Raw genomic sequence first — 72,089 nt, forward strand, 5'->3', positions numbered from 1 at the left:
TCTTAGAGTAAAGCTCCCCCTAGATGTGATATCCCCCCTAAGAGGGATGAACTAACCTTGGGTTTTGTCGATGATGACTTCATGTAGATGTTGAAGATGTGGATGCTCAATGTTGATGTAGATCACTTGGAGCTATCCATTTGAGTGAATTGCACTTTCAATACCTACATGGGTTAGTCCCACAAGGAACAAACAAGGATATCCATAGACATAGAGTGATGCACACACAAGATGATGTCCATGAAAACTTTTAGGTTACCTTGTCCCTTGTCTTACCAACAAGAGGGTTTGTGACTCCTTGAACTAGTGCAAGATGTGGAAGTTGATTGCACTTGTTCTTGCCAAAATGATAAGAGTGAAGTATGTTGGCGGAGTCACCCTCAAGAACTCTCTAGTTCTTCTTATTTTGGATCCACATCATCTTGATGGGAATCCTTGGAGTTGTAGTCGTACTTGATGAAGTGGAACTTGAGGTGGTCTTGGGAATCCACTTGACTAAGGTCTTAGGAGCTTCTTCAAATGCATCAATTTCCTCTTGAAGCTTGTCCTTGCCTTTTTGCTTGTAGTCTTGTGGTGGAAGATCATCTTGAGCTTGTGTCCCTTTGAAGGAAGTATCATACTTCTCTTGTTGAGGAACAAACTTTGTCTTGGGGTATTGATCTTCTTCCCACTCAACTCCATTGGCATTGAACTTTCGTTCAAAACCAACACCTTGATTCTTCCGGTGCATTCCTTGTTTGCGTACAATTTCCTCGAATTGCTTACTCCCGGCAAGGCTTTTGTACACTCCTTTCTCTATAATTCCCTTCAATAAGCTATTTTCTTGCTCAAGTGTAACTTGGCTAAGAGAATCATTAGTGGAATCAAGAGAACTACTAGAAGCAACAATATTGGATTTAGCATGATCATTGTTACTACTAGAGGAAGAATCTTTCTTGTTCTTGTTACTAGACTTGACTTGAGGCATGTAAGTGGACAAGAGTAAACGCTTGGCAATGTAAGAAGAACTTTTCTTGCGGAGATCATCATTGATTGCTTTTAAAAACTCATGCTCTTGCTCAAGATTGAGCTTTTCAAAGCGTAACTTCTCATGAGCTCTTAAAAGTTCTCGATGATCTTCGAAGATAGTTTCATGAGCTAACTTAAGAGTGTTTAGTTCTTCAGTTAGAGCCTCAATCTTCTCCTTATCATTGTCATTCTTTTTATCTTGATTAGCATGATTAATTGACGTTTCATCATAGTATTCATCACTAGAATTGTCAACAAGCAAATCATCGCCTAACAAGTCATCTTCATCACTGTTGAAATCAACATACTCGGGGTGTGTTACCTTAGGGCCTTTGGCCATGAAGAATCTTCCAATTCCTTCATTTGGTGAGTCAAATATGTCGTAGGAGTTGGTTGACACAAGTGCTAGACCGGCAACACCTTCATCTTGAGTATATTCGGAATCGGAGTGATAACTTCTCTCGGAGTGGCTGTCGGAGTCGGAACCGGATACCCATTCACCAACATGAGCTTGATGTCTTCGTTTTGTGTAGCTCCTTGATGATTTTTCCTTCCTTTCCGAATCCTTGCTTCTCCGTGAGTATCTTCGTTCATAACGATCATCTCTACTCCTTCTCTCTCTTGGTGGTGATTCTTTGCTTCTTCTTTTTGGAGAGTCTTCTCTTCTCTTGTAGGGAGCCGTACACTCATTGGAATAGTGTCCGGGTCTTCCACAATTGTAGCAGTTTCGCTCTCGACTAGAAGATCTTTTGTCATTGTAGGACCTTGACTTGAAGTTTCTATCTTTGCTTCTACTCTTGTAGAATTTGTTGAAGTTCTTCACCATTAAGCTCAATTCTTCATTGAAGTTTTGTTTCTCACTTGATGATGTAGGGGCTTCACATGAGGCTTTGTAGGCACCACTTGATTTATTGTGAAGTTCCTCTTTATCCTTGAGTGACATCTCATGAGCAACAATTCTTCCAATTACCTCCGTTGGCTTGAGATCTTTGTAATTTGGCATCATTTGGATCAATGTGCACACGGTATCATATTTTCCATCCAAGGCTCTTAGAATCTTCTTGATGATGAATCTATTGGTCATCTCTTCACTTCCTAAGCCGGCAATCTCATTTGTGATGAGAGCAAGCCTAGAGTACATTTCAGCGACACCTTCACCATCCTTCATTTTGAACTTGTCAAGTTGACTTTGAAGCACATCCAACTTGGATTCCTTGACGGAGTCGGTACCTTCGTGCATATCAATCAAAGTGTTCCAAATTTCCTTTGCATTCACAAGACGGCTGATTTTGTTGAATTCTTCGGGGCACAATCCGTTGAAGAGAATATCACAAGCTTGAGCGTTGTATTGCAACATCTTCAACTCATCCGCGGTAGCTTCACGGTTTGGTTCTCTCCCATCAAAGAAGTCACCTTGCAAACCAACACACACAATAGCCCAAACGGCGGGGTTATGTCCAAGAATATGCATTTTCATTTTATGCTTCCAACTAGCAAAATTAGTACCATCAAAGTAAGGACCTCTACGGTGATAATTTCCCTCGCTAGACGCCATACTCTCCTAGGTTGTGAAACCAAGGCTATGACCACCAAAAGCTATGGAGATCAAAGCAAATGGAGACCAAAGCTCTGATACCACTTGTAGGATCGGAAGTATGTCTAGAGGGGGGGTGATTAGACTACTTGACCAAATAAAAACTTAACCTTTTCCCAATTTTAGTTCTTGGCAGATTTTAGCTATTTTAGGACAAGTCAAGTAATCATCACACAATTCAAGCAAGCATGCAAAGAGTATATTGGCAGCGGAAAGTAAAGCATGCAACTTGCAAGAATGTAAAGGGAAGGGTTTGGAGAATTCAAACGCTATTGGAGACACGGATGTTTTTCCCGTGGTTTGGATAGGTGGTGCTATCCTACATCCACGTTGATGGAGACTTCAACCCACGAAGGGTAACAGTTGCGCGAGTCCACGGAGGGCTCCACCCACGAAGGGTCCATGAAGAAGCAACCTTGTCTATCCCACCATGGCCATCGCCCACGAAGGACTTGCCTCACTAGCGGTAGATCTTCACGAAGTAGGCGATCTCCTTGCCCTTACAAACTCCTTGGTTCAACTCCACAATCTTGTCGGAGTCTCCCAAGTGACACCTAGCCAATCTAGGAGACACCACTCTCCAAGAAGTAACAAATGGTGTGTTGATGATGAACTCCTTGCTCTTGTGCTTCAAATGATAGTCTCCCCAACACTCAACTCTCTCTCATAGGATTTGGATCTGGTGGAAAGAAGATTTGAGTGGAAAGCAACTTGGGGAAGGCTAGAGATCAAGATTCATATGGTAGGAATGGAATATCTTGGTCTCAACACATGAGTAGGTGGTTCTCTCTCAGAACATATGAGTTGGAAGTGCAGATTTGTTCTGATGGCTCTCTCAACGAATGAAGAGGAGGTGGAGGGGTATATATATATCCTCCACACAAAATCCAACCGTTACACACAATTTACCAATCTCGATGGGACCGAATCAACAAACTCGGTCGGACCGAAAAGGTAAACCTAGTGACCGTTAGAGATTTTCGGTGGGACTGACATGCAACTCAGTAGGACCAATTTTGTTAGGGTTTGGGCATAACCTAATCTCGGTGAGACCGATTACACAAACTCGGTGAGACCAATTTTGGTAATTAGCTAACCAGAGAGTTGGTCAGGCAAACTCGGTGGGACCGATTTGCTCTTTTCGGTGAGACCGAAAAGATACAAAAGGGAAACAGAGAGTTTGCATTGCAATCTCGGTGGGACCGATCCGCTCTTTTGGTGAGACCGAAAAGTTACGAAAAGGAAACAGAGAGTTTGCAGTCCCATCTCGGTGAGACCGAGATCCCTATCGGTAGAACCGAATTGCTAGGGTTTGGCAGTGGCTTATGACATGTGAAACACGGTGGCGCCGGATAGAAAGAATCGGTAGGACCGAGTTTGGCTTAGGGTTTAGGTCATATGTGGATATGGGAAAGTAGCTGAGGATTTTGGAGCATATCATTAAGCACATGAAGCAAGAGGCTCATTAAGCGACACCTCATCCCTCCTTGATAGTATTGGCTTTTCCTAAAGACTCAATGTGATCTTGGATCGCTAAAATATAAAATGAAGAGTCTTGAGCTTTTGAGCTTGAGCCAATCCTTTGTCCTTAGCATTTTGAGGGTTCCACTTTCACCATCCATGCCATGCCAATCATTGAGCTTTCCTGAAATAATCATCTTGGAATAGCATTAGCTCAGTGAGCTATATGTTGTTATGAATTACCAAAACCACCTAGGGATAGTTGCACTTTCACCTATATATATCCACGTACCCCCAAACGATCAGAGACGGAGCCAAAAACCTAATTCCACCGCCGCAACTTTCTGTATCCACGAGATCCCATCTTGGGGCCTGTTCCAGAGCTCCGCCGGAGGGGGCACCGATCACGGAGGGCTTCTACATTATCATCCAAGCCTCTTCGATGAAGTGTGAGTAGTTTACTTCAGACCTACGGGTCCATAGTTAGTACCTAGATGGCTTCTTCTCTCTTTTTGGATCTCAATACAATGTTCTCCCCCTCTCTCGTGGAGATCTATTCAATGTAATCTTCTTTTTACGGTGTGTTTGTTGAGACCGATGAATTGTGGGTTTATGATCAAGTCTATCTATGAATAATATTTGAATCTTCTCTAAATTCTTTTATGTATGATTGGTTATCTTTGCAAGTCTCTTCGAATTTTTGGTTTGGTTTGGCATACTAGATTGGTTGTTCTTGCCATGGGAGAAGTGCTTAGCTTTGGGTTCGATCTTGCGGTGTCCTTTCCCAGTGACAGAAGGGGCAGCAAGGCACGTATTGTATTGTTGCCATCGAGGATAACAAGATGGGTTTTTTTATCATACTGCATGAAACTATCCCTCTACATCATGTCATCTTGCTTAAGGCGTTACTCTATTTTTAACTTAATACTCTAGATGCATGCTGGATAGCGGTCGATGAGTGGAGTAATAGTAGTAGATGCAGAATCGTTTCGGTCTACTTGTCTCGGACGTGATGCCTATATACATGATCATACCTAGATATTCTCATAACTATGCTCAATTATGTCAATTGCTCAACAGTAATTTGTTCACCCACCGTAGAATACTTATGCTCTTGAGAGAAGCCACTAGTGAAACCTATGGCCCCCGGGTCTCTTTCTCATCATATCAATCTCCATCACTTTATTATTGCTTTGCTTTTACTTTTTACTTTGCATCTCTATACCAAAAAAACCAAAAATATTATTTATCATCTCTATCAGATCTCACTTTCGTAAGTGACCGTGAAGGGATTGACAACCCCTAAGCGCATTGGTTGCGTTGAGCTATTGTTTTTGTGTAGGTACAAGGGACTCGTGCGTAGCCTCCTACTGGATTGATACCTTGGTTCTCAAAAACTGAGGGAAATACTTACGCTACTTTGCTGCATCATCCTCTCCTCTTCGGGGAAATCCAAGGCAGTGCTCAAGAGGTAGCAAGATGATCCTTGGTGGAGAGCTTGGAAGCAACCTTGGCGGCACGACGCTCCAATTCCTCCTCGGGGGTGAGACGAGGAGTGGTCACTTGATCATCTTGAGCATCGTCTTGAGCTTGTTCTTGATCTTGTGGAAGCTCTTGATCTTGAACTTGCTCGGAGGAGGGAACTTGACCTTGGGCATCACTTGATGTTACAACACCATCTTGAGATTGACCTTGACCTTGGTCTTGTTCTTGAGGTTGAGGGCCCTCACTTTGTTCTTCGGAAGCGTGTGGGTCTTGGGTTGGTGAAGGTTCCACTTGAGTGGAACATTGTCCTTATCCTTCGGCCACAAGGGGTTCCTCAATGGGTAGGATATGACCAACACCCATTCTTCTTATGGCTTGGGGAGGAATTTCATCACCTACATCACAAGTACCACTTTGCTCCACTTGGGAGCCTTTATTCTCATCAAACTCCACGTTACATGTTTCCTCAATAAGTCCCGTGGACTTATTGAGAACACGGTAAGCATGAGAGTTTGTAGCATAACCAACAAATATGCCCTCATAAGCTCTAGCCTCAAATTTAGACAAACGGACACCTTTCTTGAGAATGAAACACTTACACCTGAACACCCGGAAGTACTTGAGATTGGGCTTGTTACCGATGAGTATCTCATATGGAGTCTTGTTCAAGCCTTTGCGGAGGTAGAGCTGATTAGATGCATGACACACGGTGTTGATGGCTTCGGCCCAAAAGTTGTAGGGAGACTTGAACTCCGCCATCATGGTCCTCGCCGCATCCATCAACGTCCGGTTATTCCTCTCCGCTACACCATTTTGTTGAGGGGTATAAGGTGCGGAATATTGATGCTTGATTCCCTCATCACTCAAAAACTCATCCAAGGTGTAGTTCTTGAACTCGGAGCCGTTGTCACTTCTTATAGTCAAGATCTTTGCATTGTGTTGTCATTGAGCTTCATTTGCAAAGTCGATGATGGTTTGTTGGGTCTTGCTCTTCCTCTTGAAGAAATATACCCAAGTGTATCTTGAATAGTCATCCACAATCACCAAACAATACTTTCTGCCCCCAAGACTATCAAAGGATGGAGGTCCAAAGAGATCCAAATGAAGGAGCTCCAAAGGCCTCTTCGAGTAGATGATAGTCGTGGGAGGGTGAGCCTTCTCATGTAGCTTTCCTTCGATGCAAGCACTGCAAGCACGATCTTTGGCAAAACTAACATTTGTTAGTCCACGGACATGGTCCCCCTTGAGAAGACTTTGCAAAGATCTCATATTGATGTGGGCTAGACGGTGATGCCAAAGCCATCCCACGTCAACTTTAGCCATTAGGCATGTCGCGGTCTTAGTGGGTCGCTCAGAAAATTTAATCACGTAGAGACCATTCTCGACATGCCCAACAAAGGCTACTTTAAGAGTCTTGCTCCACAAGAGGGCCACGGTATCAATATCAAAGAAAGTGGCAAAGCCTATGAGTGCTAGTTGACGAACGGAAAGTAAATTGTATGCAAGGGACTCAACAAGCATGACCATCTCGATCATAAGATCATGAGAAATGACAACTTTGCCGAGTCCCAATACCTTAGAAGACGAGGCATCACCCCACTCGACGTTGGTGGGCATGGATAGAATCTTTTGCACGTCCACCACCAAGTCCTTGCTCCCGGTCATATGATTAGTAGCTCCACTATCGAGCAACCATGATCCCCCACCGGAAGCAAACACCTACAAGAGATCAATGCTTGGTTTTAGGTACCCATTTTGTAATGGGTCCTTTGAAGTTAGTAACAAGGGTCTTAGGAACCCAAATAGACCATTCAATGTACTCATAAGGAGAACCAACAAATTTGGCATAAACATGCCCATCTCTAGCATGGCACAATACATAAGAAGGGTTAAAGTCGCCGGCTTTGTTGGGAATGGAAGTGTTGCCCTTCTTGGCATCACTACCCCTCATAGAGTTCTTCTCCTTCTCCCTAGTAGCACCCTCTCCCTCCTTCACAAAAGTTTTCTTGAGAGGAGGAGGTCATTTGGTCTTGTCATTCTTCTTCTTGGTTTTGGACTTGGGCACGTACCCAATCCCTTCCTTGGCCACAACTCCCTTTTGGTTGGTCAAAAGGTCATTGAGATTCTTCTCGCCTTGTATGCAAGACACAAGGCCTTTCTCAAGTTGCACCTTTAGCTTAGTGTTCTCCTCAACAAGATGCACATGCTCACAACATGGGTTAGTAGCATTTGCATTATCAATTAACATCATACGAGGAAAAGTGGATTTCTCCTTGGTTAGCTTTATTTGAAGTTGATCATGAGACTCTTTGAGGCTAGCATGAGCACCCTTCAAGACCTTGTGAGCCTTGTCAAGTAGATCAAACTCCTCTTTGAGTCTAGCAAGATCAACCCCAAGTTTGGCCTTCTCGGAGTTTAGCACACGAGAAACAACGAGAGCATGATCAGAATCTTTCTTTAACTTAGCATGATCAACGTTGTGTGACTCCTCAAGAGCCAAACGAAGACCACGCTCTTCCTCAAGAGCATTGGAAAGATCAGAAATCTCATCAGCATAGTCACGACTATGCCCCTCCATCTTGGAGATAGTATCTTCGTGAGCCTCGATCATGTCATTGGCTTCACCAAGTTGTTCCAAGAGAGCAACAAAATGCTTCTTGGATTTACCCTTGAGTTTACCCATAAAGGACTCAAACTCATTTTCCTCCACATTAGATCCCTCACATTCATCAATGCAATCCGTCAAGGAAGGATTATTAATGATGGAAGTTTTGATGTTGGGGGTTACCTTGTTGGTGGCTTTAGCCATGAGGCACTTGGCGGTGATGTTCTCATTGGGTGTGTCGAAGAGAGACACTCATGGAGTTTTTGCAATGGCAACGGAGACCATGTCAACCGACTCACCATCTTCATCATCATCATCATCCACATTGTACTCTTCTTGAACCACCAACGCCTTGTGAGGGGTCTTCTTGGTGAAGTTGCTCTTGTTGGGGAAAGACTTGGATTTGTCCTTTTGAATGAGCTTGCCGCCATTGTCTTCCCTCTTCTCATACAGGCACTCCGCAACAAAATGGCTCACATTGCCACAATTGTAGCAAGTCCTCACACGTTGCTTGCTCTTCGTGCCATTTGAGTTGTTCTTGTTGAAGTTTGGCCTTGAGTTTTTCTTGCTTCAAAATTGCCTTGAAGCAAGTGCCATGTGTTCATGATAGGCATACTTTGTATCTTCGGGGTTGCTTTCCTCTTCTTCCTCTTTTTCTTCTTCTTATTCAACACAAACCTTGTCCTTCAATGCAAGGTTGGGCTTCTTTGCCCTTTGAGAACGAAGCACCGCATTGTCGGCGGTCTTGTCCAAGATGTTCATAGCCACAAACTCATACAACACTTCACTTGAGGTTAAAGTGTGGAAGTCTGGCCTTTGACGAATGACGGAGGACATGGCCTTGTGGTACGGCATCATTGCCTTGAGGAATTTACGCTTGATCCAATTGTCATCCGTGTCCTTGCTCTCGTGATCTCTGAGTGAGACCGCGAGTTTGGTTACTCTCCGATAAAGCTCACGAGGTTCTTCATCTTCTTTCATTGCAAACTCATCGGCTTCATCTTGCACTACTTCATAGTTGGAGCGTTGAATGCTTGCGCTTCCCCGGTATAGAGAGATAACACAAAGCCATGCATCTTTGGCTAAGGCGAAGGGCCGAAGATGAGGTAGATCTTCGGGTGGAATTGCATCTTCGATGATGAAGAGAGCATTCTCATTGAATTGATTATCCGCGGCTTCTCGAGGAGTGAAGTTGCTTGGGTCATGCGGATAGAAACCTTCTTCAATGATTCTCCAAAGATTAGTGTTCACATTATTTAAATGACGCTTAAAGCGATAAACCCAAGAATCAGTGGGATCACCCACTTTCAACGGTGTGGTGGATAGTTTAAGCCCTTCAATGAATTTAGTAAACATGCTTTCAACCTCGGTCGTCATGGAGGTTTTCAATGTCTCCAAGGCCACATTGAATTCCTCACGAGAGACCGAGGTTCCCCCATCGCCCGTAGACGAGATCGGATTCACACCGGAGTGTTCCTCCACACCGTCTACGGTATCAACCATACTCTTCGGACGGTAAAGTCCTTAGTAAAGGGACGAGGCTCTGATACCAATTGAAAGGGTCGATATGGTTGACTAGAGGGGGGTGAATAGGCAACTAACAATTTTTAGCTTTTCTTTACCAAATTAAACTTTGCATCAAGGTAGGTTGTCTAGAAGTGCAACTAGGTGAGCAACCTATATGATGCAACAACAACAAGCACACGAGCAAGCACGTGAAGTAACACTAATAAGCTTGCACAAGTAAAGGTACGAGATAACCAAGGATGGAGCCGGTGAAGACGAGGATGTGTTACCGAAGTTCCTTCCTTTTGAGGGGAAGTACGTCTCTGTTGGAGCGGTGTGGATGCACAATGCTCCCCAAGAAGCCACTAGGGCCACCGTATTCTCCTCACGCTCTCACACAATGCGAGATGCCGTGATTCCACTATTGGTGCCCTTGGAGGCGGCGACCGGACCTTTACAAACAAGGTTGGGGCAATCTCCACAACTTAATCGAAGGCTCCCAACAACACCATGAAGCTTCACCACACTGGACTATGGCTCCATGGTGACCTCACCCGTCTAGGGTGCTCAAACACCCAAGAGTAACAAGATCCGCTAGGGATAGGTGGGGGAATCAAATTTCTCTTGGTAGAAGTGTAGATCGGGGCCTTCTCAACCACTCCCGAGCAAATCAACAAGTTTGATTGGCTAGGGAGAGAGATCGGGAGAAAATGGAGCTTGGAGCATTAATGGAGAGCTTATGGGGGAAGAGGTAAGTCAACGAGGAAGAAGGGGACCCCCTTTTATACTAAAGGACCCCATCCAACCGTTACCCCCAAAACAGCCCCGCAGAGGGCGGTACTACCGCAGGGGGCAGCGGTACTATCGCTGGACCCAGCGGTACTACCGCTCCCCCTTGTGGTACTACCGCCCAGCCTGGGAGGGCTTGAAGATAGAGTAGGGACCGTGTCCAGCGCGGTACTGCCGCAGTGGTAGGGCGGTACTACCGCTCTTGAGCGGTACTACCGCATCTACTACCGCTGCAAGTGCCGCTCAACCCGACACGAGATGCGCCCCCCTCGAGTCGAGGCGGTAGTGGCCCGGTACCGCAGCGGTACTGCCGCTGAGGACCCTCAAGCGGTACTACCGTTGGGCACCGCGGTACTATCGCTGGGGCCAAAGACTGCCCATTCAGCAGGGAATCAAACCTCCAACGAAGCGGGAAGGCTCAGAGGGTGAGAAACGGAAGTGTACGTGATGATTCTACCCTAGTCGTACCAAAGCGAACCCCCTCTTGATAGTACGGTGACTCCTACGAAACTAGTCCACCAAACAAGAAACGAACGAGCTACACCGTCTTGAATAACACTCTGAGGGGAAAGAAATCGTCTCGTGCCAAAGGATGAATCTCTGAAATGCTCGAAGCACACGGTTAGTCCGCAAACTTGTTGTCATCAATCACCAAAACTGCATCGAGAGAGATATGCGTTAACAACGTCATCGAGGTGAACGTGTGTAGAACTCGGAGGTGCCGTACGTTCGGTGCTTGATCGGTCGAAACGAGAAGAAGTTCGACTACATCAACCGCGTTGTCAAACGCTTCCTCTTTCGGTCTACGAGGGTATGTGGACACACTCTCCCCCTCTCATTGCTATGCGTCTCCTAGATAGATCTTGCGTGAGCGTAGGAAATTTTTTGAAATTGCATGCTACATTTCCCAACAACACGTTGATTTCTTCAATTCTCTGCGCAACAATCAACACTGGATCACAATCACACTATTGTCGTTACAGGGTTGGGCTTATTTCTTTGGTTCAAAGAGAGGCCCTCAAAAGACTTGTACCAAACTAAAGGAAGTTCTAAATGCTGCTCTACTCATGTATAAGAATAGCAGGAAAAAAATATGACACAACATTCGGAATTCAAGTTCATCAGCAGCTATTATTGCTACCAAGAACCAAATGTCCAAACCTCCCAAAGGTTTGTCTACTATGTCATGACCCTCATGGACGACTTTTTACGCTCAACCTAATTTGTGAAGAATCATCACCAAATCACCCAGTGGTTTGAGGAGAAAGAGAGTGACATGTAGATAGGGGATTCTCAAGAGAGCGTGAGCGCCTCCGGAAGGTGTCGGCAAGGATCATCAATGGGGAGGTTGTCAGGACGGGAAGTTCCACTTTAAGCCATAGCTACACGACGGACGACAACCCCAACTACAAAGCCGAACAATCGAAGGACGTGGATGACTTGTTCTCGCCGATTACCAACGTACCAAGTTGGTATATAGACTCCTTTAAACAACTTGTCGAAATATTAATTGTGTGATAAGACATGTTTGTTGCCCTGCACTTCTTACTCTGTTTGCTGCACTAATGCTCTTAATTATTGTGACCACATTGTAATGTGTTGTATGCGTGTGGATGAATGTTTGAATGTTGAGACAATATTTTATATATGTAATGCAACGTGTTAATCATGTGCAAAATGTTGCAATCACGTGATAAAATGCTTACAACGTTTCTCCTATAGGGTTGGATTGCTACCAGCAGCAGGTGTCAAAAAGGGCTAGCCAGTGCTACCCCACACGACTGTGGTGGGTGTAGACGAAGGCCCGGCATTGCTATTCCCGGCGATTGAATCTAAAGGATCTACTGCTGGATAAATACCCTTGGAAGCTAATCCTATGGAAAGTATGACAATAGCATCCAAATGTGCAAATGTTGTGGCAGGGGTATGGTCGATCAAATCGTCTGCGGGTACATAAACTGCTTCAATCGAAGTTATACATCCCTTCTTAGTAGAAGCAAGGCGGGCACAAAGCACACCCCGCCACTAAAAATGTTCTACTAATGGTGGGCGACCCGGTCGCCACTGTTGACATGTTAGTAGCGGCGGGCGCTCCTGATAGCCTCGCCCGTCAATGATGGACTTTTTACGCCCGTTACTACTGGATCTTCCTGTAGTAGTGCAACCTCGCATGGTTCATGCTCAATTTGCAACGTGTCATGGGTCAGCTGGGTATGATGTGGGGTGGTTAGTTAGCGAGAGCTAGAACGTGATTGAGTCGGGCTGGGAGCCCTACCACGCGTACGTTTGAGGTCTTTAGGATTATTATGGTTAAATTAGGTTATGTTTTGGATTTGCACAGGGGTACTATTCAAATCATTGGATTTGCACAGGGGAGGACTTTAACAAAAACATATTTCTACATAGAAAAAACTTTCTGTACACACACAAATACATATATAACATTCAGGGAAAATTTCATGACAATATACTTTCTTTGCGGAATATGACAATATACTTTCATACGTGGTGTACACAAAAAAAGAAATGCGTACATGTAAATGGGCCAATTTTTTTGGTTGTTGGCCCAGAATTTGTTTTCTTTATGCAGCTTGCAAATCATAATATTTTTGAACAAAATTTTACAGATCCATCATTTATTATGTAGAAGTTTTCACAGAAGTTTTTCCATTTTTTAAACTTGAAAATAGTATCATTTTTGAATCATTTGAAATAAAATCCCCCAATGTCACTCTCGGCCTCTAGTTGCTACATTCTCTCTCCTACTGCCCGGCGGCCAGGCATGTCCCCGGCCGGTCCACTGCACGAGAGGACCAAGTTCGGGCTAGTTCGGTCCAAAGTGCGGAGCGCTGGACCCAATCTGGCTGTAGATATCCTCCTGCTTGCTGCTCAAGTGGTCGCGGCGTCCGTTCGCGCTTCAGGCCCAGGACAGCAAGGCTGCTCTGTCGGTCCACTTCCGAGCAGCCCAGTGCAGCAGCAGCAGCAGCAGCAGCAGTCGATTTTGCAGCCAACGACTGCTGCACAGCAGTATGTCAGTACTCAGTGCTCAGTAGAAGCTTCAGCATGTTATGGAATATGTGGTGATAAACAAGAACTCGTTATCACAAATCCTTCGTTCGTGAGTGGACAAACAGCATCTCCAGTTGGACTGGATTATTTTGACGTCTAATATGTTTGTTCAAATCCATACAAAGCAGGGACGTCTCCTGAAATTTGTTGCCCCGGGGCGACAATCAAAATAGGACGCGAAAACTTCATATAGCAGAAGAACTAATAACATAACTAATGCACAGTGTGACTTCATCATGTAACTTTAAGTCCATCTATTCTGATTCCGGAAGATATGATGAAGATCAAGAAATAAACTTTTCCCGTTTTCATATACAAACGAAATTTAATGCTTTATTATTCAAATAGGAAATTGGAAAATCTACACAAAAACAAAATCAATGAGCGCCGCGCAGCACAGCACTTACATGGTGATTTTATAATGCTCCCCAAAGAGAAATCAAGTAATACTAATGACTTTGCCCTAAACCTAGCCCCGTTCGGCCATTCCCATCAAATCAAATGAGAACATATGAATCCATTACCTAGCAGTGGAGCAATCGGGGTGAGGGCACACATGGTCGGCTCGTGGTGGGTGATCGGCAGAAGTGGTCGACCATGGAGACGATCTGATGTCGTAGTTTCACGTGCGATTGGGCAATTGACGGATGGGGAATTGATGTTAGGGTCTTGTTAACGATCAATGGAATAGAGAAGCCGAGCAAGGCAGAAAAAATTGATCGGTTGACTTAAAGCAGTCAATAGAGGCCGAAATTTTGTGGCCTTGTGCGGTCACCCAACTCGGCCCCGCCATCGATGAGCCTACTTACAAGAATTTACACCTAGGTCATAATAGTTTCGTAGATATGATAGATATAAACATAGCACAACCAAATGTGACATTGCATATACTACATACTAAACATACAAAAATACTACAAAAAAAAACTAAAAACTACCCTTGCTCCCTGTCGAAGCAAAACTAGATGACCCCCCTAGAATATGATTTCAAGTTCATGCACTTTTTAAAATCCATAAATATATTTTTAAGATTAATTATTTTTTCAAAATTCATGGACACTTATGAAATTTCAAATTCACAAGAATTTTTAAAACACCCAGAGTATTTTTCGATTTCACCAACTTTTCCAAACAAAAGAAGGCAAAACCCGATACATGTTTTCTCCATCCAACAACAGTGGAACGAGAGAAAAAAAAACACCCGAATCGACCAGGGAACAGCTTGTGAGCTCACAATGAGGTCTAGCTTTTTTTTTTTTGCGTAACACAATGAGGTCTAGCTAGCAGGAGACTGATGGATCACGGCCGCTGTACGATTCGGTGCTTAAGGCAATGAATATGACTGTGTTTTCTATTTGACGCTCGTTGCGTCTAGGCAGGCAAACGCACAAGGCAGCAGCATGTAGCGAGTGATTTGGGCTGCTGGAAAAACAGATTTTGGGAACCTTCTCCATAGTTTTGGTTTTGCTTTCTTGTTAATCGTTTATAGGTTTTTTCGAAAAAAAAATCTATTTTTTGTGAATGTAGAATTTCATTTGAATTTTCATAAAACATTCGATTTTCTCAAATATGTTAAAAAAATCAAAAAATGATTAAAATTTTAGAAAATATCCGGCTTTCCAAAAAAGTTCAAATATTTTAAAAAGATTTCATTCCAAAACAATGTTCACGTTACAAAAAAACTTTCCATTTTTAAAAAAGGTTCTAAGATTTTCAATAAAATTTTCCACTTTTGCAAGTATTTTTTCTATATTTTTCTGAAAGCTGAACGAAACATAAACTAGAAAAAAATTGGCGGCACAGTAGCTCGCTACAGGTTCTTAGTGGGCCGGCCCATTGGGAGGGTGCCCTGTCCGTGACACAAGAAGCGTCAAAAGGGGAGCTCCTAGTCGGCGCTGTAAGCGTCGGTTGGCGCTAAGAGCATCTCAAGCAGACCCCTTAAAACGCACGAAACTGTAAAATAACTGTTGGTTTATAGTTTTAGGCGGAAAAAGTGATCCGAATAGAATCCGTAAACGATTCTGACCTATGAAATTTTTTAAGGAGCGCGGTAAAAAACTCCTCTCAATCTGTGTTTTTGCGTCCGCTTCTACAGTGCCTTGTATGTTGTATCGGGATAAATAATTGGCGGGAGCTCAACTGCCAGGAAAACATCCGTGTCTGCCATTCGCGTCCGTCGTCTGAGCCACCGACAGAGGAGCTGGCTAGCTCCTAGAGTTGGCTAACTCGACGGAGGAGCTAGCTAGCTACTCCCTTCTTTCATTTATATAGAGTCTAATATGTTTTCTGAAACTAAGTTTAACCATATGTTAGAGCAATAATATATAGCATATAAGTTACACAAAACACGCCATCAAATTCGTAAGTGAAATGAGCCTGTAATGATATAATTTTCACATTATGCATCTCATATATTATTAATTTTATGAAATAGTCAAAGGTAACCTTCAAAAATAAACTAGGCCCTATATATATATATATATATATGTGGAAGGTGGGAGTAGCTAGCTCCTCGATTTGGGTGCGCTCCGTATTTGGCTGTCGTCGGCTCCGTATTTGGCCGCTTTTGTGCGCTGTCTGCCAACTTTGTAGGAGACCATGGACACAGGCGAAAGGAAGAAGATGTGGGAAAAAATATGCAAATGTTTGGTTTTACTATTTAAGTTTGAGGGGTGTGCTCCGCCGCAGCTTAAATTGACCCTTAAAACATTGGCGGAGGGCTCCGGTGGGCAGGATATGGCAGCCGCCATACCTTGATTTCGGGCAAAAAAAATTTAATACGTATGCATCTAATCTACGGATCTACCGATCGGCAAACTCTCGACTCGTTCGACTGCAGTGCCGGTACAGAGCCTAATGGGCCGACGCATCCAGGCTGTTGGGCCAGTAGCGGTGCCCCGTGGAGATCGACCACGGACAGGATCGATTCGATCGAGCGCCCACGAACATGAGGCAAAAAAAAAAACGGCACACACGCACCTCTCCAGACGCGACGCAACCCAAAGCTAGCGCGGCGGCGGCGGCTGGCCAGGTCGCGAGGACCAGGCGGGCGACCGACGACGGCGGCAGGCTGGGGGCTTAGAAGGCTGCGGCAGCAAGCTTCAGCGGTGGCTCCAGCGGCGCTCCAGCAAAGGCAGCAAGCGACGTCTTCAGCGGCGGCAGCAACAGATGGCTCCAGTGGCGGTAGCAAGCTCCATTGGGATTTTCCTAGCAATTCCTTGGTAGTTCCTCAGGGTCCGTACCAGAGACTAGTTGCAGCCACTTTGTTAGGTATTTCCGATTTTTCTTCTGTCAATTCTCGAGGATCTGAAATTTCGAACCAACTGCAGTAATTCTGAATATAACGGTGTACTGTACGAACAAGTTTTTGAATTTAGATGATTATACGTATAAGCTAATAAGATGCCCAGCCGGTGCCATTATGTCCAGATTACTAGAAGATGGATAGAAAGGGGAATGGACTAGTAAATCCAAAGAAAAGGGGAAGAGGTAATTTCTCTTTGTCCTGAAATTTTATAGCAATTTTGAACAGCAACTTCAAGCCTTAAATTCGAGTAGATTGTAGTGATATATTAATGTTGTGATTGCAGATTTGAAGAAGTATTTTGAAGTATTTGGTAGTGACAAATCCAAGCATCTGTGGAAGTGTCAATATTTCGGCACATGCCATTGAAAGCTTCATTATCGATATATTTTAGGTTATTTTCCTATTAAAATATGACTACATATTCATTGTATTTAGCTTTTCGTTTGTAATTTGTCTTAACTCTTTCGATTTGCATCAAAAGAATTATTTCCTTAAGACTTCGCCACACCTTCAATTTTTTTCGTCCTCGCCTCTGCCTTAAAACATGTTTCCGCGAACTGAAAAGCGCATTTTCAGTTCCATGGTTTAAGAGTTCTGCTAGAGATGTTCTAAAAAAAATTGGTATATAGACAAGAACTTGGATTCGAAACCTTCACTGAAGGTATAACAACCTAACGCTAGAACCACCAGACCAGGATGCCATGCTTATCAACTATAAAAAATGAGATGTATTTGACCGTTTCGTTTCTGTAGAGATATATTATATATCTAGAATTAATTATTTTAAAAAGAAATTCACAAAAAAGGGAATTATGAAAAAAGGTTCGAAAATTAGAAAAAAATTGTGAAAAATGGAAAGGATTCATCAGTATCGAAAAAATGTTCATCCATTTTGAAAAAAGTTCATCGAATTTGTAAAAAGTTCAATTTTTTATGAAAAAAAGATAACTAATTTTTTTCTTAAAATAAAGGTTTTCAAAAAACTGTTTATCGGTTTTGAAAAAACTTCATTGAATTAGGAAAAAAGTTCACCGAATTTTAGAAAAGTTCATTAATTTTGAAAAAAAAAGTCTATCAAATTTTAAAAAGTTGATCAATTTTCAAAAAAGTTTTTCAACTCACCAAACCTGTAAGAAGGAAAAAACAAAAAAAGCAGGAAAAGGAACGAATAAAAGAGGAGAAAGGATAAAGGCTACCACATCCCAGTCGTTGGGGTGGTGGTTTTCCTGGTTACGTGTATGCGGGAGGTGGCTGGTTTGATCTACAATTGGCGCCCTTCTTGGGAACTAAGACATAGAAATAAAAAAAATTCAATAATGGTCTGAGCCCAGTTAACCCGGCTGCAGCCGCCGGTTTGCGCTATGTCTCGCCTTCAGCGAGAGCGAGCTGGGCCGGCCCATGAGTGCAGAAGAGTACAGTCTTCTTTCCTGTTTTTCTTATACGTGTTTTGTTTTTTGTTTTTGATTTACTTTTGTGCATTTGTTTATGATATGAAATATTCTAAATATGTATAGTACTCAAAAGACTTTTGAAAACATTTTAAAAATGTTGAGCAAATATTTTAAAAATGTTGAACCAGTATTTGAAAAATGTTGGACAAATATCTGCAAAATGTTGACCATGTAAATAAAAATGTTTAACAAGAATTTAAAAATATTGAACAAGTACTTTCAAAGTATTGAACAAATATATAAAATTTTGAACAAGTATTTTAAAAATGTTGAATAACTATTTGAAATTTTTTTAACAAGTATTTGAAAATAGGTGAACAAATATTTCAACAATGTTGAATAAGTATTTAAATTTTTTTGATCAAGGATTTGAAAAATGCTAAACACGTACTTGAAAAAATGTTGATCATGTATATGAAAACCTTGAACAAGTATTTGAAAAATAACAAAAAATTATTTGAAAAATGTTGAACAAGTATTTGATAAAATGTTGAAATTTTATATACAAATGTAGAATGAAAAAAGAAAATAAAAGAATTAAAAGAAATAAGAGAAAACCGAAAAGGAAATAAAATAAACCAAAGGAAAAGGTAAATGAAAAAAACTGAAGAAACTAAGGAAAACCCCGGAGAAGAAACAATACTAAAGAAAAGGAAAAAACTGACATTATATACATGGGAACCAGTAGCATGCGTCCAACTTATTTACTTTAAGTAGAATACGGCCTAGTATTGAAACACGAACCTGATATGTGGCGTAGTGGCTAGTCTGTCACTTGCGTAGCAGTTGGTCCTGACATTGATCCCTGGAAAGCCCTATTTGACATTCTCTGCGTCAAACAGTCTACCAGTCGCACAGGGGAGCGATCAAGTGGGCCAGCCCATCGCCTGCTGTAGGCAGTTTAAGGTTTTGGAAAATTTCTAGAAGTTGCCCAGCCGGTTTTTATCGGATTTGAAACCATGCAGAATGTTCCTTAAGCGTGTTTTTTATTTTCCATTTTTCTGTTTCTGTTTTTTTCCTTTTCTGTTTTATCTATTTCATTTTTGTTTTATTTATTTATTATTTTTTCCTTTTCTCTCAAAATAAGCCCAAGACTTTCAAATATCTGTTCCAAATTCGAAAAATGTTTTTTTTGAAAATTGTTCGGAGTTTCAAAAAACTGTTCCCATTCAAAACCTGTTCACAGATTAAAAAATGTTCACGCTTTTCAAAAGGTGTTGAAGAATTTTAAAATGTTCCCGCTTTCAATTTCTGTTTGAATTTTTTTTAAATAACTCGCATTTTCATAATATGTACTCCTTTTCCATAATTATTTTGCTTTTTCACAAAATTGTTCGCGTTTTCACAAATTGTCCATAGGTTCAGAAAATGTTCGAATTTTCAAATTTTGTTCACGTACTCAACAAATGTTCAGTTTTCATTTTTTTTTAATTCTGTATTTGAAAAAATGTTCGCATTTCCAATATTGTTTCTAATTTTAAAAAATCACAAAATCAAAAATGTTCAAATTTCGTAGTTTTTGTTGGAATTGTTGAATATTTCATGTTTCAAAAAGTATGTACTTCCTCGAAAATAGTCCTGTTTGAATTTTCCGAAGACATTTGATCTAACATAACTGCGTTATTAAAACCCCGAGCTAGATACTGAACAACAATTCTCTTCAGCCGCACTGATTAATAGCCTGTGAGTTGTATTGTTTTTTTAGGCAACATCACGAAGCTTTTATTAAGTTGTCACAATGTTTACAGGGACGGATGGTAAATTCCCGGGATGACCTAATCAAACATGGCAGCCAACACTGAGAGATAAAGCATGCTTCGCTAAGTTGTGAGCTTCAAAATTCGAGCTCCTAAACTCATGACTGAAATTACAGAAATCAAAAGCTAAAGAATGTTCAACTATCTCATGAATGATTGCTCCGTAGCTTGCCAAATTCTCCTTGTGTATGTCCTGCACCACTGTTTTGCAGTCCGACGCCACTTGGATGCGCCTCAGATATAGATCATCTGTCAGTGCTAGTGCCTCTCTAATAGCAAGTGCTTCCAAAGTCGGGGGATCCATAATGTATCTGAAAGAGAGAGTCGAGGCTCCCATAAACATACCCCTGTCGTCTCTACAGATCACCCCCACTGTCCCACCGTTTCTGGTTACCGCTGCATCGGTGTTAAACTTCGCGTAACCTGATTGTGGTGCAAGCCACCGCGCTGGTCGGGCTTTTAGAAGGGGTCGAGGAAGGATGCCTTTGCTGGGTCACTCGTAGTTCATCCAAATATTTTTGATATGAAGCTGTTGACAGAGTATGGTGCCTGAAATATATTCTCGTGAATTGCTTTACGCCTCGCATACCAAAGTGCCCAGAGCGTCACCACCAGGCGATCGAAGAGGTCATTCGTCAATATTTCATGTAGTGCAAACAGCCACTCCTTCGGACCATCCTCCTCGCGCTCAATCATATGCTGGACCAACTCATCCGGTGCCAAAGCCCAAACGCTTGCTGCCATCGGACATGCAATGAGGGCGTGTTTCCATGTATCAGTCGCCCCACATAGCGAACAAGTGTCCTCTGTTGCCATATGTCGACGTTTGAGGACCGATCCCGTGGGCATGGAATGACGGGCTAGCCGCCACACGAACACCTTCAGTTTGGAGGGGACTTGCATGTGCCAGATCATAGACCACTTCTTGGTGTCTTGATGCTCATAAGATGTACCGTCCTCCTCAGCTAACCAAGCTTCCCTGCTGTGTTTCATTTTTAGAATCATTCGGTAAGCAGAACGAACGCTGAAATTACCTCGAGGCTCTTCATGCCAGGCCTAGAAATCGCCCACCCGGCGAGTGCAAAGCGGGATCCGTAGAATCTCTTCCGCATCAAAGTGGGTGAACACCGAGCGTACCAGGTTTTCATTCCACGTTGCCGATGTTGGATCTATAAGCTGTGCCACTCTCGCCGGAGGGTTCTGAACTAGAGAACACATGGGACGCTTAAGCCCATCACGTGGGATCCAGTTGTGCCGCCAAATATCAGTCGTTTCCCCATCACCAATTCTCCTGATGACCCCTTGCGCCAGGATATCCCGACCATCCAAAATCGCCCGCCATATCTGGGATGGGTGCGATCCTAGTTCTACTTGAAGGAGAGAGCAGTGTGGGAAGTAAACTGCCTTGAGGATTCTGGCGCTTAGTGAGTTGCTGTCTGTTAGGGTACGCCATGCCTGCCTTGCCAGTAAGGCGAGGTTGAAAATCTCCATGTCACGGAAACCTAGGCCCCCCAAGTGCTTCGGCATAGTCATTATGTCCCACGCCACCCAGCTGGGCTTTCTCTTTCCATGCTTGGAACCCCACCAGAATTGTCGAATAATAGACATGATGCTGTCACAAAGGCCTCGTGGTAATCTAAAGCACGCCATCGAGTAAACAAGTATAGCTTGTGCAACAGATTTGATCAAAACTTCCTTACCAGCAGCAGAAAGTAACTTCTCCATCCACCCCTTAATCTTCTCCCACACTCGATCCCGAAGATATTTGAACGTACCATTTTTAGAGTGGCCAACATCTGTAGGCATTCCTAGGTAACGTTCACTCAAGGACTCATTCTGTACTTGCAAATTGTTCTTGACAACTTCTCTTGTCTGTACTGGGCAACCCTTGCTGAAGAAAATAGAGGATTTTTCATTGTCGATCCGTTGTCCAGAAGCAGAACAATAAGTATCAAGCAGGTTAGATACCATAGTTGAGCTCTCCCCACTTGCCTTAAATAACAACAGGCTATCATTTGCAAACAAGAGGTGGTTGACGGTGGGAGCCGAGGGAGCCACCTGGATACCTGTAAGAGACGACTGAGAACTTGATTTAAGGAGGCACGAAAGGCCCTCTGATGCAATCAAGAACAAGTAGGGGGAGATTGGATCTCCCTGCCGGATGCCACGAGTGGGTATAAAAGAGTCAAGCTTCTCGCCATTAAAACAAATCGAAAAAGAGACTGAAGAGACCATGCCCATGACCACATCTATCCAATGTAGATCAAAACCCAGTTTAGTCATGATACCTCTGAGATATGCCCACTCCAGTCTGTCATATGCCTTCATCATGTCCAGCTTCAGAGCACAATAACTGTTTGACTTTGCTCTTGACCTTTTCATAAAATGTAAGCACTCATAAGCAGATATGATGTTATCAGTAATAAGCCTTCCAGGGACAAAGGCAGACTGTTCCTCAGAGATTATGTCAGGCAAAATCCTCTTCAACCTGTTGGCTATCACTTTCGAGGCTATCTTATACAGAACATTGCATAGACTTATAGGTCGGAATTGAGCAAGTACCGTAGGGGTTGTTACCTTAGGAATCAATACCAATACTGTATCATTAACAGATTCTGGGCTCTCCTCGCTCCTTACTATTCTGAGCACTATATCTGTTACTTCATCACCACAAAACCTCCCAATGCCTTTGGTAAAAGTGAGCAGGAAAACCATCTGGGCCTGGGGCCTTTGTCGGAAACATCTGAAATAAAGCAGTCTTGATCTCTTCCTTGGTATACGGGGCACACAAATTTGAGTTCATCTCAGCTGTCACCTTCCTGGGCACATGGTCTAGCACCGCATCCATGTTTTGGACACCTTCGGAGAGATATAAAGACTGGTAAAAATCATTAGCTAATACCTTTAGCTTTGCTGGATCAGATATCTCCACTCCCAGGGAATTCTGTAGAGCCTTTATCATATTTTTCTTGCGCCGAAGACTGGCTCGGAGATGAAAGAATTTTGTGTTTTTGTCTCCTGCCAAAAGCCACTCTACCCTGGCTCTCTGACGCCACATAATCTCCTCCCTGTGAAACATCTCAATCAGCTTCTCATTGATTTTTAGCTCGACATGGGAAGGACCCGTTCTTGTTGGGTCGTTTTTTAGCTCCTCTAACATCTGTTTGAGTTTTTTAATTTCTTTCCTGACACTCCCGAACGTATCCCGGCTCCACCGCTGCAAGTTAGTCACCAGGTCCCGCAATTTGTGGCGTAGCGCTGCCACAGACGTGCACGGAGGGCCAGCCCCCCATCCCGAAGCTACTGTGTCAAGGAAAGTCTCGTGCGCCTCCCACATGAGCTCGTACCTGAACGGTTTCTGAATCCGCTCGCTGTTTTGTACTTCCCACTCTAAGAGTAGAGGTGCATGATCTGATGTAACCCCGGTCAAGTGCGTGACCGCAGCCAGCGGAAACCTGGCCAGCCATGACGCGTTTACAAGAGCTCTGTCAAGTCTGCATCTTGTATAGCTCCCTCCTATTACTTTCTTCTCGAAGGTCCAAAAATTGCCTTTATAGCCAAGGTCAAGTAACATGCAAACATCAAGGACTTCTTTGAAGGCTTGGATCTGGGCATTGCTACGCTGGACAACTCCTTGATGTTCATCAGGGCGTAAAACTTCATTGAAATCCCCCAAACAGAGCCAGGGAAGATCGCTCAAACTACTGATGTTTTTCAAAGTTTTCCATGTGTGATGCCTCATATGTGTTTGTGCTTCTCCATAAACGCATGTCATTCTCCACTTTTCAGCGTCCTGTTCCTCAACCGACACATCTAAATGATACACAGAGTAACCAAGAACTTCCAACTTTATTGAGTTATTCGAAAAAAAACCTATCCCACCACTCCTACCTTGACTACTAATAGCATAAGAGTTGTCAAAGCCCAAAGTTCCAGCTAACGCTTCTACCATAACACTTCCAATTTGAGTTTCAACAATGCACAATAGGGTAGGGGTAAATTGCCTCGCGAAATCGCGAAGTTCACGGACTGTCGCAGCTTTACCCGCACCACGACAGTTCCAGCAGAAAATGTTCATTGGGCCCGGCGGGGCTCCTCGAAGGAGCCCGCCAACGCTGAGACAACCTTACCAAGATCGCCCTCCTTTTGCTCTTCTGCTGCTTCATGTGTTTTGGCCCTCTTCAAGACCTGCTTGCTGCTAGGACTAATGGGATCAGTGGGAGGTGGCAGCGCTAGGGTCGCCCCCTGGCCTCCTGCACTCAGGCTCGGTTGTGTCCCTTGTTGCACTTGTACCCTCTTCCTTGCATAATCAGCCTCTGTCATGTCCACATCAGCTTCGGATGTATAATCTGCCTGCTCCTTGCTACCCCCACCTTGGTCAGAGAAAGGACCGCTTCCCTTAGCTCCCCGGCCTCCTCTCCGACCACGGCCCCCTCCCGGACCCTGTCCTATACGCATGGCCCAGGAAGCTTTAAGATCTTTGAAAACTAAGGCTTCTGGAGGATGAATCCCACTGCCATGTTCTTTGAAGAGGTGACCCATCTTTCCACAGACCGCACACCAATTGGGAAGCTTCTCGTATCTCACACGATATATCTGGCGCTTTCCGTCCCTTATCATAGAGACAGCATTCTTCAAGGGTTTGTTGACATCGATCCGAACCCAAACCCGATGGAAATTCCCCACAAAGTCAAGCGATTGGGGTTCTGCATATAGAACTTCTCCCACCTTTTGAGCTAAAGATGGAACCAAATGAGCATAGAGTGGCGGCACATCATGAATCTGCACCCATATCTCACTCGTGTCAAGTTGAACTGTCGACGGTTTGGCCAATCCATCATATGGTTTCAGAATAACGGCATCTCCCCGGAAGTGCCATGGACCATCACGTGTTACTCTCTCCCAATCTCCCAGACATGAAAATTGGGCTATATACAGATTATCCTCGAGCGGTTTGAACTGCATCTCCTGTGCGAGATCCCATTCCGATCTCATGTTCCTAAAAAACCAATATTGGCTGTATGATTTGGGCGAGTGCACCCTGACCAGCGCCATCCATCGCGATGCCTCCGGCGGCGCCTCCTTCTCATCGTACACCACATCGTCAAGGTCCTCCTCTCGAAGACCTAATTCCCTCATCAGTGCTGTCACGTCGTCCGTCTCGGGCGGCGCCGCAGACCGCGACCCCAAAGCTCCGTCAGACGCCATGGCAAAAAACTTGATAACCCTAGCCCGATGAGAAAACCACCGAGCCCTTGTTGATAGCCCTAGAGCCCTCCTCCCCAGCCCCGCCTGGGCCAGGGGCGTCCCCTCACCCCCGCTCGACGAGAGGAGGCACGAAGACATGCCGGAGGTAGGGAAGATTACGATCTCAACGATGGCGATCGCAATCGCCTCGAGAGGATGAAACCCCAACTAGAGGGAAAAAGACTCCCCCGCCTGCGAGTTGTATTGTGTGGCCGTGTGTTCAAACCAGACCGAGTGCATTATTTTTTGGATTTTTCACGTGCACTGCCGCTGCTGGGCCGGACCAGTTCGCTGCCTCTGGGTGCGTCGGGCGACTCGTTGCGGCAAAATGTTGGGGGATCGCACAGGCGATCGAGCGATCGTTCCAGGTGAGCCGGCCCGTTAAGTGTTTTCAGGATTCCCGGCTTTCGGAAACTTCTAGGATATTCTAGCCAATTCTTTACGATTTTCGGAACCTTCCAGCTGGTTCCTGTCAAGTTTTTTTCTTTTTCTGTTTATTTTTTTCCTTTTTCTTTGTTGTTTTCTTCTTTTATCTCTTATTTGTTTTTCTTTTATCTTCTTTTACTATTTTCAGTTCTTTTTCTTTTTGCAAAAATGTTCACACATTAGATAAATGTTCAAATTTCTTAAATTTTGTTCACATATTAAAAAATGTTCCTGTTTCCAAATTTTGTTCAGCAATTGCAAAAAAGTTTAGAATTTGGTTTTTTTAATGTACATATGCTTAATTTTTGTCCAGAAATATGAAATTTTACCGGGAATTTTTAAAATTGTTCCTTTTTTCCAATTTGTTTGCACATTCAAGAAATGTTCTTATTTTATAATTTGTTCACAAATTCAAGAAATATTCGTGGATTAAATTTTGTTCCTGTTTTTTTTAAAATCACATTTTGTTAGAATTTCTAAAAATGTTCTCATGATCATTTATGTCCTTTTAAAAAAAATGTTTGATGTTCCCAAAAACTGTTCATGTTTTCAGAAAATGTTCCTGTTTTCAAGTTTTATTCACAAATTCAAAAAATATTCTTTTTTCCATATTAATTCAGTAATTTTAAAATTATATTTCAAATTTCCTAAAAATTTTGCGCTTTGAAAACTTACGTATTTTCTGAAAAATGTTTGGTTTTAAATTATGTTACTGTTGTCCAAAATGATCGCATATTCAAAAAATTGTTCACAAAATTATAAAAAGTCTATTTTTAAAAATTTTGTTCATAAATTTGAAAGTTCTTACCTTTTTCCCAAATATTGCTCGCAATTTCAAATAATATTCTTGCTTCCAATTTTGTTCCTTTTTTATTGCCAAAAACTGTTTGTGCTTTTGACAAATTGTTCCATCATCTAATTTTTGTTCTCAAAATTCTATAAATGTTCAGGTATTTCAAAAACAAATCTGTCGAAAAATGTTCACGCCTTTTGTTTTATTTTTCAAATTTGAAAATATGTCCGAGTTGCTAAAAAAATTATTGTATTTTGAAACATTTCTCATTTGTTAAAAAAATCAGAATTTCGAAGGAAAGTTTGAAAAAAAAATTCAAAAAACTGTCTGGATTCTTCTTTGGTATTAGATCTTATACTAGCACGCTTCACATTTACCAGCAAAGCTTGTTAGGTCTACTGGTTAGCTCCTCTCCTACTTAACACGAAGGTCCAGAGCTCGCAACCTGGCAGAATCGCAGGCTTGTTTTTTGAACTATTGGGCCGGCCCAGTTGGTGCTTGCTTTTTTACTATTAGGCTGGCCCAGTTGAGGGTTCCGTGCGTGCGTCGCGTGGCTGTTTGACGCCCTTTATGCTTCTTTTATTTATATGCTGTATAGTGGGCCGGCCCGATTACTGTTCACGCTTTAGCTAGAGGAACCTGTCGTGTCTTTAAGCGAGAAATAGCCCTCGCGCTACAGGCGCCGTTAGTACTGGTTTTGCAAACGGGCGCTTGCAACGCTCCCGTGATGGGCTGTCCCATCTAGGGTTTCTTTTCTCTGTTTAAAACCGCAAAAATAAAGTAAACCCATGACCCCCCTTGACGAAGTTACGCTGGTGCAACAACCCTCCTATCCCAACGGGATCTGTTCAAACACAATTTTCTCCCTCTTTTATTCTTTATTTTTCCTTTTTTACTTTTCTCAGTTACATTTCCCCCTTTTCGTTTTTTTTTCACCCTGGTTCTATGAATTGTTTGCAAATATGTGAACTTTTCTTTTAAATCGATGATTTTTTAAATTTGATAAAAATATTCAAATCAATGATCTTGTTTTTTATGTTTGTGATTTTTTTTCCGAATCAAATAAATTTTTTTAGAATTCGGTGAACTTTTTAAAAAGAGATGAACTTATTTTTAAATTCGGTGTACTTTTTTCAAATTTGATGAATTTTTGGAAATTCAATAAACTTTTTTTAAATCTGATGAAATGTTTTTTAAAATCCAATGAGTTTTTTTCCAAAATTTCTTACTTTTATGGAATTCTCATGTATGTTTTTTAATTCAGGTATTTCTATATTTTTATTCCTTTTTGTTTTTTTTCAAAAGTTAACGGTTTGACCGGTCAAGCACGACGAATCAGCAGCTAGCCCAGGAGGACCATCAACAATGAAGCGACGCCCCAGCCAGCAAACACGTGTTATTGAGCCAGGTCCATTAGTGTGCAAGCGTGAGCGCCGGGATCCCTGATTGGCGCCGAAGGCGCTGACTAGGAGCTCCTGCATCAGAAACGTGACCGGCTGATTCTGAAAAAAAAAACTAGCGACCGCCTAGGTGGATGGCGGGCCATTGGGAGCAAGTAACTAAGGGATACCCCTGCGGTGGATGATCTCGAAAAATGCTCATGAATGCCAGAAATGATCGCACAGCCGAAAAATGATTCCCGAATTCCAAAAATGTTTGGTACTTAAAAATTATTCATGAATTAAAAAAAGTAGAATCTGAAAAATCATCGCAGTTTAAAAATTATTCATGTATAAAAAATATATAAATGCTCGTAATACAAACATATGTCTACAATTTCAATAATCAATCGAGTTAGAAAGATGTTTATATTACGAAAACATGTTGCGAATTCGAAAATTGTCTGTGAATATAAAAAATGTCCATAAACGAAAAAAATGATTGTGAATTTGAAAATATTTGTTTTAAAATTGGTCCCTGATTACATAAATGTTGGCCAATTTTAAAAAATGAATCATGAATTTGAATAATGTTCATGATTTTGAAAAAGCTCCTTGATTTCAAAATATGTTCGCAAATTCAATAAATGCAATGATGATGAAAAAATGATTGTGAGATTGTAAAGTGTTTGCGAAGTTGGGAAACATTCATGATTTCAAGAAATGTTCTTGAATTTAAAAAACTTACCAAATTAAAAAAAGTCATAAATACAAAAATGTTGGAGAATTTGAAAATTGGTTTCTCACTAAAGATATTCATCAATTCCAAAAATATTCACGTATTTGAAAATTGGCAGGTGCATTTCATTTATTTTTCTTTGAATTTTTCTCCGCTTTTTTTACAATATTCGAAAGATGGAAAACGTGGGATGAAAAGAATAAGAAAAAAAGAAATAAAAAACCATAACAAACCAAGAAACAAAGAACAGAAAAAGAATGTGGTCTAGGAAAGTTCTGAAAAGGTCGAAGAAAGTTCCCAACAAATCGGAAGAGGGAGTGTCTGGCAATCTATTTGGGTCAGCCCATTATCTGTCCATAGTGACTACAAGGGGTAAGGATTTGTTGTCTAACCATGAACTTGCACGTCAACTAGGATTCCCTACGTCAAATAGGGCCAATACTATTTAGCGCATAACGCATCGGATACACCGTGCCAGCTCCCGAGGATTTTCGGTATCGTAGGATTTTCCGAGGATTTAAACTATTGGATCAGGCATGCCACCGAGATAATTTCCCCCCCCCCCCCCGCCCCGGTGGCTGGGCCTGCCCCTCCCTTGTTTGCACAAGGACTAAGCATGTTGCAAAGACATCACATAGGATTTTCCATGCCGCTTCTGGGCATGATTTCATGCGCCCGCCTTGCAGATATGCAATTTTTGACGCTAAAACCCTAGCAATGCAATAAATGTCTCAAATATTGCAGGCGGGTCCATAAAATACAGGGCCTGACACGTGTCATTTGATGGCCTCCTGTGAGAACACGACATGTTTCTAGCCGAACAGAGCAACATGACTCGCACTTCTTTCACAAACCCGACATTTTCCCTCTTGATACCCAGAGATTACCCAGGTCATGGTGCAGTTTACAAGCGTCCTCAAGTGAGGTGAAGCGCCCAAACATTTACCACACCCTGCTGGGGCCGATTTCCGATATCGTATCATGTTTTGTGGATTTAAACGGTTGGATCATTGCTCTCACACAGACGAAAAACTCAAAAATAATAATTGAATTAGTAAAAAGCGTCGGCATTCATCATTAGGAATATGGACTGTTACTATGGACCTTCTCCGCTCGGAACAGGCAAAGAATCAGTAATAGTCCATATCCTTAACAAGAGTGTAATGAATACCGAAGCTTACTACTTCTGGACTATCCGACTATTTAACCCGGTTCTGTTGCTCGTCCTAGGCGAGGTGGGACTAAACTCAGCTCTAACATAGACATAGACGGAAAATTCCAATTTAATAATGCAAGGGAAACAACGCTTTGCCGAGAGCCAAGTCACGGGCTCTCGGCAATGCAGTGCCTCTGTCACCGAGCTGTTATCCACTGTCGGATGTGCCACGTGGCACCACTCTGCTTGTTGTGGGTTCCCTATTTGGTCCTCGGCAAAAAGAGAGCTTGCCGAGTATTCCTGTCGTCTTACTTCGCTTTGCCGAGTGCCCGTGGTTTTGTTCTCAACGAAGAGCCAGTCACTCAGAGTATGAGAAAATTCCGTGCTGTTGGTCGCCATGTTTGGTTGGTTAGTCCTCATAAGCTGTCTTTTGAACATCCTAGTTAATGAATAAGCCCAGTAGAGTTTTTCCAAAAAAAAAAAACTTTCTGGTTCCCATATGAAAAGGAAACCCCTAAAAATAAAATAAAAATATTATGTCCCCTACACCCCTTGGCCCCATGGTCATAGACGTCGACCATGCTCACATGCATCAACCAGGCAACCACTCAAATCGGGGGTACAAATGCGTGCACTCATACCGTGCACTACCGAGCGCTATGGATCCCTCCGCGAGGCTTCTTCCTTCTCTCATTTGCTTCATGTTTATGGCAATAATATATGAGCTTAATTGACGTTATTTTATCACCATACCTTGGCAATCTTTCCTCAAACTTCCAAACACTCCCGTAAATGGCATCCTGGTCTAAACACGCAAAAAGAGGTGCGCGAATGCGATAAAATGTGGCAAAGCCAACTAGTAACGACACAAAACACGAGGTAAAAATAACTTAAATTTTGGATTCATCAATCACCTAGTGGTCTCCCGCCGCGAGATAAGGGAGAATGGGGAGGCCATCGAGTAGATGGAAACCACTCGCGCTGACGAGTCCTACATGGCCGAGCTCGGAGCGAATCACCCGGAGCTCATCGTTGACGAGCTTCGGGTCTACGAGCTCTACAAGAACCGTGCCGTCGGGCCTGTCCAACGACTCTAGCTTCAACGATGGCATCTTGTATTGGGTGCAACTCGCGACCGAAGGAGAATATTTAATTTTTAGTATGCCAGAAGTAGTTATATGTTGTTTGAGTCAAATAGTTTAAATTTATGTTATGCAATGCATGATGTTATCTTCTGTTTTAATTTTTGTTTGAAATGAAATTGTGTGCAAAAAATTTTAAGGCAGTTAAATTTAAGAGTTTGGCCTAACTTCTGGCGACATAATTTCAATCTAAAGAATCACAAATTCTTGCGGCCAAGAGAACAAAAATTCTAGTGCTTGCAGTGAAATGCCACAAGAGGACAACAAGGATCCCCCTATGCTCCAATAAGTGGAGCAGTGGCGCCAAGTATAGGCATCAACTATGCGAAAATCCAAATAGGTGCCCAGGCTCATCTGCTTCCGGTTAGAAAAAAATTCAAAAAAAAAACTAGAAAATTTTAAAAAAATCCAATTTTTTTTGTATGGTAGATAATTTGATGCGTGAGGTCCGTTCTAAATTTCAACTCATTTGGATATCTGAACAGATCTCGGCAAAAAAGACAAATTGGGTCAAAACAGTGTGTGAACAATAAACTTTTTTACAGACCCCGATTTTGTCTTTTTTGCAGAGAGCTGCTCAAATGTCCAAATGAGTTGAAATTTGCAGCGAACCTCACGCATCAAATTATCTACCACCCAAAAAAATGGATTTTTTTTGACTTTTTCTAGTATTTGTTTTGATTTTTTTTCGTCAGCGCGGGTGCAGCTGAGCCCGGGAGCAGAAACGCCGCACTCCTGACTATGTCTGTATTTTGACAGTGCGATCTATTTTTGTAGTACTAGTGGATGAGCTGCACATATGTATTTGACTAAATATATAAATTGTACTAGAAAGAATAAATATTCAAGTGGTTGGAGTGAAATTTCACAAGAGGACATCAAGGGTCTCCACTATGAGCCAAGTGGAATGGCGGCAGCAACTAGAGGCACCAACTACGTACATGTTTTTAAAGTTTCATGTACGTATTATAGTACTAGTAGATCAAATGTACATATGTATTTGGCTAAATGCTTGAATTTGCAAATTAAATGGATGAAATTTGGAAATGTAATTGACTTAAGAAAAAAGAAATTGTTACCAGTGGCATCGATGTTAAGAACCAAACCATTCATATATTCTCAACTAGTGATGTACCAAAAACATAGGCGCCACTAGCATTTTACAATTTATTGGCGTCTGACATCCTGGCCATTAGAAACTGAAATATTAGTGGCGTTCGGCCACCATGCCACTAAAAACCTGTTACCAGTGACGTCCGGCATGTGCACCACTAATGTTAATTTTTGAACGCCGCTATTAGGCCTTTTGTGTTGGTGTTGGGTCGCTCCTTATTGTTTTCAACCCTGATCAAACTCTTTTCTTTATTGTTACAAATATGATCTGTTTGTTTATTTTGCTCGCAATCATTGATTCCAACCAGACTATACGTTAATCATGTAACTAGCAAGGCTAGTTAGGCTGACAAGTGACAACCTCACTTGTTTTGTTGAGGACCAGGAAGAAGTCCTCTAATTGTGTGCATGTATTGATCATAGGTTGTAATCCAAGAATTTCTACTGGTTCGATAAAACTTGGTTACCATCTGAAGGAAAACCTTTTGCTAGATATATATCACCCTTCTCCTAGGGCCCAACAACTTCCAAGTAGGAAAGTAGCAGTACACTCCTTCACAACGATGCAGATGCCACCATGTTCAAGAAGGATGCTTGATTTCTGGGCACGTTGAAGATGAAAGGTACATTTATTGTTCGCTCAGCTTCATGTATGCCCGTCTCGATCAAATTTCAAAGAGAAAGCTGGCTCGATAGAGGCGAGTCGAAGGGTGTGGTGCTCGTTTGAAAAACTGCAATGAGGGCAGCCAAACGGGTTGTAGAACATGACTGAGAGCCTAGCCTCAACCGGGCTACACTAGGGCACTCGTGCAAGGGGTCAAAATCCAAGCGAGCATCCAAAAACACGCTCTTCATATCAATTGTGGCCATGTTTTTTTCTTTGGCTGGGTGGTCCTAGTGACATTGCAAAATGTCCTTTGAACACCCCAGTTAAAACTGGTAGAGCCTACTCAAACAAATATTAGATGTTAAAACAGGTAGAGTTTTTTTTTTCGCAAAACAACAGGTAGAGCCTACTCAAACAATTAAATGCCATTTGAATACCCTTATTAATTTTTCTTTCCCAGTTCCCATGTGAAAAAGAAACTCGAAAAAAATCGAAAGGGAAAAAACATTAATCAGCCACGCGCCCTGGCTGGCCCACAGTCGACCTTGCTCATGCGCGTCGACCGCGCGACGACTCAATCAAACGCGTCTCTCCCGCTTAGGGGTGGGCGTTCGGTATAAACCGAAAATTCGGTTTCTACCATTCGGTTTATTTCAATATTCGGTTCACAGAATCAAAAACCGAAAATGAGTACAAAAAAAAGCTAACCGAAAAATCGGTTAACCGATTATTTCGGTGCGGTTTCCGGTTTATCCCGAAGGCCCCGTTGATTGAGCAAATGCGCTCTATCCCCAGGCGAGCAGCGGCACACACTTATATAGCTGAGCCTGTCTACCTTTCCTGATTGACCAAGCGAGGTGGGATTAAAGGAAGTGTGTCCCAATCGATTAAATCACACGCGCTAGCTTCAGGCAGGTGGTCATTCCACAATCCACGAAAGCCATTTCATTTGGGCTAGTGGGCTATCTAGCTAGGTCCAGTAGACAGTAGCGTAGCTAATTGGGCTGGGTATGGGAAAACGACCGGACGTGGTTCGCGTACAGAGACTGAAAGAAATTCCACGCTAGCTTAGTACTCCTGCATACTAGTTCGGTACTAGTTCGGCTAACCGAGAAAGCAACCGAACAGACCGAACTTTGTTCAGTTATTGGAACTAAAAACTGAAATTGTCTGTATCAATTTAAAAAACCAAAAATTCGGTTTATTCGGTCTCGGTTTTGGTTTGGTGTTTGGTTCGTCGGTTTTTCTGCCCACCCCTACTCCCGCTGGACTCGCTCCACGTACGCCATCTCGTCTCGTTTATCATCGTCTCCGCGTACCTGTTTGCCCCAACGAACGTCCCTCTCTCCACCAATCCAATATTCGAAACCGCTCGAGAAAGAAAGCACCATGCAAGATCGAGATAGCCTCTGTCCTTCCTTGAGCCAACGTACGGAGCCGCGTAAGGAGGAAGGAACTGCGAAACTGTAGTATCTGCCTTCCTAATGGGCCCAGCAGGTCTCCCATCCGATCTGCCCATATAAGTTGAGCACCCGAGCCTTTTCGGCCCATCGTCATCGCCTGTCCCAGTTCCCCTGTTCACTTTTGCTCCTCCCCTCCCTCTCGCCTTCCTTCCGCCACACCCGCCAAAACCCTACCTCCGGAGGCGAGATGAAGGGCGGCGACATCGAGGCGGGGACCTCCGGTCGCACTGCCGCGGCGCCGGCGGGGGCGCTGTACCCCGGGATGGCGGAGAGCCCGGAGCTGCGCTGGGCGCTCATCCGGAAGATCTACGTCATCATCTCCCTGCAGCTGCTCCTCACCGCCGTCGTCGCGGCCGTCGTCGTCAAGGTCCACGCGATCCCCCACTTCTTCGCCTCCTCCTACGCCGGCCTCGGGCTCTACATCTTCCTCCTCATCCTCCCCTTCATCGGTGAGAATTCACACACACCACCTCCATCTTCTCTGCTACGAATTTGATTTCTCCTTGGGGTTTCGATCCCATCCGATTCTAGGAAGGGTTTCCCTCACCGCGAGCGTCACGAATATATTCGATTTACAAGACGGGAAACTTGTGGCTGTTAATTTTTGAGGGAGGACAGGACTCTGCTCTGCATTACCTTCGCGTGCTCTGCTCTGTATTACATTTGGGCGTCCCCGCAAAGCTATGAATGTGTTGGTTTTACAACTGCTGATTTTTGCAGTAATGTACCATCCATGAACTCTTAATGTTGCTTTACTAGACTAGAATAGGTCGTGGTTGCTTTGTGAATTGCAGCTGGTATAATCGATCTGTTACTTACTAAAATGCTTGTTAAACTTTTTTGTATGCAGTGCTGTGCCCGTTGTACATCTACCGCCAGAAGCACCCAGTCAACCTGCTGCTGCTCGGCGTCTTCACAGTGGCCATCAGCTTCGCTGTCGGCATGACATGTGCCTTCACTAGCGGTAATTGTCTTCCCACATGTATTCTTTCTGCTCCTAGCTTCTTCTTGAGTCACTCTGCTCTGCTGTTTATGTAAATCAGCATTCTCTAATGCCCCTCACATTAACTGTGTTGATTTATTACACATGACTAGTAGATATTTTCCAACTATTAGCTTGTTAGTCACTACCATGTACGGCAATTGGGTAGTTTCCTACTGGCTGTTGTTGTGAAGCATTTTGCTTGCGTGTGGATTGGGTTCAGAAATACACATGCCGCCAATTTTCCATGGCCATGCAAATTGTACACACTCAGGCAGCCCATGTGACTATTGTTGATGCATTTTCCCAGTCCGTGTTCAGGACCAAGTTGTAGCTGTTGGTCACCTTTTTTGATATGCTTGTCTGAGTTAAGCATTTGCAATGTTGCCAGCTAGTAGGATTGCGTTTTGAGGTGACATTGCTTTGCTAGTCTCAGCTGTTACTTTTTGAACTCAGAAATTAGCAACAGTAACCTTCGCTTTTCATAGAACATTGGTTCGATCTTGCATATTTATTTACTGTTTCTTCCGGCCACTATCTGTTGTAAGATACATAGTGTTGTGATAGTATCAATTTGATCTGAAGGGCCGTTTGGCCAAATAATAAGCCAGCCAACCTTCTTTTCTCAAGTTGACATGGTTTTCGCAAGGACGTGGTTTAGATTGCACCACTAGCTTAAACTTTTATTGAAGTAAAAGGGATTTTCACATGATATAGTGACTTCATAGGTTATTTTAAAGGTACTTCATGCATGTGCTGGTTAAATCTCATTGGATTAAAGCGATTTGATTGAAAATACATAATCTTTTGATTTTGACAAAGTTATGTGCTGTTTCTCTGTCATCCATTTGTGTTTGGGGTTGACCAATTCTGAGGTTCGTTCTAGCTTGTACCACATCCAGCGAGGTTGCTGATAGTTTGCTTCTTCAATGCGTCACTGCCATTTACTTCAGATTTTAGCATGCACGTGCTTTTATTGTTTGGTCAGATGTACATGAAAGTTTCTTTCGTAAAGACGAGTTTGAGATGATAAGAAAGCAATTAGTTCATTTAGTAGCTAATTTCCCCTGCTCTTATGATGCCCTCCCTCTGTAAACTCCTAGCTTGTTCTTTCTACTCCTGCTGAAAACTCCTAGCTTGTTCTTGAGTCACTCTGCTCTGCTGCTTATGTAAATAAGCATCCTCTAATGCCCCTCTCATTAATTGTGTGTTAATTCATTACATATTTTCCTACTATTAGCTTTATGTATGGAAATTGGATAGTTTACTACTAGCTATTATTGCGAAGCATTTTGTTTGCGTGTGGACTGGGTTCAGAGATACCGCCAAATTTCCTTTTATGATATGCTTGTCTGAGTTAGCATTTGCAATATTGCCAGCTAGTAGGATTGATCTTTGAGCAGACCTTGCTTTGCTATTCTCAGCTATTATTTTTTGAAATCAGAAATTAGAAAATAGCAGTAACCTTTGCTGTTCATAGAACATTGGTTGGATCTTACATATTTATTTGCTGTTTCTTCCTGCCACTATTTGTTGTATGATACATAGTGATGTGATAGGCCGTTTGGTCCAATAATATGCCAGCCAACCTGCTCAAGCTGGCATGGTTTTGGCAAGGACGTGGCTTAGGTTGCACGACTAGCTTAAAGTTTTATCAAAATAAAAAAGATTCTCACATGATATATCAAACTACTGTGGTGACAAGAAAATAGATGCTTCATAGGTTATTTTATAAAGTTACTTCGTGCATGTGCTGGATAAATCGCATTGGATTAAAGTGATTGAAGATACATAAATCTTTCAATTTAGACAAGTTATATGTTGTCAGGCACTCTGTGATCTGTCATCCATTTGTGCTTGCATCAGCGTTCCTACCACGGCATTTTGGGGTTGTACCAATAATAATTCTGAGGTTCATTCTAGCTTGTGCCACATCGCAGGAGGCTGCTGATAGTTTGCTTCTTTTTCAATGTGTCACTGTCATTTACATGAAAGTGCATTATTGTTTGGTCAGATTTACATGAAAGTTTCTTTGGTAAAGAGATGTATGATTTGATAAGAAAGCAAATAGTTAATTTAATTAGTAGCTAATTTGCCCTGTTCTTATATGATATAAAGAAACCGCTAAAATAGTCCCGGCATGTGCACAGGCAAGGTCATTTTGGAGGCAGCAATTCTTACAACGGTGGTTGTCTTCAGCCTGACTGCTTACACTTTCTGGGCTGTAAAGAGGGGCAAGGACTTCAGCTTCCTTGGTCCTTTCTTATTTGCTTCTCTCATCATGTTGCTCGTCTTTGGGTTCATTCAGGTCAGATGCGGTCCATTTGTATCAGTCTTCTTTATTCTTATTACAATCAATACTGATCATGGCTTGTCTAAATATGCAGATCCTCTTCCCGCTGGGCAAGCTTTCTCACATGATCTATGGCGCGCTCGCGGCACTCATCTTCAGTGGCTACATTGTCTATGACACGGACAACATCATCAAGCGTTACACCTATGACGAGTATGTCTGGGCCGCCGTCTCGCTCTACCTTGACATCATCAATCTGTTCATGGCCCTGCTCACCCTGTTTAGTGCGGGTGACAGCTAAGTGCATCGCCTTTTCACCTGCTCACGAGTCCTTGACTTGAAGAACTGTATAGGCGCTTATTAGTTTAGTTGAGTTGATCCCTAGAGAGGAAACATATAAGAAAACTGACGTGCGTCGGTTCTATGGATGGTAGTGTAGATGTGATGTTGGATTTAGGGGGTCTTTGATATGCTGGATTGGTGGTGTGCTGCTGCGTTTCTGATATCTTTTGTATGGCCACGCGACTTCTGCACGAGGACAATATTGCTTCCCAGCACCTATGAATTGGTCTCATGCCCGCTGTACGTGTGGGTAACAGGTTTGAATCAGGACAAGTCAATAGGTAATGATTTGGTAGTGTACGTACCTTCAAAGAGGATGTTGCTTTTACTCCCTCCGTTTCAAATTACTCGTCGCAGAAATGGATGTATTTAGAACTAAAATACATCTAGATACATCCATACCTGCGACAGGTAATTCGGAACGAAGGGAGTAGATTTCATCCAGTTAAGCTTGAATGTTAGCACTGATAACTAAGGAACTAGCAGGTGAAGGCGTGCGTCGCGCCCGTCGGTAAGCCCATACATGTGCTTATTTCTTTTTTCTTATGAGAAAAAAGGATTTGAAAGAGGGCTGCCGCTGTGGGAATTTTTGTTTATCTGGTGGATTCATGCAAAGCCATTGTATGTTTTTTGTTTTGTGCATGCGTGCGGGGGTCCTTGTTGCTTCTTTTGTCTAGGTTTTTTGTATGGCTAGTTGATTAGTTTGTTTTCTTGTTTTGACTGAACTGATACGATCATTGATCACATAAGGTTACATAGATAGGAGGGATAAATAAGATCACGCCGTGCTTGCGCCTGTTGTTGGTCTGGTCGTGACTTATTTTGTTCTCTTGTTTTGCAAAATCACGTGAAAACACTGTACTAGACAGGCGTAAAAGTTAGTGTGAGAGGCTTTAAAGTATGTAGTTCATCTTCTTGCAATATACAATCTATGCATATGGCATTTTTCTAGAATATTTTCAAATGCAGCAAAGGTATACCCAGAGGTGCAGATCTATTGTGCATTCTAGTTATATAGATTTTAAGTGTGTCATGATCAAGAAAAAAAAACCGAACTGCAAAGGTATAGGTGGGTTGAATGTTCAACTAAGTGGGGCATGGATCTATTCGTATATGATGTATTTTAGTTTTTTTTTATAATTTTGGTTAAGTGAGGGATAAAAAATGTAGTTAACTTTATTTGATGGTAGCTTAGGATTAGAAATACGACTATTGCTTTCCAAATAGCTGATTTTGCATTAATTGCGGCTTCCTCAGTCTTAGTAATTAGTGTACCCCTGTGTTTTCTTCTATGGTTGGTCAAATAATACAAATGTTGTTTTTTCCAGTACATCATTATGGATTGGACTAGTCTTTCTCATAGCTATTCTGAATTCTCTCATTTCTTAAATTGCCTAGAAAGCACCGAGAAACAAATGTATTTCAATGTACAATATGTCAGTGGGAAATGCTTCGTTTCGTTTATGACCAAAGGGTAATGATACAGTACAAAATTAATATGCCTGAGTATTGGCTACATAGAATTAAGAGATGCACCATAACAAAGTTGAAGATAATAATTAGAGAGGACACGAAAAAGATTATTCTGCTGCCAGTTCAGGATTCCAACATAAGGAAATACTAGCCATGCCACGTTGTGTGAGAAATTCAATATACGGTGATATTAAACTTTATCTCATAATTATCTAAATAACTACTCAGTTTTTGCTTGTTCACTTTTTTTTAGAGGGTGTTTGTTTCCAGGGATTTTTTTGTGTAGGGACTAGAAAAAGTCCTTCTTAGAGACTTTTTTTACCAAACGGGAGGGACTTTTTAGAAACTAAACTAGGCATTTGGGACTAAATGAAGAAGACTCTCAAGGAGAGTCTTTTTGGGACTTTTCCAACAATGCCGCTCCATGCACCTATTGGCCCGTCACCCCATGATATTGTTTGATTGTTATTTTTCTATATACTAGGGGTAACATGGTCATTTAATAACCTCTAGAAAGGGACTAGGGACTTTTTAGTCTCTAAAAACGAACATAAAGAACTTTTTAGGGACTAGGGAATTTTTAGTTGGGACTAGACAAAATCCTAGAACTAGAGAACCAAACACCACCTTAATCGCATGGAGGATGTGGGAATCTTCATTGACACTTGTATGAAATGTTGTAGAGATTATGTACCAGTAGAAAGAGGTTCTTGCAATAAATATCTTGCTATGAAGTTCATATGCCCCCAGTGTAATGATAACGGCGGAAAATCTCATCCTCTTTTATGCTATTTCATAACAAAATGAAGTGGTAATGATAGAAGGTAGGAATAGAAGTTTCAGATGACTGATCCTTGTCTCTTTCTTTAGCAACATTGAAATCCTCCTGGATCTTTAGGAATTCAGACTTGTGTAACAACCAGACCATATAGGAGGCATCCTAATATTGCAGCGGCAGCGTGTTACCGGAAATTCAGACGGAGAAAAAAAGAGCAGTGTAGATGGCCGACCAGTAGCGACGTGCGGAGAGCCAAGGAAAAGAGGAACTTTTTTTTTTTGCTGGGAGGAAAAGAGGAACTTGCAGCGGCAGCGTGCGGCCAACGCAATCCGTATTTCTTAACCTGGTTTGGTGTGGACGGTGGACGTGATTACGTGATTTATTTCCACTAGCAATAGGCCATGTCATCAATCCGTGGATGGATGTCTCAACCAATAGACTTCAAGTACATGGATTATGTGTTTCTTTGTCAATGTATAGGCTTCAAGTACATGGATTATGTGTTTCTTTGTCAACTAATAGCTCCGAGTACATGAATCATGTGTTTCTTTATAAAAAAATAATATGTTTTAGGCACTATGTGTAAAAATATTATATAGAAAAAGAAATTTTCACGATGCTTAATAGGAAATGTTTGTGTGCGGCGCGCTGGCAGAACTTTGCGCCGGACGCGTCCTCGCACGCACGCTACAGCTACTCAAGTCGTCACACGTGTGGCGGTGTGGGACCCACATACCTTATCTCCCCCCCATCCCATCTCGCACAGGTGTCGTCGAAGGCAGCGAGGCGGAACTTGCCGCTGTCGGCCTCCATCCCACGCGCCAGGTTCTCAAAGGCCACGACCACGGCCGTGAGCAACGGCTCCATCCCCTACCGCGCGTCCACCACAGCAACAAGCATGACCGGCGAGTTGCGTCCATGGTGACCCGAGCACCACGAAGCCAACCCCCCGAGCCAGGGCCTCCTCCCCCCTTGGTTCACTCTCTAAGCTGCATCGCCATGATGACCGAAGCTACAACGGGCATGGCTGGCGACACGCAACACTGTTTTTGCTGCAACCGGCTATCATAAATAAAGCTGCGACCAGCTCGAGGTAGAGCCGCAACTAGCAACTCCTTTTGCTATGGCCGGCACATTTTTTTCTGGATCCAGAAAAGTGAGTATTCTGACCGGCGTTCAGTGGAGGTGCAACCAGCATGACAAAATGCTACATCAGGGATTTTTGTTGCTGCAACCAGAGAGCGGATTGGCTATGACTGACGTGCGGGGGAGCTACAAATGGCAGTTTCAAATGCTACAACCGGCGTCCTGAAAGGCTAAATCCAGTATCTTAAAAAGCTTCATCACCAAACAGGGAAGCTGGCGGCGGCCATGACGCAAAAAGCTGCAACCGACGGATGAAAATGCTACGTCCAACACCTGAAAAAGTAGGATTTAGGATAGAAAAGGGGCTTCAACGGACATGCGTCAGAGCCGCAGCCCCTACTGAAAAATGCTATGACCGGCAACTAAGAAAGCTACAACCAGCTTCGAAAAAGGTTCAACTGGATATGGGATAGATGGAGGTCGGCCACCGTGCAGCCGCAAAAAGCTGCAAGCGGCGTCGAGAAAAGCTACAACCCGCTTCTAAAAAAGATTCAAACTGAGGATGACTAGCTAATCATGGCGAGCGGCGACGACAGAGCTGCGTTTTCGCTGTTGCGATGATGAGCGGCTACCCGGGGATGAGGACGGCGACCCCACGGTAACTATGAGGTTGCAAATGAGGTTTTTTGTGCTGGAACTGGCAAGGATTCGTGCTAGAAGCTCCATGGAGGGATTTCTTTTGAACGGTGGGAGGAAGTTGTGCGAGGGCGGCGGCCGGCGATGACGAGGGGTGACCACGGACGACGAGGGCGGTGGCCGGTGCTAACGTGGAAGGCCGGCGAGCTATGACCGGGGGTGGGTTGCGGCGTGCTGTCTTGAGCGCTCCTTTTTTTTCTCCCGAGAGATGTGCGAGAGGAGGATGAAGAAGGAACAGGAGATCGTGCGGTTACGCACGCGTGGATCGTGCGGCTAGCGACCGACTGGCCTAAATTTGGGCCAACGCGCCGGCGCCTAGCACTAGTCATGTTTAATACAGAAGAATGAAGGAAATAAGAAGAACAACGAATGCCCTCGAAGAAAATAAGGAAAAAGAAACATTTCCACAGTGGACTCTACTACGACAAACCTCGCTCACTTGGTGAGGTTGCAATTATGCAATAACACACGTATAGTAGCACCACCAGGACTGGGTCTAATTAACCTAGAAACAAGAAGAAAGAAGAGGGGACACCCATCTAGCCAGGGCTTCGCTCTGCCCTTCACACTTCTTGGGAGTCAAAAATCAACATTTCAGAATGCGCATCAACACTTCAAGGATCAGTGTCCCCAAACCAATGCTACACTATCGCCCGGGCCTACGAGGGTCTATTATTAGTGGAGGTTTCCATCATTACCACACGATTATATGATAAGTGATATCTTGTTGTATTCTGGGTTTTCACGAAGGCGCAACTACCGTCATGGATCATGTCACACTAAGGGTAGTCTGGGCCATGAGGCAAGGTTGGCCAGAATCTTCCGAGTATTATATAGGGAAAAGGAATTAGCATGATTCTTAAAATAATCTCTATTTCTAATGTCTTAGTTGGTAGTCTGTGTTGAGGGTTTATTTTCGTCCCACCACTTTCGTCCGGTTTATTTTCGTTGGTTTTTTTTCGTCGGTTTTTTCGTCACCTCCCACCACCACTCCCGCACTGGTTTTTGGGCGTCCCACAAAAAATCACCCCGTGTGCTCGATGTATTCCTCCTCCGCCGCCATCTGCTGCCTCCGCCAAGATCTGAGCCCCCCCACTTGTGGGCCGCCGCCGTCGCAGAACCCCGGGGAAGGGCAGGGTAGGGCGCCGTCTTCCTCCTCCGCCGCCATCTGGTCCCCCTCCGCTCCCATCTGCCGCCGCTGCTGATCCTAAGAGACGTCGCCTCGGATCACCAGGACCCACCCCCCCCCCCGGGCCCCCGAGGCCGAGGGGGACCCCCAGGACGTCGTCCTCTGTACTGCGCCACGCTGAAAATTAGGCCGCGATTAATCAGGGCCTATTCCATCCTCGGTTCATCCTTCCGATCTGACTATCCACGATGCCGCCGCCGGTCCGCTCTTCCTCGTACTTCTTTGAGTTCTTTCGCCTTTCCATCCGCCGCGGGCATCAGGATTATGAACTTGCGATGGTCTTGTTGTCATCCGCGGAGACAGGTTGCCTCTCATGGCAAAGCTTCTGCCTGTAGTCGCTGCTGCTGCTGCTGCTGCGTGGTTGAAGTCCATGCTCTTGGTGGCTACCCCCCTGACGGAAGGTAAGACTGCATTTTCTCTTCAAATATCTAGCTGATTAATATATCCGGTGTCTATTGTTTGCCGTTTACTGTTAAGTTGGTATTAACTAGCGCAAGTGAGTGTTGTACTGGCAGTACTAACTTACTCATGGTTGCTCACTTGTATACATGTCTTGGAGAACGTAGGTCCAAATATTCATAATGATTTTTCTGCATCACTTGCCTCACTTTTCTTGTCTGAGCACTTCAATCATAGGTTTTCCTTTAGCAATGTCTCCCAGATTTGTTGTCATAATTTTCCAGACACACTTTTAGTTCATTGTTACAATATGACCATTGATAATCAAATGATTGTACATTACCTAAGGATAGACTGTACTAGAAAATTATTGGTTTGTGAGTATGCCATAATAATTAGTAAAATTATATTAGTTGATCTTGTATGTTGTGTGGCTTTGTAACTTTGCCCGAGCATATCAATATACTTACATATATTGACTATTTTTGTACGTATACATTAAGGGGCCATGTTTTCGTTTCGCCCCGGGCCCCCGAAATCTCAGGACCGGCCCTGCCGCCGTCGCAGATCACCAGGACACCACAGTCTCGCTTTTGGGAAGTTTTTTGATGGATATTTAGTTGAGGCAGCTATTTCTAACGTGGAATAACTGTAATTTAGCTATGTGACACCGATGAATTATATAAAGTTCAGAAATGCATGTATGTCGATTTAATTTAATGGACATGATCTTTTAGGTTGATTTCAGCTGAGCAATAGGAAACATGGGTGCAGAGTAAGGATTGCATTGGCGCACCATGCCCTTCTCGGGCGACATCTCTTGAGAAAGCGATAAGGGCATTCGCTAACGATCCAATACATAATATGATTGTACCAGTGCTGGGGACAAGTTCTGACTCTTTATGAGAGAGGCATGTGGTTTTTACAATCTAATCACTTGGGAGAAAGGTTTTGGGATCAGATATCGGAAATGCAGGTCAAATGTTGAGAGGACAAAATGTAATTAGGAAATAGTGTGTCCATATGTGGTGAGTTTTATTTCACTGCGACATATTTCAGTTTTTGGACAGTGTGTGGATGTGTGTGAGTTGAGTTCTAAGAAGCATTTTTTTCTCATGTTGACAACATGCAGGGTAAAGCAGTTGTGTAGAACACACGATCTTGCCGGCGTTAGTACCCTGCTCTAATAAATTGCTTAGATCAGAGCACAGGGGTTAAGAAGTACATGAGGCTGCAATTTGACAGTGAGTCTGAGGAGAACTACGTCGAGGAGATGACAAGAAATGTACGTTGATTTTTTATGAAAGAAATACATAGTTTCTGCTGTGAGCACATTCATTTTTATTAGTAGAACTATTGAGTTTTACTATGTGATTTACATCTAATTGTTATAGGGGAGTCCGCTAATGAGAGCTAACCTGGCCACTGAATGGCATGCGATCAAGACATACACAAGCGCTATGTTTGATGAAAATTAGATCTTGTATGAGTGTGGACTGTGGAGCATACCGAAGTTGAAGAGATTGAGAAACACAAGTCATGTCCTGGAGGTATGATCTTGTGCGCTTTGCTCGCTGTTTATTTGTATGCAGCAGAATATATCAGGTTGTGTGAGAGAGTGAACTTACTTCAGTGATAAATAATGGCAAGTGCTGGACTTCATGCGTGTGAAGCGATGCTCACAACATAGGAACCAATTGCATATAATCTGTTCTCCTACATGCACTTCAGAATGTGCATAGAGCTTGTTCGGCTTGGGGACACAAATTTTGATGCGTACGATTGTCTGGTTTATTTGTTGAAGGCAAATTTGGTGGACATGAAACTTTTTGCCGAGGTGAGAGATGGGATTAGTTTGGAAGACCGGCTTGCTGAAAATGGAGTAGTTGTCAAGCTGTTGAAAATACATACTATGTGTAGATCGTAAAACTCAAGAGCATCCAACAAATGCTGGTAGTGGTGACAATGTTTCAGTAATATACCAGGAAACAGGTTAGCATAACTATCAGTGCCAGGCTACCAGCTACAAGGAAAGAGAATGATTGGCCAATGACCAGCAGGGAGAAAGCCCCTTAGGAAGGATTGGGTAAGAGGACCAATTTCTGCAGCATTTTCTGCCGCCATAGTCACAAAAGGACTACATGGACAGACAGAGGTGATTCTCCGAAACATCTTGCAAACTGGGCAGGTGCAATAGCTATGGCGTCGAGGGACAGAAAAGGAACAATTTTACCAAGCCCATAGAATTTAGATTGCCAACGGAAACTAAAATGAGTGCAAATTATGAGACCCTTTTTTGGTTAGTAGTTAGTTTTACTTTCTCAATACTCGAGTCAAGATTCTTCCTAATGGTCACCATGGGATCGACAAAACTCTTTAGGTGGCGGAGAAGTTTGATATGAGCCTCTAAGGTACTCTTCGACCTAGCTGAAAATGATGTTCTTTTAGAGGGTATCCTGGCGGATCATAGGAATATTTACTTTGCTTCCATTTCTATTTATACAGGTTGACGATTCTGAAGTTATTGGGTTTTTGCTTCCAACTGAAATGATTCCTTTATATCTGAGTACTATGGAGATGGGCTGTGAACTTACCAGAACAGTATGAACTCAACTCCTTCTCTGAATTTAATTCTTCTATGATGCTTTCCAAAGCCGACGATGACCACGCTGTGGACCCACATGGCAGAGGAAGGGGATGCCCGAGACTGAGACGATGACGGTGGTCGCAAAGCACAGCTGCAGGAGTGGACAACAGAGACAAACACTCCCTTGGATTCGTCGTGATTCTGGAATGGGAGGAAGGTCGCTGCTGCTACCGCCCATGAAGCTGACGATGATCAGTGGCCGTCATGCAGCGGCGAGGTGGCGGTTGTGGAGGGGAAGGGGGAGGGGAGGGTAGACGCGCGGGCGAAAACCCACACGGTGAAGGAAGGGGATGCCTCAGGTGGCGACGGTCATGACGGTCATTATATTGTGATATGTTATTTGCATATAAATGATTCAGGGGACCCTGGTGAGTCGTTTAGATTTCTCTAGTAAGTTGTTTAGATTGCTCCCTGCTCATGTCCGACTGGTCGGTTTAGTTCCTGAATTGTAGCTTCCCCGGTATGTTGGGTAATTCACAGTCCTACTCATTTGATAGTGTATTGATGCGTGACAACTACGTAATGAGTGCATGTTGTTCAAGTGCTTATCTTTTTCTGTTAAACCATTTGTCATCTAGGAATTCTTCATTTTGTAATATAGAGTAGTAAACGAATTTGCTAGGGAATCATATGCACTATTTTTGTAGCTTGAATAATTCGCTATGTTCTAATTTGAAATTATGTTGGCAAATCGTTTGATGTGCTGTCTGTTGCAGATTGTTCGAAGATGGGGCCCATCTCTTTCTAAACTGCAAAGAAGTGAAGGAGCAATGGTATGCCTTGCTGCTGGAGGAAATCCGGATCAGAGTGTAATTCAGCACATGACGTCATGAGAAAAATTCTGAGGTTGCGGAGAAGGATAAGTTGCTCACTATTTGAGTGTGGGCCGAGCAAATTTTGAAACAGACTGTCTGATCCTCAAGCAGGCTGTGAGCTTTGCTGCTGGGTATTTTTTTATGTGATATCAAGTACGCACTACTATAAGCGTACTTTATTCATTGATTGAGGCTAGAGTGATTCATGCTCCAAGGGGATGTAACCAGCCATCTAATGTGCTGGCAGCTTTGGGTGCAGGATTAGACAATGGTGATCATGTTGAATGGTTCTCAGACTACTTTGAGGTTGTAGCTAGCCCATGCTGTAACCGGCGATTTAGCCGTGTACTCCCTCCGTTTCTAAATATAAATCTTTTTAAAGTATAGATTCACTCATTTTGCTCGGTATGTAGTCCTTTGTTGAGAATTATATTTGGAAACAGAGGGAGTATTAAATATCAACCATGAGGACAGTGATACGGGAGCTGGCCATCTAACCATGTCTGCATACATTTCAAAATGCATTTGAACAAAATGGATAAATTTCATGCAAACAAGCTGGAATTCATTAAGTTTAGATATAATAATTTACATAAATTTAATGATATTTCGTCCGTTCTACTAAAAACTGAAAATATAAAACCTTAGACTAACTTGTAGCGGACGGCGGCCGGTGGCCTCGTAGGTGTGGCCAGGGCTGGATTTATGTTTAAGCACTGGTGTCAGTTCACACCGACTACCTGCAGAAATACATTAGGGATAGTTATTGTACTCACTTAATGACACCGTCACATATTATACTGAAGGTGCAAACATATTAACGACCCCAAACGACTTGTTTTTCTAGCTCTGTCCCTGAGAGTGGCCGCCCCGGCCGCACCTCCATCGTCGTCCGTGCCGTCGTCGTTGTCTTGGAAAGGCGCGGCAGGCCTGCCCGGCAACTGCTTGGCGCTTGGGGAGGATCCGCTGCCTGGCTGCGGCCTTGCCCCTTCCCGTTTTTATAGTTTAATCCTCTTTTGTGAATTACTTAAGTTCAATCACAAGCGAAAAATTTCAGTCTATTAGTTAACATGTCTATCCATGTTTCTTCGAAGTTATAAAAATTGACCTACTCTTATGTCATTTGTAAGACAATGCCTTAAGCAAAGGGAACGAGCCTCAGTTAATGTATCTAGGTAGGCCATGATCCTTTGTTTGGATAACTATTTGTGCAAGAGCAAGAAGCTTGGGTTTACAAATAAAAGTGACACTTGGATTTCTAGGCTGTCTACACCTTTTGCTAGGGCCTTCATTATGGATGATGGTGTAAACTTGTTTCAAGGAGATACACAAAAGTGGATCAAAAGAGTATCATATTACAAGAGAGTGAATTGTTTTTTTTAAGATAAGAAGAAAATGAGTGGATGTTTGCATTTTTCGCCTTTATGAGGGAAATGTCATATGCTTTTTTATATAGTGAAAAATATCACATACCATAACAAGTCATTTCTATAGAGCAACTACCAACAAGTGATTTACAGGTGAGCCTACAATTTATTAAATTGGGATGGGACTCACTCTACTAAAAAGCATGATGCCACTCACTCTGACTAAAAACGTTCACCTGCTCGCATTTAGCAACTGACCAATTAAGTATACGTGTTTATATGTTCACTTTAGATCTTTGGATGATGCTTTGAAAATGTTGATTGACAAAGCTTTATAATATACTGGACTGAAAACTCGTTGATTTTACAAAATGAAAAGAGATGCATACAAATAATTATTTTTCTATATATATTTCTTGCACAGGATAATACAAATGGTGTATTTATATTATTATTTTGTAGAGTATGAGAGGGGTTAAGATGGACAAAGGAATCCATTAACAAGAATATCAAGGCGACATCGTTGCAAAGGACAAAAAATTCATCGAATTTTATACAACAATACATGTGCACACACATAATCAGAACAAAATTAAAGGCCATCAAGTAGATTTTAATAATTTATAATATATTTTTAGTTGGATCATCGATTTATGTGTATACATCGTCAATTTACTTTTTTGTTATCAGTTTACATTACAAGTGAAATAGACTTCAATTATTATGCAATTGTGTCCATGCTATATTGTCTCTTCCTGTGATATTTTACATGGATTATTTTATATACCTTCAGCAAAATATTTCAGAAGCCCGTGGCAACGCACGGGCATACTACTAGTAAACGGAATAAGAGCAGACTAAGGCATAGCCTAGTGGTGGGAAGCAGTGTCGGACCTAGGAATTGAAGTTAGCTGAGGCGAACATTTAACGTCTAATTTTTTTCGGCACAAATGCAACACTATTCAACCAAAACTCATACTCCTTCCGTTCGTAAATATAAGTCTTTTTGTAGATCCCTATGCGGACTACATACGAAGCAAAATGAGTGAATCCATATTTGAAAACCCGTCTATATATCCGTATGTATTTCGTATTGAAATTTCTAAAAAAAATTATATTTGGGAATGGAGGAAGTAGCATTCAACAAAAAAAGAATAAAAAAGATTTTAAAGACTCTTGGTGCTTAAAATGCTCACTTATGTCACAATATGATTCCATTTTAATTTCCAGACGAGATTTGGGGAACGGCTGGGTCTGGCTAGGTCGAGGGGAACGGCTGGAAGCGATTTCTCTATCGATTGGGTGTAAAAAAGAATAAAAAAGATTTCCTTCTCTACCGTTCATCGATTGCAGTATAGATCGATTGGGCACTTGGGCCGGGCTGTAGTAACTAGAAAGAAGTTTATTTTTCACCCTCAAATGTGACCTGAGGGACAAATACCCCCTGAACTTAAATTTGGTACAATTTCAACCCTCAAATCCTTAATACCGGGTAAATCTTCCTCTTAAATGGTTTTGCTGATGACTTATCAGATTTTAGACGGTTTTGACTCTTTTGATGTGGCAGCGGACTAGTTTTCTTGTTCATCCTCGCTCCATTCTTTTTTCTTCAATTTGCAATTGATGTCTAACTAGACGATGGTGACGAGGGCGCCGCCATAGAGGTTGCTGCCATCCAAAATCCTCAACGTTAGCTTTCTTCCTCGTTCATGGTTTGCCTCTTCCTCCAAATCCCCGGTCGTAAGTGCTGAGTGCACCTCACTCCTCATCCACGGCAAAAAAACGTGTCTCCACTGTTTGGGGATGCCGCGACAGGGCCCTTCCAGCCAACGAGCATGCCGAGCAGCATGTCCTCCCGTTGGCTGGCCATGAGGTCAAACACGGCACCCTCCTGCTATCGCATAGCTTGACCAGGGCACCAGGCAGACCTTCCCGCATAAGCAGAGGACCTCCACGACGTCCCAGTTGAACCGCCCGTCCCGCATCGACGACCTGTGACAGGGTTGTTAGGGAACGTTGCGGGAACGTTGCAGAAAACAAAAATTTTCCTACGGTTTCACCAAGATCCATCTATGAGTTCATCTAGCAACGAGTGATTGGATGCATCTACATACCTTTGTAGATCGCGAGCGGAAGCGTTCAAAGAACGGGGATGAGGTAGTCGTACACGACGTGATCCAAATCACCGGAGATCCTAGCGCCGAACGGACGGCACCTCCGCGTTCAACACACGTACGGTCAGCGTAACGTCTCCTCCTTCTTGATCCAGCAAGGGGAGAGGAGAGGTTGAGGAAGATGGCTCCAGCAGCAGCACGACGGCGTGATGGTGGTGGAGCTGCAATACTCCGGCAGGGCTTCGCTAAGCTCTATGGAGGAAGAGGAGGTGTTGGAGAGGGAGAGGGAGGCACCAAAGGCAAAGTATGAAGTCCTCCATCTCCCACTATATATGGCCTAGGGGGGGGCGCCGGCCCTAGGAGATCCAATCTCCTAGGGGGGCGGCGGCCAAGGGAGGATTCCCTCCCCCCCAAGGCACCTAGGGGGTGCCTTCCCCTTGTGGGACTCTTCCCTTCTTGAACCCTAGGCGCATGGGCCTCTTGGGGCTGGTGCCCTTGGCCCATGTAGGCCAAGGCGCACCCCCTACAGCCCATGTGCCCCCCGGGGCAGGTGGCCCCACCCGGTGGACCCCCGGGACCCTTCCGGTGGTCCCGGTACAATACCGGTGACCCCGAAACTTGTCCCGATGGCCGAAACAGCACTTCCTATATATAATTCTTTACCTCCGGACCATTCCGGAACTCCTCGTGACGTCCGGGATCTTATCCGGGACTCCGAACAACATTCGGGTTACTGCATATACATATCCCTACAACCCTAGCATCATCGAACCTTAAGTGTGTAGACCCTACGGGTTCGGGAGACACGTAGACATGACCGAGACGGTTCTCCGGCCAATAACCAACAGCGGGATCTGGATACCCATGTTGGCTCCCACATGCTCCATGATGATCTCATCGGATGAACCACGATGTCGAGGATTCAAGCAACCCCGTATACAATTCCCTTTGCCAGTCGGTATGTTACTTGCCCGAGATTCGATCGTCGGTATCCCAATACCTCATTCAATCTCGTTACCGGCAAGTCACTTTACTCGTACCGTAATGCATGATCCCGTGACTAGACACTTGGTCACTTTGAGCTCATAATGATGATGCATTACCGAGTGGGCCCAGTGATACCTCTCCGTCATACGGAGTGACAAATCCCAGTCTTGATCCGTGTCAACCCAACAGACACTTTCGGAGATACCCGTAGTATACCTCTATTGTCACCCAGTTACGTTGTGACGTTTGGTACACCCAAAGTACTCCTACGGTATCCGGGAGTTACACGATCTCATGGTCTAAGGAAAAGATACTTGACATTGGAAAAACTCTAGCAAACGAACTATACGATCTTGTGCTATGTTTAGGATTGGGTCTCGTCCATCACATCATTCTCCTAATGATGTCATCATTCTCCTAATGATGTGATCTCGTTATCAATGACATCCAATGTCCATAGTCAGGAAACCATGACTATCTGTTGATCAACGAGCTAGTCAACTAGAGGCTTACTAGAGACATGTTGGTGTCTGTTATTCACACATGTATTACGATTTCCGGATAACACAATTATAGCATGAATAAAGACAATTATCATGAACAAGGAAATATAATAATAATGCTTTTATTATTGCCTCTAGGGCATATTTCCAACAGTCTCCCACTTGCACTAGAGTCAATAATCTAGTTACATCGTGATGAATCGAACACCCATGGAATTCTGGTGTTGATCATGTTTTGCCCTAGGGAGAGGTTTAGTCAACGGATCTGCTACATTCAGGTCCGTATGTACTTTACAAATCTCTATGTCTCCATCTTGAACATTTTCACGAATGGAGTTGAAGCGACGCTTGATGTGCCTTGTCTTCTTGTGAAACCTGGGCTCCTTGGCAAGTGCAATGGCTCCAATGTTGTCACAAAAGAGTTTGATTAGCCCCGACGCATTGGGTATGACTCCTAGGTCGGTGATGAACTCCTTCACCCAAATTGCTTCATGTGTTGCCTCCGAGGCTGCCATGTACTCCGCTTCACATGTAGATCCCGCCACGACGCTCTGCTTGCAACTGCACTAGCTCACTGCCCCACCATTCAAAATATACACGTATCCGGTTTGTGACTTAGAGTCATCCAGATCTGTGTCGAAGCTAGCGTCGACGTAACCCTTTACGACGAGCTCTTCGTCACCTCCATAAACGAGAAACATTTCCTTAGTCCTTTTCAGGTACTTCAGGATATTCTTGACCGCTGTCCAGTGTTCCTTGCCGGGATTACTTTGGTACCTTCCTACCAAACTTACGGCAAGGTTTACATCAGGTCTGGTACACAGCATGGCATACATAATAGAACCTATGGCTGAGGCATAGGGGATGACACTCATCTCTTCTATCTCTTCTGCCGTGGTCGGACATTGAGCTGAGCTCAATTTCATACCTTGTAACACAGGTAAGAACCCCTTCTTAGCCTGATCCATATTGAACTTCTTCAATATCTTCTCAAGGTATGTGCTTTGTGAAAGACCTATGAGGCGTCTTGATCTATCTCTATGGATCTTGATGCCTAATATATAAGCAGCTTCTCCAAGGTCCTTCATTGAAAAACTCTTATTCAAGTAGGCCTTGATGTTGTACAAGAGTTCTATATCATCTCCCATCAAAAGTATGTCATCTACATATAATATGAGAAATGCTACAGAGCTCCCACTCACTTTCTTGTAAACGCAGGCTTCTCCACAAGTCTGCGTAAACCCAAACGCTTTGATCATCTCATCAAAGCGAATGTTCCAACTCCGAGATGCTTGCACCAGCCCATGAATCGAGCGTTGGAGCTTGCACACCTTGTTAGCATTTTTCGGATCGATAAAACCTTCCGGCTGCATCATATACAATTCTTCCTTAAGGAAACCATTAAGGAATGCCGTTTTGATGTCCATTTGCCATATCTCATAATCATAGTATGCGGCAACTGCTAACATAATTCGGACGGACTTCAGCTTCGCTACTGGTGAGAAAGTCTCATCGTAGTCAACCCCTTGAACTTGTCGATAACCCTTAGCGACAAGCCGAGCTTTATAGATGGTCACATTACCATCCGCGTCTGTCTTCTTCTTAAAGATCCATTTATTTTTTATGGCTCGCCGCTCAACAGGCAAGTCAGTCAAAGTCCATACTTCGTTTTCATACATGGATCCTATCTCGGATTTCATGGCTTCTAGCCATTTGTCGGAATCCGGGCCCGCCATCGCTTCTTCATAGTTCGAAGGTTCACCGTTGTCTAACAACATGATTTCCAAGACAGGGTTGCCGTACCATTCTGGTGACAACGTGTCCTCGTGGACCTACGAAGTTCAGTAGCAACTTGATCTGAAGTTTCATGATCATCATCATTAACTTCCTCTCTAGTCGGTGCAGGCACCTCAGGAACATTTTCTTGAGTTGCGCCATTTTCCGGTTCAAGAGGTAACACTTCATCAAGTTCTACTTTCCTCCCACTTACTTCTTTCGAGAGAAACTCTTTCTCCAGAAAGAATCCATTCTTGGCAACAAAGATCTTGCCTTCGGATCTGAGGTAGAAGGTATACCCAATAGTTTCTTTAGGGTATCGTATGAAGACGCATTTTTCTGACTTGGGTTCGAGCTTTTCAGGTTGAAGTTTCTTGACATAAGCATCGCATCCCCAAACTTTTAGAAATGACAGCTTAGGTTTCTTCCCAAACCATAATTCAAACGGTGTCGTCTCAACGGATTTCGACGGAGCCCTATTTAAAGTGAATGCGGCAGTCTCTAAAGCATAGCCCCAAAAAGATAGCGGTAAATCAGTAAGAGACATCATAGATCGCACCATATCTAATAGAGTGCGATTACGACGTTCGGACACACCATTACGCTGAGGTGTTCCAGGCGGCGTGAGTTGTGAAACTATTCCACATTTCCTTAAGTGTGTGCCAAATTCGTGACTCAAGTATTCTCCTCCACGATCTGATCGCAAAAACTTGATTTTCCTGTCACGTTGATTCTCAACCTCACTCTGAAATTCTTTGAACTTTTCAAAGGTCTCAGACTTGTGTTTCATTAAGTAGACATGCCCATATCTACTCAAGTCATCAGTGAGGGTGAGAACATAACAATAGCCACCGCGAGCCTCAACACTCATTGGACCGCACACATCCGTATGTATGATTTCCAATAAGTTGGTTGCTCGCTCCATTGTTCCTGAGAACGGAGTCTTGGTCATTTTACCCATGAGGCATGGTTCGCACGTGTCAAATGATTCATAATCAAGAGACTCTAAAAGTCCATCTGCATGGAGCTTCTTCATGCGTTTGACACCTATGTGACCAAGGCGGCAGTGCCACAAGTATGTGGGACTATCATTATCAACCTTACATCTTTTGGTTTTCACACTATGAACATGTGTAGTATTACGCTCGATAAAGAATAAACCATTCACCATCGGAGCATGACCATAAAACATATCTCTCATATAAATAGAACAACCATTATTCTCGGATTTAAATGAGTAGCCATCTCGAATTAAACGAGATCCCGATACAATGTTCATGCTTAAAGCTGGCACTAAATAACCATTATTAAGGTTTAAAACTAATCCCGAAGGTAAATGTAGAGGTAGCATGCCGACGGCGATCACATTGACCTTGGAACCATTCCCGACGCGCAACGTCACCTCGTTCTTTGCCAGTTTCCGCTTATTCCGCAGCTCCTGGTTTGAGTTACAAATATGAGCAACTGCACCGGTATCAAATACCCAGGAGCTACTACGGACACTGGTAAGGTACACATCAATTACATGTATATCACATATACCTTTTGTTTTGCCGGCCTTCTTGTCTGCTAAGTATTTGGGGCAGTTCCGCTTCCAGTGACCACTTCCCTTGCAATAAAAGCACTCAGTCTCGGGCTTGGGTCCATTCTTTGGCTTCTTCCCAGCAGCTTGCTTACCGGGCGCGGCAACTCCCTTGCCGTCCTTCTTGAAGTTCTTTTTACCCTTGCCCTTCTTGAACTTAGTGGTTTTATTGACCATCAACACTTGATGTTCCTTCTTGACTTCTACCTCTGCTGATTTCAGCATTGCAAATACCTCAGGAATGGTCTTTTCCATCCCCTGCATATTGAAGTTCATCAAAAAGCTCTTGTAGCTTGGTGGAAGAGACTGGAGGATTCTGTCAATGACCGCATCATCCGGGAGATTAACTCCCAGCTGAGTCAAGCGATTATGTAACCCAAACATAGTGAGTATGTGCTCACTGACAGAACTATTTTCCTCCATCTTACAGCTGAAGAATTTGTCGGAGACTTCATATCTCTCGATCCGGGCATGAGCTTGGAAAACCATTTTCAGCTCTTCGAACATCTCATATGCTCCATGTCTCTCAAAACGCTTTTGGAGCCCCGGCTCTAAACTGTAAAGCATGCCGCACTGAACGAGGGAGTAGTCATCAGCACGTGTCTGCCAAGCGTTCATAACGTCTTGGTTCTGTGGGACAGGCGGGTCACCTAGCGGTGCTTGTAGGACATAATCTTTCTTGGCAGCTATGAGGATGATCCTCAGGTTCCGGACCCAGTCCGTATAGTTGCTGCCATCGTCTTTCAGCTTGGTTTTCTCTAGGAACGCGTTGAAGTTGAGGACTACGTTGGCCATTTGATCTACAAGACATATTGTAAAGATTTTAGACTAAGTTCATGATAATTAAGTTCATCTAATCAAATTATTCAATGAACTCCCACTTAGATAGACATCCCTCTTCTAGTCATCTAAGTATAACACGATCCGAGTCAAATAGGCCGTGTCCGATCATCACGTGAGACGGACTAGTCAACCTCGGTGAACATCTTCATGTTGATCGTATCTTCTATACGACTCATGCTCGACCTTTCGGTCTTCTGTGTTCCGAGGCCATGTCTGTACATGCTAGGCTCGTCAAGTCAACCTAAGTGTTTGCATGTGTAAATCTGTCTTACACCCGTTGTATGTGAACGCCTGAATCAAACACCCGATCATCACGTGGTGCTTTGAAACAACGAACTGTCGCAACGGTGCACAGTTAGGGAAACACTTTCTTGAAATTATTATGAGGGATCATCTTATTTACTACCGTCGTTCTAAGTAAACAAGATGTACAAAACATGATTAACATCACATGCAATCAAATAATAATAGTGACATGATATGGCCAATATCACATAGCTCCTTTGATCTCCATCTTGGGGCTCCATGATCATCTTTTCACCGGCATGACACCATGATCTCCATCATCATGATCTCCATCATCGTGTCTCCATGAAGTTGCTCGCCAACTATTACTTCTACTACTATGGCTAACGCGTTTAGCAATAAAGTAAAGTAATTTACATGGCGTTTCTCAATGACACGCAGGTCATACAAAAAATAAAGACAACTCCTATGGCTCCTGCCGGTTGTCATACTCATCGACATGCAAGTCGTGATTCCTATTACAATAGTATGAACATCTCATACATCACATATATATCATTCATCATTCATCACAACTTTGGCCATATCATATCACAAAGCACTTGCTGCAAAAACAAGTTAGACGTCCTCTAATTGTTGTTGCAAGTTTTACGTGGCTGAATTAGGGTTCTAGCAAGAACGTTTTCTTACCTACGTGAAAACCACAACGTGATTTGTCAACTTCTATTTACCCTTCATAAGGACCCTTTTCATCGAATCCGCTCCAACTAAAGTAGGAGAGACAGACACCCGCCAGCCACCTTATGCAACTACTGCATGTTAGTCGGTGGAACCGGTCTCACGTAAGCATACGTGTAAGGTTGGTCCGGGCCGCTTCATCCCACAATACCGTTGAAGCAAGATAAGACTAGTAGCGGCAAGAAAGTTGACAACATCTACGCCCACAAAAAATTGTGTTCTACTCGCGTAATAAGAACTACGCATAAACCTGGCTCATGATGCCACTGTTGGGGAACGTAGCAGAAAACAAAAATTTTCCTACGGTTTCACCAAGATCCATCTATGAGTTCATCTAGCAACGAGTGATTGGATGCATCTACATACCTTTGTAGATCGCGAGCGGAAGCGTTCAAAGAACGGGGATGAGGTAGTCGTACACGACGTGATCCAAATCACCGGAGATCCTAGCGCCGAACGGACGGCACCTCCGCGTTCAACACACGTACGGTCAGCGTAACGTCTCCTCCTTCTTGATCCAGCAAGGGGAGAGGAGAGGTTGAGGAAGATGGCTCCAGCAGCAGTACGACGGCGTGGTGGTGGTGGAGCTGCAGTACTCCGGCAGGGCTTCGCTAAGCTCTATGGAGGAAGAGGAGGTGTTGGAGAGGGAGAGGGAGGCACCAAAGGCAAAAGTATGAAGTCCTCCATCTCCTCCACTATATATATGGGTGCCTAGGGGGGGGGGGGCGCCGGCCCTAGGAGATCCAATCTCCTAGGGGGGCGGCGGCCAAGGGAGGATTCCCTCCCCCCAAGGCACCTAGGGGGTGCCTTCCCCTTGTGGGACTCTTCCCCTTTGAAACCCTAGGCGCATGGGCCTCTTGGGGCTGGTGCCCTTGGCCCATGTAGGCCAAGGCGCACCCCCTACAGCCCATGTGGCCCCCGGGGCAGGTGTCCCCACCCGGTGGACCCCGAGACCCTTCCGGTGGTCCCGGTACAATACCGATGACCCCGAAACTTGTCCCGATAGCCGAAACAGCACTTTCTATATATAATTCTTTACCTCCGGACCATTACGGAACTCCTCGTGACGTCCGGGATCTCATCCGGGACTCCGAAGAACATTCGGGTTACTGCATATACATATCTTTACAACCCTAGCGTCACCGAACCTTAAGTGTGTAGACCCTACGGGTTCGGGAGACAAGCAGACATGACCGAGACGACTCTTCGGTCAATAACCATCAGCGGGATCTGGATACCCATGTTGGCTCCCACATGCTCCACGATGATCTCATCGGATGAACCACGATGTCGAGGATTCAAGCAACCCCGTATACAATTCCCTTTGTCAACCGGTATGTTACTTGCCCGAGATTCGATCGTCGGTATCCCAATACCTCGTTCAATCTCGTTACCGGCAAGTCACTTTACTCGTACCGTAATGCATGATCCCGTGACCAGACACTTGGTCACTTTGAGCTCATAATGATGATGCATTACCGAGTGGGCCCAGTGATACCTCTCCGTCATATGGAGTGACAAATTCCAGTCTTGATCCGTGTCAACCCAACAGACACTTTCGGAGATACCCGTAGTATACCTTTATTGTCACCCAGTTACGTTGTGACGTTTGGTACACCCAAAGCACTCCTACGGTATCCGGGAGTTACACGATCTCATGGTCTAAGGAAAGGATACTTGACATTGGAAAAACTCTAGCCAACGAACTATACGATCTTATGCTATGTTTAGGATTGGGTCTTGTCCATCACATCATTCTCCTAATGATGTGATCTCGTTATCAATGACATCCAATGTCCATAGTCAGGAAACCATGACTATCTGTTGATCAACGAGCTAGTCAACTAGAGGCTTACTAGGGACATGTTGGTGTCTGTTATTCACACATGTATTACGATTTCCGGATAACACAATTATAGCATGAATAAAGACAATTATCATGAACAAGGAAATATAATAATAATGCTTTTATTATTGCCTCTAGGGCATATTTCCAACAAGGGTCCACTATCGCCCCGAAGCACGCGCTTACAAGCTCGTAGCCAGCGCCCACACAGGCCGCGACGCACACACGGCTGTGCGCCGCGCCTGTCGCGAGGACGAGCCGCCCCGCCGCGGCCATGGACTGGAGCAGCAGTCAGCAGGAGAGGAGCTATGGGTGGCGGAGCGCCGAGGGCGGCGACGGCATCATCAGCGTCGGCAGCCCGTCCCACCGTGCGACGATCAGGTCGCAGGCCAGGAAGGAAGCATCGTAGTCGCCGGCGCCCTCGAGGGGTGCGTAGAGCGAGAGGAACTATAGGAACGGCGTCACGTACAGGAGGAGGCGCTACGGGCAGCAGACAGCGTGCATCAGGAACAGGCGAGCTTTACACTGTATGCGCACCCAAATCCATGCCACGCACATGATCTTGGCTCAAAACCGTCTAAAATCAAAGCAAAACCACTTAAGGGGAAGATTTACCCGGTATTAAGGATTTGAGGGTTGAAATTGTACCAAATTTGAGTTCAGGGGGGTATTTGTCCCTCGGGTCATATTTGAGGGTGAAAAATGAACTTCTTTCTAGTAACTATAAAACGTAGCCCAGTCCACCAGCGGACGAGCACAAATCTCTTTCTCCTCAACACTTCGGTGCAGTCACAAAAACAAAGAAACAGTGCCGCGACCGCTGGCATTTTGTGTTCTGATGCCTGCCGGAGGAAAGATACGTAGGTAGGGTTCGATACTGCGCTGCCGTCGACCCAGGGCGGCCGCCCCTCCTCGCCCCAATGGTGGGTCTGCCACTGGTGGAAAGTGGCTGATGCCTTCCCACCCACCCAGGTTTAAGGCATGGTACTTGCAATTTGAATTTGTTGCACCAATTATACTGTATGGGGTTTCCTTACAGTCTTTCTGTCAAAAAAAAACCTCGAGCCCTGGGTGGTAGCGATAGGTGCGTGGGCAGATAGGGAGTAATCATTGTACTTTCCTTTCTTGACGGGTGGAGTGCACTTGTGTGTGCAACGAGAGCTTTGTAAACTGTACATGGGGATTCTTTTACCCCTTTCTTTCTTCAATATATGATACGCACACTCATGCGTATTCGAGAAAAAAAAACAAAGATTGCCCTCGTAAAAAAAAAGAACAATTTCATGGTGGACTCTACTAAGACAAACCTCACCCACTCGATGAAGTTGTAATTATGCAATAACAAACGTATAGTGGTAGCATGAGGACCGGGTCCAACCTAGAAGCAAGAAGAAAGAATAGAAGACACCCCATTAGCCAAGGCTCTGCCCTCCCCTTCACACTTCTTGGGAGTCGTAAATCAACGTTTCATCATGCGCATCACCCCTTCAAGGATCAGTGTGCCTCCCCAAACCAGAGCTACACTATTGCCCGGGCCTACAAGGGTCTATTGTCGGTGGAGGTTTCTGGCACTGCCACACGATGATATGATAAGCAACATCTTGCGTGATGCGGTAGATGGTCATGTCGTATCGTGCGTTTTCACGATAGCGTAGATACCATCACGGATCATGTCATGCTAAGGGTAGTCCCGACCATGAGGGTACTGCCAAGATTATGTCCTACACATATTTTGATAGGGAAAATGACATGCTTACTGTGAGACAAACCTCACGGGTACAAATTATGGAAATAGTGAGTTGAAAAGTATTATTCATAATCTTTTGAATATGTTTAGCCCATATACCACAAAAAAGAAAGAGTCTCATATACCAGGAGGCCAAGATCCAGCCTCGCAATGTAGGTCATTATCATTTTAATTCTTAGAAATGCAAAAGAAGCCAAAAAATCATGAGACATTCATATGGTGTCATGATATGGTCTCCAGAAGTCGTGTTACAAATTTAAGAATGTTTCATAAAAGTTATCATGTAGACTACTTCATCCGTTTCAAAATATAGCGCGTCTAGGGATCAAATCCTGATGCTCGCATTTATTTCTGGATTTATTTTAGGATTTCTGGCGATGCGCATTCAGTGGGAGGACACGTTCCCGTCGACGACGAGGTGCTTACGGTGACTTCGTAAATTTTAAAATGATATGTCGACTCGGTCTTTCGGAGGTGCTCATAAGGATAGGATGTGCGTGTGTGTGTTTATAGAGATGAGTATATGAGCGCCTGCGTCTGTACTGTGTTCACAAAAAAAGTTTTAACCAACGAGACTGACTACGGGGGAGAAAAAATATATATTTGAAAACTTCTTTTGAATATGAATTTACTTGTATAATTTTTGCTCCCGGCGCAGTTGGTCTCGTTGGTACATTTATTGTCAAAGTTGAATCGGCCTCGCGCTGCTTCTCCTTGAGGTCGCGCTCGAGTATCTCCTCGTACTTGTTGGGACATACCCGGTCCGGCGATGAACGCCGAGTAGCCTCCGGCGACACGAACACCGGACGAATCTCTCTCTTACACACACTCAAACATACGGAGGTGGAAGAAAGAGGAGGACACTAGATTTTCCGGCGACAAATGCCCCACCGCAGGAACGGCGCCACGCCGACGAACGGCGGTTCTTTTTTCCTTTCAAGCCCAAACTCGGTCGGCACCACACCATACAACAATGGACTGGACTACATGGCTTAAATAGGCAGACGCACACCAGCTCGCTAACCAACTCCAAGCGATCTGCATGCATCCACAACTAACCACTACCTGCACATCCATATCCATCCGTGCTGCCCGCTAACAAACCAACGATGCGGCCGATTTTGTAGCTGGCCAAGACGTAGCGATCACGGGCTGCTCGGTCACCCCGCGCACCGCGCGTACGCACGTCCGTCCTGATCTTCATGATCTGGTCACCATCACGCGATCGCTAGCGCCTGCTGCAACAACCCTCGAACGCCATACGATCGTGAGCCAGACCACACACCGGCTCGACCTAAGAGCATCTCCAACAGCCGCGCTAAGCACCGCGCGCAAAAAACCTGTTTGCCGCGTGCGCTTTGGCTGGTTTAGCGCGCCCGCCTGCGCTGGCTCCAGCAGCCGTGCTATAATGCAGCGCGCGCGCCGCTCCAGCAGAGCGCAAAAATACAGCACGCGCGCGCCGCACAAACCACATATACATGTATTTATGAGCAAAAATGATCAAACAAACAAAATAAATCAACAATAAATAGTTCAATTTCGTTATCATTACAACTCAAACAAATAGTTTATCGTTCAGTACAACAAATGCAATAAATACAACAAATAGTTCATGAACAATACAATGTCGAATGCAGATATCATCATGCTCTTTGTCGTCCATGCCATGCCCACCACTCTTCAATCAAATCACTGAAGTTCATTGTGCGTTGCGGGACGCCGAATGGCATGATAGGAGGCAATAAAACGGGCTACCCTTTCAGCCCTCCGTCGCACTCGCACGGGATATTCCAAGAGCTCATACTGTGAGTAGTCTAAATCTTGGTCACGCTCATTCTTGATGATCATGTTGTGCATGATCACACAAGCGTGCATGATGTACCAAAGCATTTTTTGATCCCAAAATCTAGCCGGTCCTCTCACAATAGCAAATTGGGCTTGCAAAATCCCAAATGCTCTCTCCACATCTTTTCTAGCCGCCGCATGAGCATTGTCGAAGTCAAGATTTTTCTTATCTTCCGGCTTTTTCAACGGCTTCACGAAGGTTTGCCACTTTGGATAGATGCCATCCGCTAGATAATAGCCATAGTTGTACGTACGGCCATTTGCTACAAACTGCACCGGTGGCAACTCACCGTTTGCAATCTTATTCATCAGTGGTGACGGTTGACAACATTGATGTCATTCAAAGATTCAGGCATTCCAAAGAATGCATGCCAAATCCAAGTCTCCTGATCGGCCACCGCTTCAAGGATTATAGTGGAACCCTTTTTTTGGCCGTGGAATTGCCCATGCCACGCCTTTGGACAATTCTTTCAACTCCAATGCATGCAATCTATTGAGCCAAGCATGCCAGGAAAACCGCGAGCTTTGTTCATCGCCAATAGCCTTGCGACGTCTTCAGCATTGGGAGATCTCAAATACTCCTCGCCAAACACTTGCACAATTCCCACTGCAAAGCACTTGACACAGATGATGGCTTGGCTCTCACCCATAGCCAAGTGATCATCAACAAGATCAGCCGGTATACCGTATGCCAACATACGCAAAGCGGCTGTCACCTTCTGAAAGGTGCTATGCCCGAGCTCTCCGGCGGCATTCCTCCTTTGCTGAAAAAAACGGCCATGGCTCGCTAGTTTCTCTGCAATGCGCCTGAACAACTCGGTGCTCATCCTAAACCGGCGACGAAAATACGACTCGGGGTATATGGGATTCTCCGCAAAATAATGCCTGATCAATCTGTTGTGAGAATCGATCCTATCCCTCCAAATTTTCTGCCGACCCATAACCGAACCACCATGCTTCGGTTTTTTTATATGCATAGCTAGGATCATTGCAAGATCCTCCTCCTCTTCCATATCAAATTCTTCTTCGGAAGAATCATACGACGAACTCATCTACAATGTTCAATACTATACTATAAAAACTACAATTCAAAACATGCATCAAATTCATGAAGTTTGAGCAATACATACCTTGTAGGCGTTTTGTCAAACATCTTGCGGGCGCGGTGCGGCAGCGAGCGCTCGGGCGCTGTTCCTCGGACGACGGAGGCGCGCGAGCGCCGGCGGGACTAGGAGGGGATGGGGCGGAAGCGCGGGCGCGCGGGGATAGGCCGGGGAAGCCTGAACGGTCGCCGGGGGGCGCGGGCGGCGGCGGCGGCGCGGCCGGACGGGGGGTGGAAGTGGGAGAGGAAGTGCGGGCGCGAGCGCTGGAGTGTGCCGCGCGCTGCAGCGGGCGCCCGAAATACACCGCGCGGCTAAGTGTTTTCGACCGCGCGCCCAACCCGTTATAGCGCGCGCGCCGTTTATGCGCGTCTGCTGGAGCGACCCGACGCGTTGCGCGCGCGCTAAAACGGCCTAATTTGCGGCGCGGCGCTAGTTTAGCGAGGCTGTTGAAGATGCTCTAAGCACACACACGCATACAACCGAAACGCATCGAGTACAAGATTATTCCTAACAATCTCCCTCTAATCTTGACTTGCCGTCGTTGAAGTTGTTGCAGCTCCAATCATCGTCGCCATGGCGGCCGCTACGGCCACCACCATGCTTGACACAGCCTCCATCCTCTTCCTCGGCGGCGACACACGCCGTTCTCCTTCTCCGCCGGCAACACACGCCCGATGTTCCGGCGACATACGCCATCTTCCTCGTCTCCGGTTGTAGCTACACAAGCCATCTTTTCCGACTCCGGCGACACATGCCGGTGAAAGCCGCAGCACCGCGCATCTCCTTGGGTCAACACACGGCCCAGAGCTCCATCGCGCAGCCGTGGGCGAACGCCGCCACCGCCCACGTCCCAACGCCGACGTGCAGCACCTCCACACCGCCTCGCTGTGCCGCGCCTCCGCAGCTTCCTCGCCGCGCCACCACGATCTCTGCGCCACCACACTCGCCACGGACTCACCGTAGATCGACAAGGCTCTGATGCCAATTGTTGGGACATACCCGGTCCAGCGATGAACGCCGAGTAGCTTCCGGCGACACGAACACCGGACGAACCTCTCTCTTACACGCACTCGGACATACAGAGGTGGAAGAAAGAGGAGGACACTAGATTTTCCGGCGACAAACGCCCCGCCGCACGAACGGCGCCACACTGACGAACGGCGGTTCTTTTTTCTTTCTAGCTCAAACTCGATCGGCACCACACCGTACAACAATGGACTTGATTACATGGCTTAAATAGCCAGACGCACAGCAGCTCGCTAACCAACTCCAAGCGATCTGCATGCATCCACAACTAACCACTACCTGCACATCCATATCCATCCGTGCTGCCCGCTAACAAACCAACGATGCGGCCGATTTTGTAGCTGGCCAAGACGTAGCGATCACGGGCTGCTCGGTCATCCCGCGCACCGCGCGTACGCACACCCGTCCTGATCTTCATGACCTGGTCACCATCACGCGATCGCTAGCGCCTGCTGCAACAACCCTCGATCGCCATACGATCGTGAGCCAGACCACACACCGGCTCGATCTAAGCACACACATGCATACAACCGAAACGCATCGAGTACAAGATTATTCCTAACAGTACTTGTCGCGATGACGCTACTCTGCCAGCCGGCGCTGGCACCATATCTCGAGGTACGCCTGCTTCTGCGCCGGCGTCGCCCCTTGCCAAACCGGTGGCACGGACACCCACTTGCGCACCACTCTATTTCAGAAGAAGCGCGCGATGGGCTCGGGCTCTGGCTCCGGCTGCGGCTGCGGCTCCGGCTCCGGCTTGATGGGGGACGGCGGGGCCACCGGCGGCACCACGCGGTCGTCCGCCGCGGAGAGGGCAAGGGCTTGCGCCATTGCCGTCTCGTAGCGGGCCTCCTCTTCCGCCTCCGCCGCTCTGCGCCGCTCGTCCTCCTCGCTCTCCCGGTAGACGGCCACAAGGGCCGCCTGGTAGGTGTCCTCCGCCGCTTGGTCCTTCTCGCGGACGACGAGCGGCGTTGGCCTCCGGTTGACCTCGCGCACGCCCCATCGCCTCGCCTTCTCGTGCTCGAAGGCGAACTACCTCGCCCAGTTGGGCGAGTCGGTTGCGTAGGCCTTGTCGAGGCGCTGCTCCGGTGTCAGCAGCGCCCGCCGGCGCCGCACCTTCTCCGCGTGAGCACGAGCCGTCCGCGGCGCTGCCGGCACTGGGATCCTATCTGGATCCAGATGCCAGTCGTGCGGCAGCGTCACGTCCAGATACGGCTGAGGCTGGCGGTTCTGCCAGTGCCACTCCGCCCGGTGCACTGGCACGCTCACGCGCTGCCTCTGCCGGTGAGGCACCGGCAGAGGTGGGAGGAACTCGGAGGGGAAAGGGGTGGCGGGGGACTTGCCCTTGGCCTTGCTGCCGCTGGCGCCGGAGAAGAGGCCCATCTCGCTGTGGTTGTGGTGGGTGGCTAGGGTTTGCCGGCGACGAGGGAGCAAAGGTGGACAGATGTGGACGACGAGTATGGATGAGGAGGCCCCGCCGCATGGTCGGCTTAAAAAAAGATGAGCGCCGTCGCTGACGCATGGGCCCGTCGTCATAAATTAAGCTGACCGCATGGGCAGCGGGTAGTTGGACGGTTGCCATATGGGGACGCGGCGGATAGCGAGAAGGCACACAAAGCGTTCGTTCGGCGTCCGCGCCGACGCATTTGGGCGCAAATTTAGGCCGCAAATGCGTCGGCGCGGACACGACGCGGACGTAATTTGGGTTTGGGTCGACGCGTTGAGCCGGCACAATTGTCCACGCCAACCCAAACAAACACAGGTGGACGAAATGAGTCGGCCTTTTGAAGTTGCTCTTACTACAAGCCAGACCATTTTCGAGTAAGAAACTAGGTTTGAAGAGGGAACTGATCCAGTTTGTATGCGATCCAACTCGGTGGTATGAACCTACTTAGGCCTCTTTTAGTTCATAGGATAGAATTATCATAGGAATAGGAATTTTGTAGGAAATGAGATGGCATGTATCTTAAATCCTATGAGTAGGAATAGAAAACGAGATGTCATTTGATTGACACCAAAGGAATTTTTCCATTGAGTCTAGGCTCATTTTTATTTTCCTATGAAATGTGGAGGATAGAAACCAATCCTATGTAGGAATAGGAATCTATTCCTATGAATCAAAGGACTCTAAAGAAAAAAATCTTATAAAAATCTTATCCCCTGAAATTTCTATAAAATTCCTCCAAACCAAAGAAAGCCTTACATGCGAACGTGATGGAAACAAGGGTGACCCTATGGCTACACGCACTACACCCATCACCGGATAGTCCTTGTGATATTGTACGTTGCCCTTTGAACATCCCAGTTAATGAATAAAACCTAGTAGAGTTTTTCTTATGAGAAAAAACTTTTCACTTCCCAAATAAAAAAGAAACCTCTAGTCTTCAATGTGGTGCTTGCAATTAACTCTCTGAGCACCCACCGGCGCCATTGCTGGTCCACCTCGTCTCCGGTGGCCTTAGGGTCATGGGGCACGGTGGATCCCGACCCTTGCTGGTGGAAGGGCTTTGTTTTTAGATGTTTCTTTGTGTTTTGTTAGGGTTGTTGTCCTGTTCAGGAAGACAAGATGACGGCGCCTCGCTGAAAAAGAAATAAGGTTCTCCCTGCCTAGACCCGTCTAGGTAGTGCGTCTAGCACCATCGACGAGCGTGTGGAGGTGCGTCTTTGGCGGATTTGTTTTTGGTGAATTTGCTCGGATTTGATTGTAGTTCGTCTACATTCATGTGTCTCTAGGTTGTATGCTTTCGATCAACGCTACTCTTCAACGTTCGCTGGTTCTATGAGGCCTTAGCACGCCAACTTCCTGATTGTCTATAACAACAAGTTATGTCTGGCTCCGGCGAGGAACGGGCGATGACGGTGACGCGCCTTCGACTCTCGTCGGTGCCTGTAGTCATCGCTACCTGGTCTATGAATCTAAATGCTTTTTTGTTATTTTTTATGTTCATTTTACCGCCATGATTTAAAATGAACAGATTAAATGTTTTCTTGTTAAAAAACAAAAGAAAACATTTTTTGAGAGAAAAACAAAAGAAAACGTTGTGTGGCTGTGGAGACGGACAGAGCCTCTTTCCAATCTCTTTCCCTTCATCATCGAATCATTAAAAAAAAGGGGCATGCTACGTGTCCACCGGCTGATCTTTTTAAGAGATCAGCCGGGTCACGAGCCGTCAGATCAACAAAATTGAGCGGTCGCGTACGCCTCACTTCTTGAAACACAGGTCTTGTTGCGGAATTACTTATGTAACATAAGTTTTGTTGTAGAAATTTGTGGCATCGGCTATTTTGTTGCAAAAAGAATTATTTTTTTGCAACTGAGGCCTTGTTGCAGAAAATTTCTGTAATAAAGGTTTTGTTGCAAAACATAGACCAGTCAGAGATCATTACAACACCACATATATTTCAGAAACATAGCCACAGTTGCAGAAACGCGTTTGATGAACAACGGTACGCGGGCACGGTTGAACACCCTGCCATGCAGGGAAGGTGACGGATGCGGCCATTGCGATCCGCCGGGTGACGGTAAGCGTTTCCCTAAAAAAAATCATAAAAAAAAGAAGATAGCCTGTGTCCTTCCTTTTTGGATTAGTTTGAATTGCCTGTGTCCTTCCTTGAACCAACAAACGTACGGAGCCGCCTAGACCCCAATTTTCCAACAAGGAACCGCGAAACATTCCCACGCCTTGCATCTGCCTGACTAGTGGGCCTAGCTGGTACTAGGTGTCAGCTGATCCGCCCGTTCGCATTGCTCCTCCCCAGTCACCAGCCACCAGTCCCCACTCCACACCCGCGAAAACCCTACCTCCGGAGGCATCGCCGTCGCCGGGCGAGATGAAGGGCGGCGACGTCGAGGCGGGCACCGCGGAACCGAAGGGGACGACGGAGAGCCCCGAGCTGCGCTGGGCGCTCATCCGGAAGATCTACGTCGTCCTCTGCCTGCAGCTTCTCCTCACCGCCGCCGTCGCGGTCGTCTTCGTCAGGGTCCGCGCCATACCCCACTTCTTCGTCTCCTCCTACGCCGTCCTCGGGCTCTACATCTTCATCCTCATCTTCCCCTTCATCGGTGAGGCCTCAAACCATTTCTCTCCTCCATCGTCTTTGTTACGAATTTGTGATCCAATTGCAGTTTGCAGGGAGGGTTTTCTTTTTTCTTTTTTGGGAAAAAGAAACAGAGCATGTATGTACAGGGGCTATACAAAATTAAATTGCGACATACAACAAGTGCATTTTAAGTGCCACAAAACAACTACTATGATGCACAATTATCGCAAGCCCCGCATCCGATTTGGGAGATCTGAATAATATTCTCGTTTTGCTCTGTGAACTGCTAGCCACTGAGCTATCTTTCTTGAATTTACGCCTGCAAGCATAAAGACTTGGAGTGATTCCCCTGAAAATAGAAGGTCGTTCTGTGTATTCCAACTGACCCAAGAGGCAAGCAGTGCGAAATTCGGACGAATTTATACACGATACTGCTAGTTGTATGCGTGCGATTTCATTATGGCTTTTGCTTTGCATTCTTTGTGCAGAACTATGGATTACAACTCCTGATTTTTTCAGGAACGTCCCATGCACTCTTAATTTTGCTTTACTACTGTAGAATGGGATGTGGTTGCTGTGTGAATTGCAGCTGGGAGTATAATCTGTTACTCATGAAACGCTTGTCAATCTTTTGTATGCAGTGATGTTCCCGTTGCACTTCTACCGCCAGAAGCACCCAGTCAACCTGCTTCTGCTTGGCGTCTTCACAGTGGCCATCAGCTTCTCTGTCGGCTTGACATGTGCCTTCACTAGCGGTAATTGTCTTCCCACCACGTATTCTTTCTGCTCCTGCTGCCAGCTCCTAGCTTGTTCTTGACTCACTCTGCTCTGCTGCTGATGTAAATCAGCATCCTTTAATGCCCCTCTCATTGTGTTAATTCATTACATATACATGGCTAGTAGATATTTTTGTACTATTAGCTAGCTTGTTAGTCACCATGTGCGGCAATTGGTGGTTTCCTGCTGATATTGTGAAGCATTTTGTTTACGTGTGGACTGGGTTCAGAAATACATGTGACTGTAGTTGATGCATTTTCCTAGTCTGTGTTGAGGACAAATTGTAGCTGTTGGACACCATTTATGATTGATATGCTTGTCTGAGTTAGAAGCATTTGTAGTACTGCCAGCTAGCAGGAATTACCTTTTTACCTTGTTTTGCAAATTTCAGCTGTTACTTTTTGAATTCAGGAATTGGCAAACAGTAACCTTTGCTTTTCATAGAACATTAGTTGGATCTTGTATATTTATTTACTGTTTCTTCCGGCCACTATTTGTTGTAAGATACACAGTGTTGTGATAGTATCAATTTGATATAAAGGGCCGATTTGTCCAATAATATGCGAGCTGACCTGCCCAAGTTGACATGGTTTTGGCAAGGATGTGGTTTAGGTTGCAGGACTAGCTTAAACCCGTATCAAAATAGAAAGGATTTTCAGTTGATATATCATTACTAGTGTTGTGACAAGACAATAGATGCTTCATGCATGTGCTGGTTAATACATAATCTTTCGATTTAGACAAAGTTATATTGACACGCACTCTGTAATCTGTCCTCCATTTGTGTTTGCGTCAGCATTCACCACTGCATTTTGGGGTTGTACCAATTCCAAGGTTCTTTCTATCTTGTACTACATCACAGGAGGTTGCTGATAGTTTGCTTCTTCAATGCATCACTGCCATTTACTTCAGATTTTAGCATGCACGTGCTTTATTGTCTAGTCAAATTTACATGATAGTTTCTTTGGTAAAGAGATGTATGCGATGATAAGAAAGCAATTAGTTCATTTAGTAGTCCTGCTCTTATATATATATATATATATATATATATATACATACATATTTGTTTACTGTTAGTATGATGTGTGTGTGTTTTCTACTTTGTCGGTATGATGGGTTTTCTTCGATAAAGAACCACCGCTAAAATAGTCCACTGTGCGCAGGCAAGGTCATTTTGGAGGCTGGGATTCTTACAATCGTAGTTGTCTTGAGCCTCACTGCTTACACCTTCTGGGCTGCAAGGAGGGGCAAGGACTTTAGCTTCCTTGGTCCTTTCCTATTTGCTTCTCTGATGATTTTGCTCGTCTTTGGGTTCATTCAGGTCAGATGCCGTCTGTTCCCTTCTCTAGTTAGGTGTGTCGCCTATTTATCTATCAGCATTCTCTATTCTACAATGCACATACTGATCATGACTTCTGTTTGCAGATTTCTTCCCGCTGGGCAAGCTCTCTCATATGATCTATGGCGCGCTGGCGGCACTCATCTTCAGTGGCTACATTGTCTATGACACGGGCAGCATCATCAAGCGTTACAAGTATGACGAGTATGTCTGGGCTGCCGTCACGCTCTACCTTGACATCATCAATCTGTTCCTGGGCCTGCTGACTCTGTTTAGGGCGTGTGACAACTAGGCACGTCTTCCTGCCCCTGCTCTCTCGTGCTTCAAATCCCGTCGACGAATTTGGTATCCTGATGAGTCCTTGACATGAAGAATTGTATAGTCTGGTCTGTCTTGCTGGCACGGTGAAAATGTTGCTTACTTTAGTTCAGTTGATTGATCCCTAGTATAGAGGAAACATAAGAAAACCGTGCGTCGGTTCTATTCTATGGATGGTAGATGTGATGTTGTATTTAGGGGGTCTTTGACATGCTGGATTGGTGGTGCTGCGTTTCTGATATCATTTGTGTAGCCGTGTGGCTTCTGGACGAGGGCTTTCTGGTCTGTCTAGTGGGTGGCGTTTGTCCTGTACTATGAAGTAAATAGCCCAGATTCTAAGCTATTCCCTCCGTATATGTCCTTTTAGTCTTTTTGGATGTATATAGACATATTTTAGAATGTAGATTCACTCATTTTGCTCTGTATGTAGTCCGTATTGGAATCTTCAAAAAGACTTATATTTAGGAAAGGAGGGATTAAAACTAAAGGGACGCATGTTTTTTTGCTGGTGAAGCAGCTTTTCTTTTCAATTAGACGCACGTTTTCATGTATACCACTTAGAGCAACTCTAGCAGAGCCGTCATGTGTGGTCGCTGTGATATGCCAAAGAGATTGCAAAGGCAAAATGTGTGGTAGCCGTCATAAGGCGAAACGTGTGGTCTCCGTCATATGACATATAGAGATTGTGAGGGTGAAACGCAGACTCAAATTAGCTAAGAAGACAATCTTCATATTTTTCACACACGTGTGTCCTACCTGTAATTGACTGTAATGGTTCTTTTCAAAAAGTCAAAATCAAAACATATTTGATTCAGACTTCAGTTCGAACAAAAGAGAAGCATTGTTCATTGTAGACCTCTTACATCGAATTGTGCATAAAAAATACATCGTGGTAGATCCACCATTTACAAAGCAAACCACAACAAAACAGTTGACATTTCTGGTGAGACTTTTTCACCTCCCAGTACATCATAATAAGACCCCATGCAAACTTTCACTCTTTTGGATCATAGTTAGGTTGGATTCATTTTTCTAATGAAAAATGCAAATGGTGCCTAAAGACAGGAAAATTAAATATATGTATTGATTTTCCC

At 44.5% G+C, this 72,089-nt stretch overlaps 2 protein-coding genes and 2 long non-coding RNA genes across 4 annotated transcripts; all 4 read left to right on the forward strand.

Annotated features, from left to right (window-relative positions):
* The first annotated feature begins 16,477 nt into the window (after positions 1 to 16,477).
* LOC125549270 lies at positions 16,478 to 17,232 on the forward strand. Its single transcript, XR_007301296.1, has 3 exons — positions 16,478 to 16,787; positions 16,947 to 17,006; positions 17,108 to 17,232. It is a non-coding gene; the product is annotated as an uncharacterized LOC125549270 (long non-coding RNA).
* Positions 17,233 to 34,167: 16,935 nt separating this feature from the next.
* LOC125546015 (protein LIFEGUARD 2-like) lies at positions 34,168 to 37,933 on the forward strand. Its single transcript, XM_048710090.1, has 4 exons — positions 34,168 to 34,546; positions 34,948 to 35,061; positions 37,230 to 37,387; positions 37,467 to 37,933. The coding sequence occupies exons 1-4, from the start codon at positions 34,285 to 34,287 to the stop codon at positions 37,671 to 37,673; spliced, it is 741 nt and encodes a 246-aa protein (XP_048566047.1). The 5' UTR covers positions 34,168 to 34,284; the 3' UTR covers positions 37,674 to 37,933.
* Positions 37,934 to 44,990: 7,057 nt separating this feature from the next.
* LOC125549271 lies at positions 44,991 to 47,105 on the forward strand. Its single transcript, XR_007301297.1, has 4 exons — positions 44,991 to 45,746; positions 45,841 to 45,936; positions 46,024 to 46,350; positions 46,699 to 47,105. It is a non-coding gene; the product is annotated as an uncharacterized LOC125549271 (long non-coding RNA).
* A 21,153-nt stretch (positions 47,106 to 68,258) lies between these two features.
* Positions 68,259 to 71,234, forward strand: LOC125549272 (protein LIFEGUARD 4-like). The gene is made up of 4 exons (XM_048712721.1): positions 68,259 to 68,583; positions 69,203 to 69,316; positions 70,502 to 70,669; positions 70,764 to 71,234. The coding sequence occupies exons 1-4, from the start codon at positions 68,352 to 68,354 to the stop codon at positions 70,967 to 70,969; spliced, it is 720 nt and encodes a 239-aa protein (XP_048568678.1). The 5' UTR covers positions 68,259 to 68,351; the 3' UTR covers positions 70,970 to 71,234.
* The last annotated feature ends 855 nt before the right edge of the window (positions 71,235 to 72,089 follow it).

Source organism: Triticum urartu, chromosome 3 (assembly GCF_003073215.2).
Source record: "Triticum urartu cultivar G1812 chromosome 3, Tu2.1, whole genome shotgun sequence".
NCBI lineage: Eukaryota > Viridiplantae > Streptophyta > Magnoliopsida > Poales > Poaceae > Triticum > Triticum urartu.

Coding starts and splice junctions, on each gene's coding strand:
- LOC125549272 (XM_048712721.1), top strand. CDS start 68,352: ATGAAGGGCGGCGACGTCGAGGCGGGCACCGCGGAACCGAAGGGGACG. Junction 68,584..69,202: donor CCTCATCTTCCCCTTCATCG/GTGAGGCCTCAA, acceptor TTTTGTATGCAG/TGATGTTCCCGTTGCACTTC. Junction 69,317..70,501: donor GACATGTGCCTTCACTAGCG/GTAATTGTCTTC, acceptor CACTGTGCGCAG/GCAAGGTCATTTTGGAGGCT.
- LOC125546015 (XM_048710090.1), top strand. CDS start 34,285: ATGAAGGGCGGCGACATCGAGGCGGGGACCTCCGGTCGCACTGCCGCG. Junction 34,547..34,947: donor CCTCATCCTCCCCTTCATCG/GTGAGAATTCAC, acceptor TTTTGTATGCAG/TGCTGTGCCCGTTGTACATC. Junction 37,388..37,466: donor TCGTCTTTGGGTTCATTCAG/GTCAGATGCGGT, acceptor CTAAATATGCAG/ATCCTCTTCCCGCTGGGCAA.